Genomic DNA, 72,089 nt, shown 5'->3' on the forward strand with positions numbered 1-72,089 from the left:
AAGGGCATCGTCAAGTACAAAGGTAAGTTACCTCTCAATTTTTTTAATTGTGCAAGATTTGGTCATTTTACATCTAAATGTACTTTAGAATTGGAAGATATCAATAAAAGAGAGAAGTTAAAAATAAATATTTATTCCAAGGAAATTAGATGTTCTTTAGAAGCCAAGGATCGTGATGATTCAAATGATGAAATTCTCTTCATGGCTTTGAAAGTTCATGACAAAAATGGTGATATTAAAAAATGTAAGAAGTTTTGTACCTTAAGTCGAACAAAGATAATGAAAATTCAATGATTGTATGGACTACCTTTCATGTAAGAGAAGAAAATGCATGGTTGATTGACAAATCTTGTTCCCATCACATGGCTAGTGACAAAGGGAAGTACATTAACCTTATGAAGTGGAATAGAGGATCAGTTGAATTTGATGATGAAGGCTCTATACAAATCTATGAGAAGGTACTATAACAATTGATGGAAAGAACAAGATAGAGGATGTTCTTTATGTTAAAGAACTAAAAAAATATCCTCAGTTTTTGTTAGATATACATCAGAGGATATAATCTTATGTTTCATGAAAAAGGATGTGAAATTAGAAAGAGTGACTTCAAAAGACTAGTTATTAAAGTATCTAGAACCAATGGAAATTCTTATCACCTAAAAGAGGCTAATGAAAGAAGTTATCTAATGGCACAAACTGGTGAATGTTTTCTATAGTAAAAGAGGATGGGTCACATTAACTTTAACAACATGGTGAAGGTCATCTCTACACATGAAATAAGGGACATGCCAAGGATAATCAAGCCTACAAACATCTTATCCAAGGAGTTCCAAATGGGGAAGTAGATAAGGATGATATCAGAAGATGAAGTGAGATTACAAAAAATGGAAGAAGAGCTCAATCAGATTGAGAAGAATCATACATTGGAATTAGTCCCTAGACCTATAGATAATAATTTCATGGGAACAAAGTAGGTGCTCCAAAACAAACTAAATGGAGAAGTGACAAGAAACAAAGAAAGGTTGGTTTGCAAAGGCCATCCACGAGTAGAAAGAATTTATTTTGAGAAGAATTTTGCTCGAGTGGCTAGCATGGAGGAAATCAAAATGTTTGTTGTTTTTTTCATCGTAAGAAATTCAAGGTTTATCATATGGATGTCAAATTTGCCTTCTTGAATGGTGATTTAGAGGAAAAAGTATACATAGAGAAACCTAATCAGTTTCAATTATCAAAGGATTCGAACATGCTTTGTAGACTCAAAAAGGATTTTTTATGGTCTCAAGAAAGCTCTTAGGGCTTGGCATGTAAGGTTGGATAAGTACTTACTTTAACAAGGTTCTCAGAAAGATACCACAAATAGCAATATTTATATTAAGGTTGAGGAAGATAAGTTTTTGATAGTTTTTGTATATGACTATGACATCATATTTGGTAGAGATGATGGTATGTGTAATAAGTTTGCAAAAGAGATGCAAAGAGAATTTGAGATGTCTATGATTGGTGAGTTGTCTTTCTTCCTTGGACTTCAAATTACTCAAGTAGATGATTGTATCTTTATTTCTCAAGATAAGTATGTAAAAGAGATGTTAAAGAAGTTTGGTCTTGAGGATTATGAACTAGTGAGTACTTCGTTAGACTTGCGTCAATATTATTGTCATTGATGTCAAACTAGTTATCTGGTTTGGTCTAGATGGTATATGGAGTATATTGATGTCAAGTCAGTTATCTAGTTTAGTTCAAATGTTGTGTGAATTACTATGAGCAGTTGGTGTATGCAGTTATGGGCAGGTGATGCAAATTTTGGTATTGCTTTGAGATGTGTTGCAGTAAGATGTGGTTGATCTATTGGAGTTATTTCCGGAAGCTCCTTGTACTCAAAATTTTGAGTTGTTCTCACATTGGTCTCGGTATCAGTTATGAATTCTGATACAAGCTATTTTAGTTATGGCAGATGTATCTTCTAATGTCTCATGGTTTAGTATCTATGGTATGCATAGAATATGTATTCTTAAAGTTTGGAGTCACTATGTTTGGAGTTTTGTGTTTATGGGTCAGCTTTTATGGGTCTAGATGACCCCTGCCCCATTCTAGTAATTAAGGTATATGCATTAGTGAACAAATTATGTAAGAAAAGTGTATAGAGATTTGATGGAGGCCGAATTGATTATCATGTTTATATTCAAGGCTTAATTGGATAATGTGTTGAGCTAGGCCGACATATTATCCTGGTGTGTGAGCCTTCAAGTATATATATAGAAGTGTATCATGATGACAAGTATGTGAAAAAACTACAAGGAATGAGTAACGGAGTGTGAAGTATGACTTTTCGACAATGAAGGATAGTTGTATAGAGATCTTTCACTAGATCTACTGTAGGGTTTGTGAATTGTGATATGAGCTTAACTTGGAACTGATCTCATGCATTTGGAGATGCAACTTTCTTTATCTCAATCATAAATGTTGTAGTGAGCACTCCAACAGTGAGCCATTTTTGTAATTTTGGTACTGAGCCACCCCTTTTGTAAACACCATATAACTAGTTATATTCTCTTGAGAGTTAACACTCTCCATAGTTTTTCCCATTTGGGTTTTCCACGTATAAAATCTGATGTTCCTTTTGTGGCTATGTTTCATGTTTATTCTGAATTTACTATCTCTTATTTGATATGCTTAATTGATGATTTTGATATATTAGCAAAGGTTTAAGATTTGGAAAAAGTTTTAGAATTTGTGGCAATACTAATTCACCCCCCCTCTTAGTATTTTAGTCCCTTCAACCAATCCATTAATTGGTATCAAATATTTGGTCCCTTACTTGGAAGCTTAACTGTTTGAGGGAGATCCATATTCGTTTAATCATGGCACCTATGTGCATGACCAAAGAATTTCAGCTAGATGAAGACTTGCAGACTGCTCTTGAAGATTTGGGAAGTGTTGAATTAGAGAATGAGGAATTGAAAGAGAATGTGAAGGTATCAAATTAATGTGTGTAGAAGATGAGAGAAAATTTGGAAATTCAAGTTGAGGCATAAGGAGGTTAACAATAAGTTGAGGTAGGAAAATGAGACTGTTAAAGATCTGATGCAAAAGATTGAGGAGAAGGATGAGATAGAGGAAACCCTGAAAGAAACAATCAAGCTAAAGACTGGGGAATGTGAGAAGCTAGAGAAAGAAGTAAGAAAATGGAGATAGAGAATAAGGCTCTTGATAGTAGTAAGATATTCAAAGACTTGATTAGCATGCAGAAAGCTCATTTGGACAAGATCGGACTTGGATTTCAGCTAGGTGAGTATTCGGGTCCAAATGACAAAGAAAAAGGCAAAGAGGTTAAAGTTGTAGTTGAGAAGAAATCAGAAGATGTAGGAAAGTCCTAGAATCAGAATACTAATGCAAGAAGACCATCGGTTTGTCAACCTAATATGAAAAGGTACCCATCTTTTAATGGTTATAATTATTTTCAATGCAATAAATGTGGATATAAAGCTACAAGCTGTAGAAGAATCCAGTGTTATAGTTCCAAGAGGTTTGGTCATAAAGCAAAATGTTGTAGAAACCATGCTATGAATCAAAATCATAATCTGGTTGGAGCAAATAAGAAGAATTACAAATTTCTATGTAGTCAGTGAGTCTCCTTTTGTGATGAGCAGTGCGCTCTACACTGTTGGCCTTCCTACAAGTGTAGGCCCCTCAATTGTAATTCAAATACTTAGTACAAAAGTATTATCTAACTATGGGTAGGCTTCCCACCGTGGTTTTTCCCTTTACCAAGTTTTACACGTATAAATCTTGGTGTCATGTGGATGGTGATTATTCTCTTATTATTGTTTATGCTTAATTGGTTTAACTGCTATTCCGGTATTTGGTTTAAGCATTCCGGTATTAATGTTTTGGGTTCTGGTAATCTATGACAATTGATTCACCACCCCCCCCTCTTAGTTGTCTTTCGGTTATTTGAACTATCTAACAATTGGTATTAGAGCTTTGGTCCTCTCTACAGAAATATTAACCGCTTGAGGAAGATGTTATGGAAACTAACAATTCAAGTTCATCCAGTTCATCTGGAGCTATCTTTCAGAGAGATATTCATAGGCTTGATGGAACAAATTATACTGTATGGAAGATTCGGATGGAGACTCATCTAAGATGTCTTGGCAAGGAGATTTGGGAGATCACATAGAATGGTGTTACACCTCATATTCTGGCATCTGGAAATCCTCCTCTGACAAACTTGGATAAGGAGCTTGAGAATGATTGTAGAGAAAGAAAACCCCTCTTGTGTGCACAATCTAATCAACAAATAATGGGATTAACTAACAAATCATCTAGAAAGGCTATATGGGATAGGTTGGAGACTCTTAATGAAGGTGACCCTACTGTGAAAATTGCTAAAGTTGATGGTTACTGGGTGAGATATGAAAACCTGAAGATGCAAGAAGATGAAATGATTACAACATTCATGGAAAGGGTAAATGACATTGTCATGGGAATTCAATATTGTGGTGGAACTCTGAGTGAAGATGAAATTGTTTCTAAAGTTCTGAGAGCCCTACCACCAGCTTACAAGATGAAGGCTACTACTATTAATGAGTTGAGAATAATGGCTAATACTTCTATCAATAGAGATACCTTGGTTGGGAAATTATCTTCTTTTGAGCTTGAATAATTTGGACTTTCTGGAGCTATGAAGTTTGAACCCGCTTTTTCATGCATCTGCATCATCAACTAATAAGAAAGATTGGAAAGCTTTATATGCAAAGGAATTAGATGATATAAAGAGAGAAGATGATGAGTTTGAGAAACTTGAAGCAATATTTGCTAGAAGAGTACCTAAAGGAAGTAAGTATGAAGGAAAAGCACCTTTTAAATGTTTTGCATGTAATAAGATTGGTTATTTTGCATCTAGATCTCTTGAAAGGAATTCAAGATTTGAAGAAAGAGAATATCTTTTAAGTCTAACCATGGATATCTGAACAAGTATAAGTACAGAAAAAATAGAGACAAATCATGCTACATAGAAGATGAGGAAGGTATTACTAACTTTGATGATGAACCGATAGAAGACTCTACTAGTGGTTCTGGCAATGGAAAGAATGGGTGTTGTTGGCTATCAAGGAAGATGTTCTGGCACTATAAGAGAATGTACCTGAAGAGAAGGCACTTGCTGCTAAATTCAAAGACAAGGATGAATGGGTAATTTACAATGGATGTTCACATCATATGATTGGAGATAAAGGGAAGTTTCTATCTTTGCAAGAATTTGATGGTGGTCTGGTTAGATTTCGAGATGACAAAGCATATATGATCAAGGAAAAATGAACTATATCATTGGATGGTAAGAACAATAATGATAATATTTATTTTATTGAAGGTTTGAAGCATAATCTTCTGAGTGTAGGACAATTGGTGGATAAGGGATTTCAATTACAATTCAAGGATGGAAAATGCAAAATCATTAATAGATCTAGTTTGGAGATTGCAACTGATACATAGATAAAAGGTAATATATTTCATTTGAATTTTGGTGAGAAGACATGTTTGATTATAAAAAATGATGAGAGTTGGCTATGGCATAAGAGGCTATGTCATGTGAATTTTGATTGCATTAGAAATATCAGTTCAACTAAGGTAGTTCAAGATATCCCTAAGATTGTGAAGCCCTATAATCCGGTATGTAAAGAATGTCAAATGGGTAAATAGGTTAGAACCTGTTTTAGAAGTATACAAGATAAATCTAATGATGTTCTTGATCTTATTCATAATGGTTTGTGTGGCCCCTACTAGAATTAAATGTTTTCAAGGTGATAGATATTTCATGCTAATCATTGATGATTATTCTAGAATGATGTGGGTTACTTTTCTAAGGGGAAATCAGAGGCTTTTGAAAAGTTTAAAATCTTCCAGTCTAAAGTGGAAACTAAGACAGGATTGAAGATTAAATGTTTGAGGTCAGATAATGGTGGAGATTTCACATCTGGTGAGTTTAATAACTTTTGTGAGAAGCGTGGTATGAGGAGACAATTTTCTGCTCCCCGGACACCTCAGTAGAATTGAGTTGTGGAAAGGAAGAACATAACTATTTTGGATGTTGCTTGAACAATGGTGATGGAAGATAGTCTACCTCATATCTACTAGAGAGAAGCAGTGAGCACATTAGTTTATACATTCAATAAAGTACATATCAAAGGAGAAACCGATAAGACACCTTATGAATTACAGTTTTGGCAATACACCTACAGTTAAGTGTTTCAGAATATTTGGTAGTAAATGTTATATTAGGAGAGATGATATCATTGGAAAATTTGATCCTATATGTGATGAAGGCATATTTCTTGATTATTCTAATAAAAGCAAAGCATATAGATGTTATAACAAGAGATTGCAGAGAAATGTGGAGAGTGATAATGTCAAGGTGGATGAGCTGAATAGAGGTCAAATCAGAGTTTATGAGAAGGAACCGATGGCGGAAATGATTATATTTGAACCGGTAGCAGCTTTACCAGAACAGACTGTTGAAGTAGTTACTCTGGCAGTATCAGAAAATTCAATAGTAACTGAAGAACCTGGAAGAGGAACAGAGAGTCAGAGGACTCCTAGGTATGTGAGATTGAATCATTCAGATCAGATCATTAGGGATAAGAACAATGGACTGATGACAAGAAGAATATGTTGGCATTTCAATAAGTCTGTTGGTATGAGGATATTGAGAAGGTTTTTGGAGATTGTTGATATAATTGATAAAGGATGATTACTGTCTTAATAATATTATTTTGTCATTGATATCAAGCAATTGATTTTCTAATTTAGTATGATATTGCCAATATCTTAAAGAGTATGTTTTGATGTGTATAAAGATGTTGGTAAGTGACACAGAAAGAATGTGAAAATGAAGGGGAGTAATAAGTTATTCAATGGGAAACTATTACCGAGTTAGACAATAATGAGATTATGATATTTTGATTGTTGTGATATCCTATATATGAGTATTCAAAGACTGAATATGAAGGAGAAAAGATCTCAAGCAATAGAATGAGAAAAGGTTTGATACTATTCTATGTCACCGAGCAAGGAGCTAGTCGGTAAACACCAAGGTTATCGATATCGGTTAAAGAAAGCAGAATGTCTACCGAGTAAATTTTAGTATTAACTGAGTATTAACCGAGCAATAATAGAATGCATTGGATGAATAAATAGATTATTAAATGAAGGATGCCAATGAGCTGGAAATTTATAGATGATTGGTATGTCATGCAAGAAGTTTGTTGAGGATCTATGACAATTAAAATACAAGAGTTAGATCTACAATGCAGATTGAATGGTCATATCTGAGCACAAATACCAAGGAAGGAATACAAGTTTCAAGGCAAGATAAAACATTTTTTAGTTCGAAGGATACAATGAACCTAGTCAAGTTTGAAGATCTGATGGCTAAGATTAATCATGGGAAATGTGATTAAGGAGATTAAGCAGTTAGGAATTGTTTATAAATAAGGAAAAGTTGATGAACAAAGGATGCAGGAAAATAGAAGAGCAGTGATACAGTAGAGGTGATTACCAAGTACAGAAGATTGAAGATCTGATCAAAGAACAGATTGAGAAGCCCAACAAGGATGAAGATAAGTCTTATGACAAGATTATTTTGAGCACATAGAGTCTACTTTAACATTTTAGATGTGAAGTTGCAGATATATTTTATTACTGTTATTTATTTCTATAAGTGACAGGAAATCTCTTAACCGAGTGGACCTAACAGTCTTATTTGTAAATCCTCTAGCAAGGTAACATTCTGAATGAGAGTTTGAAATCCTTTGACAAGGTCACTTCTAACAAAGTGCAAGATTATGATAAATCTGAGGGAAATCCCTTGACCGGGTCACATCTAGCAATGTGTTTATGTAATCTTTAACAGGATTGGCTTTTAATCAAGCATAATCTAGAAGAGTATATTTTTTTTATGGGTCCAAAATCCCACAGTGATTTTTCCCTATTTGGGTTTCCACATTAAATCTGGTGTTAAATGTGTTATGATGTTTTAAGTTTATCTGTTTATGAGTTTGAATGATTTAGAGTCATTGTTGCATATCAAGTAAGTTCTACCGAGGTTGAACCTGACAAGAACATTGAATTGTGAGTTTATCTGATTCACCCCCCCTCTCATCTAGCTAACAATTGGTATCAAAGATTTGGACTCTGAAAGAAAAGTTTAAAGGAACTTGAGGCAAGATACAAAGATGTATAAAAGGGATGCACCAAAGTTGAACAAGTCAAGTTTCTTCACATGGCAGAAAAGGATGAAGCTGCACTTATCAGGAATTGGAGAATATGCAACATATTATCTAGAGAATGATTACACTGCACCTAGGACCTACCTGATGAGAATGGAAGACATAAAGGCAAAGCAAGAACGTATTCAAGCAATGATTGAAATAACATCAACATTGACTGACTCAGAGTTTAATGATCTAGAAGGTTGTAATGATGCCAAAGCTATGTGGAATAAGCTTATATCTATGTATGGTGGTCATGAACATGTTCAAAGAGAAAAAGTAGACAGTCTAAGAGGACAACTAGAATCCTTGAGAATGAATGAAGGTGAGAACATAATCCAATATAGTACAAGGTTAAAGGAAATTGTCAATCAAATCAAAGGAGCATGAGGAACTATTGGAGAAAAGGATGTAACGAGTAAGTTGCTTAGAACACTTCTACCTACTTATGCCATTCGAGTCTCTGCAATTAATGAATTAAGGTCTGTACCAAACATGCCAATCTCTTTGGATGCTACTATCAGTAAGCTACATGCTTTTGAGTTAAGTAATTTTGATAACAGTGGATCTTCAGCAAATAAAGTTGAATCTGCATTCAGTTCTTTTCATCTTGGTGAATCTGATGATTATAATGACAAAATGTATAAGTATGCTGAAGGAAATCATAGTGGGGCAAGTGAGAGATTTCACAAAAATATGGAAGAAGTACACAAACTATATGAGGAAATCAGAAAGCAAGAAGAGTTTGAAGCATTATTAGCTAGAAGGTTACCGAGAGGTAAAGGTAAGTATAAAAGAAAGTTACCTTTGAAATGTTTTAACTATGATAAAATTGGACATATGGCTTCTAGTTGTCCTGACAAAGAATCTAGTGAAAAGAGAGAATATCGAGATGATAGATAGAAAGACAACCAATACAGAGGGCACCGAGACTTCAAAAGGAGAGATAGAAAGACATGCCTAGTAGCTGATGAGGAATCCAATGATGATAAATCTGATGGGACTGAGACAGAGGAAGTTGTATATGTGGCTATCAAAGATGGATCAGATGAAGAAAGGTATGAAGAAAGAGCCTTAATATCACACATAAATAATAATGATTCTTGGATCATAGATAGTGGATGCTCACATCACAGGACATGTGATAAACACAAGTTTGTTAATATAGAAGATTATGATGGAGGTTATGTAAGATTTGGTAATGATGCACCATGTCCTCTGAAAGGTAAAGGATCTATCACACTTCTTGATAATGCTAAATGTGATGATGTATATTGGGTTGAAGGTTTGAAATACAATTTGTTTAGTGTAGCACAACTAAACAATGCAGGATACCAAATAGAATTTCAGAAAGGAATTGTCAAAGTTCATGACAAACATGGAGAGTTGGCTACTACCGGGACTCAAACAAGAGGTAATACATTTCATCTTGACTCAACCTAGAACTATTGTCTGTATACAAAAATAGAAGATGCCTTGTTATGGCATAAAAGGTTTTGTCATGTAAATTTTGACAACCTGATCAAAATAAGTAAGAAGCACCATGTAAGAGGTCTACCGAGCTTGGAAAAAAATGAGAATGCAATATGCCGAGGATGCCAGATGGGTAAGATGACAAAATCAAGCTTTACAAGTAAGTCTTACACTTCTAAAGGAATTTTAGGTCTTGTGCACACTGATCTTTGTGGTCCTATGAAAGTTCAAAGTTATTATGGTGATAAATACTTCATATTATTTGTGGATGATTACTCAAGGATGATGTCAGTTATGTTTTTAAAAGAGAAATCAGAAGCTTTTCAAATGTTCAAATGGTATAAGACTAGAGTTGAAAAAGAAACAGGAAGACAATCGAAATGTCTTAGATCTGATAGAGGAGGAGATTTCATTTCAGATGAATTTAACTTATTTTGCAATGATCATGGTATAAAGAGACAAGTGTTTGCACCAAGGACACCATAGCAAAATGGAATAGCTGAAAGAAGGAAAAGATCAATTGTAGATTGTGCCAGAACTTTGATGATAGAAAAGAGAGTATCTCAAATATTTTGGAGAGAAGCAATAAGCACTGCAGTTTACACCCTGAACCGAGTACAACTGAAGAAAGGAACTATGAAGACACGGTATGAAATCTAGTATGACAAGAAACAAAATGTAAGTTATTTTAAAATATTTGGAAGTAAATGTTATGTTCACAAAGATGACAAAAATGGAAAATTTGATCAAAAAAGAAAGGAAGGAACATTTCTTGGTTATTCCTCTAGGAGTAAAGCATTTAAATGTCATGATCAAATCTTCTAACAAAATTGTGGAAAGTGCAAATGTGAAAATTGATGAATTTGCAGAAAAGAATGATGAAGGAAATTCGAAAGAACCAAAAGATTATGAAGAGTTTGTATATGTACAACCGAGAAGTCTTACTGAGAAAGCCAATGAAGAAATTACTCAGTTACCAAGTGATGAAGAAGATCATACAGAGCCTACCAAGCCTTTATTAGCAAAATATGTTAGAAGAAATCATGCATCAAGTCAGATCATAGGAGATAAGGATGATCCAATGATGACAAGGAATAAACTGAGACAGAACACATGTCTGATATCCAAGATTTAACCGAGGATAGTAAAAGAAGCATTAAGCAATGATGATTGGGTGAATGCTATGATGGAAGAGATTGAACAAATCAGGAAAAATGAAACATGGATACTAGTCCCAAGACCAAAAGAGAAAAATGTAACCGGTACAAAGTGGATTTTCAGAAACAAGCTAAATGAAAAAGGTGAGGTCATTCGGAATAAAGAAAGGCTAGTCTACAAAGGTTATGCTCAAGAAGAAGGAATAGACTATGGTGAGACTTTTGCACCTGTGGCAAGGCTTGAGGGAGTAAGAACATTGGTAGCATATGCTACTTTCAAAAATTTCAAGGTATATCAAATGGATGTTAAATCTGCATTTTTGAATGGTATACTAGAAGAAGAAGTTTATATTGAACAACCTAAAGGATTTATTGAAGAGAAGAATAAAGATCATGTATGTAAGTTGAACAAAGCATTATATGGCCTTAAGCAAGCACCTAGAGCATGGTATGAAAGGTTACACTCCTACTTAATCAAGATTGGATTTATGAGGACAAGTGAAAACAACAACATGTATATGAACAATGATGAGGATAATGGAATACTGAATTCAGCCATATTTGTTGATGTTATTATTTTTTGTGGAAATGACTCTTTATGTAGGAACTTTGGAAATGAAATGTGCAAAGAATTTCAGATGTCATTAATCAGTGAAATAAAGTATTTTATAGGTTTACATATACTGCAAATGAAAAATGGGATATTCATTACTCAATCCAAGTATATAAAGGAAATCTTGAAGAAATTTGGAATGGAGGATTCTAAACCTGTAATTACTCGTATGACTACTAATTGTAAACTATGAAAGAATGATGAATCTACATCTATTGATGAGACACTTTACCGATCTATGATTGGAAAGTTACAATATGTAGTTCACAACAGGCTTGATATAGCACATGCAGTAGGCATAACAACAAGATTTTCTGCAGATCCCAAAGAAACCCATATGATAGCAATCAAGAGAATTTTCAGATACTTAAGAGGCACTGAAGATTATGGTTTACTATATAAAAAGAGGACTGATTTTGACTTAAAAGTCTATACTGATGCTGATTGGGTAGGAAACATTGATGATAGGAAAAGCACAAGCAGTGGAGCTTTCTTTTTGTGAGAAAGACTAGTGAGTTGGCTTAGCAAGAAACAAGAATGCATTTCACAGTCAACAGCTGAAGCTGAATATGTCGCTATAACATTGAATTGTACCAATATAGCCTAGATCAAACAACTGTTGGAAGGTATGCATGAGACAATTACCGAGCCAGTAACTATATTTTATGATAATACAAGTGCTATTAACATTTCAAAGAATCCGGTAATGCACTCTAAGACAAAGCATATCTCTATAGTATCATTATCTTAGAGAAGAAGTTCAAGAAAAGAAAGTTGTGCTGTAATATGTTAGCACAAAGGAACAAATAGTAGACATCTTCACAAAGCCACTGCCAAGGGACACTTTTGAGTATCTCAGAAGTAAGTTGGGGGTCCTACCCCTATCTAGCACTCACTGACAGAGTTCGGTGAAAGCATCAATTCTATGACTCTACATAATACTATTTGTGAGTTGATGTTGATTTACACACTTTAGGATGTTGTCTAAAGTTGTGCAGGTAATAGTAAATGAAGACAAGATGCTCAGACTAAGACTAAGATGATACATTTGTATATGTTTTAACAACAAGGAAATTACTTCACAGGGGAAGTAGTCATGCATTAGTTTTACTTTTGGCATTGTTGTTAAAGGGGGAGAAGACTAATGACACAAGGAGAATTTTATAGCTCAAGGATAACAACAGATCGAATCAATTGGAATAAACCAAGTTGGTATTGCCATCAATGCCAAAGGGGGAGATTGTTGGCATTTCAATAAGTCTGTTGGTATGAGGATATTGAGAAGGTTGGTTGAGATTGTTAATATAACTGATAAAGGATGATTACTGTCTTAATAATATTATTTTGTCATTGATGTCAAGCAATTGATTTTCTAATTCAGTATGATATTGCCATATCTTAAAGAGTATGTTTTGATGTATATAAAGATGTCGGTAAGTGACACAGAAAGAATGTGAAAATGAAGGAGAGTAATAAGTTATTTAATGGGCAACTATTACCGAGTTAGACAGTGATGGGATTATGATATTTTGATTCTTGTGATATCCTATATATGAGTATTCGAAGACTAAATACGAAGGAGAAAAGATCTCAAGTAATAGAATGAGAAAAGGTTTGATACTATTCTATGTCACCAAGCAAGGAGCTAGTCGGTAAACACCAAGCTTATCAATATCGGTTAAAGAAAGCAAAATGTCTATCGAGTAAAGTTCAATATTAACTGAGTATTAACCGAGCAGTAACAGAATGCATTGGATGAATATATACATTATTAAATGAAGGATGCCAATGAGCTAGAGATTTATAGATGATTGGTATGTCGTGCAAGAAGTTTGTTGAGGATCTACGACAATGAAAATACAAGAGATAGATCTACATCGCAAATTGAACGGTCATATCTGAGCACAAGTACCAAGGAAGGAATACAAGTTTCAAGGCAAGATAAAACATTTTTTAGTTTGAAGGATACAATGAACCTAATCAAGTTTGAAGATCTGATGGCTAAGATCAATCAAGGGAAATGTGATTAAGGAGATTAAGTGGTTAGGAATTGTTTATAAATAAGGAAAAGTTGATGAACAAAGGATGTGGGCAAATAGAAGAGCAATGATACTGCAGAGGTGATTACCGAGTATAGAATATTGAAGATCTTATCAAAGAACAGATTGAGAAGCCTAGCAAGGATGAAGATAAGTCTTATGACAAGATTATTTTGAGCACATAGAGTCTACTTTAACATTTCAGATGTGAAGTTGCAGATATATTTTATTACTGTTATTTATTTCTGTAAGTGATAAGAAATCTCTTAACAGAGTGGACCTAACAGTCTTATTTGTAAATCCTCTAGCAAGGTAACATTCTAAATGAGTGTTTGAAATCCTTTGACAAGGTCACTTCTAACAAAGTGCAAGATTCTGATAAATCTGAGGGAAATCCCTTGACCGGGTCACATCTAGCAATGTGTTTATGTAATCTTTAACATGATTGCCTTTTAATCGAGCATACTCTAGAAGAGTATATTTTCTTTGTGGGTCTGAAATCCCACAGTGATTTTTCCCTATTTGGGTTTTGCATGTTAAATATAGTGTTAAATGTGTTATGATATTTTAAGTTTATGTGTTTATGAGTTTGAATGATTTACAGTCATAGTTGCATATCAAGTAAGTTCTATCGAGGTTGAATTTGACAAGAACATTGAATTGTGAGTTTATCTGATTCACCCCCCCTCTCATCTAACTAACATAATACTGGCAACTAATGAGGTATTTTAATTTCTCAAGTTGAACTGGTATCAGTAATTCAAGCATATAAAGATAAATGTTGGTTGAAAGCTATGGAAGAAGAATTAGATCAGATTGAGAAGAATAACTCCTGGACTTTAGTTCTTCGGCCTAAAAATAAGAATGTTATTGGAACTAAATGGATTTTTAGGAATAAATTGAATGAGGATGGTCAATTTGTAAGGAATAAGGCTAGATTGGTTTGTAAAGGATATTCTTAGAAGGAAGGAATTTATTATGGAGAGACTTTTGCACTTGTAGCTAGGATTGAAGCTATAAGATTATTTCTTGCCTATGATGCCCATAAGAACTACAAGGTTTATTAGATGGATATTAAGTGGTCATTTTTTAATGGGGATCTTGATAAGGAAGTTTATATCAAGCAACCTGATGTTTTTTCACTTTCAAATGATACAAACATGGTTTGCAGGTTAACGAAAGCTTTATATGGATTGAAATAGGCACCTAGAGCTTGGTATGCAAGGTTGGATAAATATCTTTTGAAGCTTGGTTTTACTAAGGGTAATGTTAACAGTAACTTATATTATAAGATCACTGATGATGATATACTGATTATTGAAGTATTTGTTGATGACATTATTTTTGAAGGTGAAGACAAGTTATGCATGGAATTTTCTAAGAATATGGAGAAAGAATTTTAAATGTCTATGATTGGAAAAATGAAGTTTTTCTTAAGTTTGCATATTACTCAAGTTGACAAAGGTATTTTCATCTGTCAAACTAAGTATGCTAGGGAATTTTTGAAGAAATTTGGTATGGGAGATTCTAAACCGGTAAGTACTCCTATGGTTACAAGTGAGAATTTGACAAGGAAAGATGTTTCTGCACTAGTAAATCCTACAAGATACAAATATATGATTGGAGGTCTACTCTATTTGACTCAGACTAGGCCTGACATAATGAATGTTGTTTGTATTGCATCTAGATTTCAGAGTGATCCTAGAGAAAATCATGAGATTGCGGTGAAAAGGATTTTTAGATACTTGCAAGGCACATCAGAATATGGTTTGTGGTGCCCTAAGGATGATGACTTTATTTTATGTGCATATACAGATACTATTGGTATTTTGGTATGGTTTTGTCATTGATGTCAACAGCTACTAAAACTCTAGCACTTTCGAGAATCAGCAACATTCACCAGCAAAGAAAGTGACTCATGCACAGTCACCAGTATCTGGTACATCAGCAAGACATAATGATCACCGACACTTGGAATGATATGGAAAACACTTGGTTATGTCGGAGACATTGTGTGGACACTTTGTTTTGGAGTTTTGTTTATTGGTACACTAGCATTCACATATTTGCTATTGCTGGCAAATAGGTCCAGGGTTACACTAGCAACTTTATCTTTTCCAGATCAGCATGGCATGCTATGGAGATGATTAATTATTGTTGTAAATGCATTAAGCCGACATGTTCAATTGGTTATTGCATCAAATATTGTATTGTTTGTAAAATGTTTTTATTGTAATATCTTGTAGAGATGACCTACTAAAATTGGTCTTAGGTTATGGTATAAATGTAAGATCTTATTTGTAAGATCAAATGTGGAATGCGAAAAAGGATTGTGTGAAGGTATATGCGAGAATAAGTAGAGCTATACATGCATACATCATTTGAAGATTGAAGAAGGGTTTTTGTGAAGACAAACAAAACTACACCGGTACTAAATCTAGCATATGAAGATGCTATTTTATGCAGTACATTCTTATTGAATTTAACCATCCAACTATAGTCAGTGTGACTCCCATTTTGTGATTGAGCAGTGAGCTCTATGCGCTTGGCCTTTCTGCATGTGTAGACCCCATTTATGTACACTTACTATCTGCAGTAGTATCATCTGATTGTGGGTAAGGTTTCCCACCATGGTTTTTCCCCTTATAGGGTTTCCATGTACAAATATTGGTATTATGTGTTGTGGATGACTTTGTCTGTATGTTTCATGCACTAATCCTTACCGGTATAGCAATTAACTGTTAAAACTGTCTACCGGCATATTGAACTAGTTTACCGGTATTAAGCATTAAGTTGGTTAAGTTGTTTTTGGTTTGAATTTATTTGACAAGTGATTCACCCCCCCTCTTAGTTGTCTCCGGGACCTAACAGATACTGATTGGGCTGGAGATGTTTATGACTGGAAAAGTACTTATGGTGGAGCTTTCTTTCTAGGAAAGAAGTTGGTTTCATGGATTAGAAAGAAATGGTCATGTACTTCTTTATCTATGGTTGAATCTAAGTATGTTGTTGCTGCTACTAAATGTATACAGGTTCTATGGATGAAGCAAATGTTGAAGGAGATCAAAGTGCATTGCACTGGACCAGTAGTTACTCACTGCGATAACTCTAGTGCTGTTAAAATATCAAAGAATCTGGTATTTCATTCTAAGACAAAGCACTTATCTATCAAGTATAACTTTTTAAGGAGAAGGTGGAAGAAAATGAAGTCAGATTGGTTAATGTGAACACTAAAGAGTAGATTGCATATATTTTCACTAAACCTTTGCCTAAATAACCATTTGAATACCTGAGAGATAGGTTAGGGGTTTCTTCCCCTCCGGTAGAGAACTGATTGGTCCTTTTTGGCATCAGTCTGGTATCTATTATCAAAGATATCATTCATTTCGGCATAAATGTGGGGATGCTACTGCTTAGGGGGAGTAGTTAGCTTTTTGTTTCAGTGGCTTTTGTTTTTGCTTTGATATTTATGTTAAATTTTTGGCATTGATCTCAAAGTGGGAGAGATATTGATGTGAAAAAGAAAATAGGGAGTTGTATACAATAAGGGGAGAGATATATGTGTAATTCAGAGCTTTACTGAGATATCATTCACAGGGGGAGTTTGGTCTTTGTTTCAGAACTTCATTGCTATATCTTTATGTGGAGATTGTTGGTTGTCTTCCATTGTGGGAGACTTATTAGGCTTTTTTTTATACCTAGATGTTTTTCACATCTAGTGTTGCCATCAATGCCAAAGGGGGAGACTGTTGGCCATTTGGAGGAATTGACTATGTGTTTCATTGATGTTTTGTCATTGATGTCAACACTAGTTTTTTTGGATGCTCCACCGGCACCCTTCTGGTCCCGATAGGATTAGTAGTTTTTGGTTAGATTGGATCCAACATGATTTGGTATGCTCTGGTATGGTTTGGTTATAGAATTGATTTATTCATGATACTCATGTTCATATTCACTAAGTTTGTTTTGGTCTAGTGATCAGATGTTATCCTGTTTGCTTGGAAGCTTGGTTTGTGGTTCCGACGAGGGTTTCACCGACAGATCTTTGATAAAGATCTTTGATGATATGCATAAGTGGTGTTGGTGCAGCTTCTGTTATGGATTCAGGATTTTGATGGTGAACATGTTCAAGAATTGGTGGATGGAGATCATTGCTTTAGTGTGTGGAACTATATTGGGTCCCAGTTGATCTAGATTATGGACCAGCTTAATGTAACGTGTGGATTGGACCTCTTGATGTGTTTTTGGGATGTCTTATGCATTGGATATTATTTGTTTGGTCTAAGGCCGACATGTTTTATAATAATGTAATTGATTTATTATCTGGTGGTTGACTTGATTGTTTATGGTCGAGGGTTTGTATATATATGATGTAAGATATCATTGTAGATCATCATGTTATTGTCAAGGGAATGTGATATGGATATGTAATGTGTGAATAATGTAATATCATTCATGCAGAGGATTTGGTCAATCATTAGAGATTGAGTTAGGTTTATGTAAGAGGATTTGGTCCTCCGGTATTGAGCTTAACTAGAACTATACTCAGGCATAGGAGATGTTATCTTTGTAGTTCATTCCTTCTTCCAGATTGTAGTCTGGATTTCTATGTAGTCAGTGAGACTCCTTTTTGTGATGAGCAGTGTGCTCTAGGTTGTTGGCCTTCCTGCAAGTGCAAGCCCCTCAATTGTAATTTACATACTTATTGCATAAGTATTATTTGACTGGTGCCATGGTTTTTCCCTTTACCGAGTTTTCCATGTATAAATCTTGGTGTCGTGTGGATGGTGTTTATTCTCTGATTATTTTTTATGCTTAATTGGTTTAACTACTATTTCGGTATTTGGTTTAAGAATTCCTGTATTAATGTTTTGGGTTCCGGTATTAAAGTTTTAATTGCTAAATGTTCTGGTAATCTATGACAACTGATTCACCACCCCCGATCAATTTTCTTCCTGTTATTTTAATTGTCTAACACAATCAACATCGGTGTAGGCCTATAAAGTGAAATATTCTTTCTTTGGATACCATAAGCCATAATTAAGTGTTCCTTGTAGGTACTTGAAGATCCTTCTAACTGCATCCACATTTGAGTGTTTAGGTGTAGCTTGAAATCTTGCCACCATACATACTGCCTGCATTATATCTGGTCTTGAGGTGGTAATATATAACAGACTATCAATCATGGATCTATACAGGGTCTGATCCACTTTCAGTGACTCATCGACCTTGCTCAAGTTGCAACCGGTCACCATTGGGGTACTTACTAGTTTTTGTCTTCCATCTAAAACTTCTTCAACATATCTCTAGCATACTTGATTTGAGAGATAAATATTCCTTTATCTTGCTATGAAATCTTCAAACCAAGAAAATATGACAACTCTCTAACCATTGACATCTCAAACTCTGACTGCATCTAATCAGCAAACTCTTTACACACAATATCCTTGTTGCCTCCAAATATTATATCATCCACATACACAACAACAATAATCATGTGAAGTCCATCTACTTTGATCTATAGATTACTATTTGCATTTCCCTTTCTAAAACCTTGCTCCCGAAGATACTTATCTAACCTTGAATACCGTTCTCTTGGAACCTGCTTCAAACCATACAATGCCTTTTTTAATTGGCACACAAAATTTTCATCATCATGCCGCAAAAAACCTTCTGCTTGTTCTATGTAGACTTCTTCTTCCAAATTACCATTCAAGAAGGTAGATTTAACGTCCATTTGATATACCTTGTATCCTTTGTAGGAAGAGAATGCTAAGAACATTCTAATAGCCTCAAGTCTTGCAACTAGTGCAAATGATTCTTCAAAATCAATTCCTTCTACTTGAGGATACCCTTTGCACACTAATCTTGCTTTATGCCTAATGTAGACGTATAAAAATGACCACTTTTCTAAGTGAATATTTAATATTCATTTTATTTAACCTTTCATCCCTATTTAATTAAATTTTGTTTAATTAAATTATTCACATTCATCTATTTGATTAAATAAGTTACTCAATTTATTTAATTAAGTTCACCTAAGCCTTCCATAGCCTTTAATTAGATAAATCACTTTATTTAATGAATTCCCCTTTTTCTCCTTTTAATTAAATTTACATTTAATTAAATTGTTCATTACAAATAAAAAAACCTAATTTATTTATTTGAATCCCCTCACTTGTATTTATGCAAGTTACATCTATTTTAGTTAAAATAAAGTAATTTATTTTAATTAAAATTCCCCTCCACCCACTTGCCTCTCTAAACCCCCCTTCTAAATTCTTATAATCACTTCTAAATTAGCCTAACCATCTCCTAAATATTGTCACATCCCTAAGCAAAGGGAAGTCACTTCTCAAACCCTCAAAGTCTTTGAAAACCATTAAAGGCTTTATGTCTTCAACAAGTTAACCTCCAAAGTCTTCCAAACCATTAATGGTTAACTCAACCTTCTTACATGGTTAGAGACTTTTTGCCTAACTCAACCTTCATCTAAACCAAAGGTCTCATCAAGCATTCATGGCTTTACCCTTGGTTATCTTCTTAACCCTTGCACAAGAGTTTACCCCTTGGATAAAAGCTTTATACAATGGATAACCTTAGCCTAACCTTAACCCTTACCTTCTAAGGTAACCATGAGGTCTTCTCAAGCATTTAATGCTTCTTAAATCTCCTCTCAAGAAGTCTTATGTTGACAATTGTCAAAATTTCATTGGTGAGAATTGTAAACATGGATTGATAACTTTCAATCTTGGCCCTTGATAAGATTAACCAATCTTGACCATTCATTGCCTTGTTTTTCCTATAAATAGAGCCCTCATTCTCTCATTTTTATATCCAAGTCTTTAGTATCAAACTTATAGAAATTTTACTAAGAATCTAATCTAAATCATTTTAATCAAGCATTTAGCCTCTCTTTGAATAGAAATCATCTAAATAAGCATTTTTAGAAGCATTTATAATTATCATAGCATTATCATATTAAGCTAGTATAGCATGTTAGGATAGTTTTTACTAATCATTTTATCTTATCCTCATATCCATGCTAGTTTAAATCATGTTAGATTTAGTATTATGCATAATTAGGAATGCATTCATACTAGATTGATCAATATCCCTCGTTCTCATGGTTGTCATCCCTAAGTCACTTTTCTCGGTGATCTGAGAGAAAAGGCATTGGCTTGAGGGGTCCTACAAGATATAGAACAATGGAACATCCCTTGGGAAGTTGAGTTATTCAATATAACTCCATAACTTGCACCGAGAGTCCCATTGGTGTGTGGACTTGTCTAGAGACCGAAATATCCATTTCATTGCACCATTTTTCCCGCACACATTTTTGGCACCCACCATGGAGCAATACCCCATAAATAACATCATTTTTGATATAAGAAAAATATTACAAGTACACAGAAAATCTGAGTTAGCATGTTGGTACCTTCTTTTAGCGCATCTGGGCCATTTGTCGGTGCATATTGCTTATTGTTCAGCGCATCAAACCAAAACCTTAGCACATCTAGTAGTCAGACTAGCGCAAAACACTTCCTCTGGTAACTGATAAACCTTAGCGCATTCAAACATTAGTTTAGCGCATTCAAGCAATAGTTTAGTGCATCAGGCCCATTTGTTAGTGCGTAGGTGTTTTTCTGTAATGCGTAGGTTCTGCAGTTTAGCGCCTAGCTATAACAGAAAGAAAAACAAAACACAGTTTGTAACCGAGATAAAAAGTTAGGCTTGTTTAAGCTCATGTTAAATTCAAAGTCTTTCACTAACTGGTATTTTGTTGCAGGTTACTAATTTTTGTTTTGCAGGTTGGAGGATTTCAATTGTTTAACATTTGATTTTTTTTTGTTTCTAACTTTTTCTAAGTTAGTTATTGAAAATATTTCATTTTCTTGTTAGTAAAAATATCAACCTCACTTTCATTTGGTGTTACTTAAAAAGAACAACAAAAGTCATTTTTTGCTTTCTTAGGAAGAACACACTTCACTTTTTGGGCTATAAAAAGAACAAGGCAAAATTTAATTTCTTGCAAAAATTTAAAATGAACCTCACCATCTTTCCCCTATTCGAATTTACTTTTGTTGACCAAATCACAATTTGCTTCATTGACCAGGTTTGATTCAAGAATTTATTTTGGAAATACACACTTTGCTATGAGGATTTAAAAAGAACACCATGCTTTCTGGAGCAAAATCTCCAAGTAGAAGTTAGAAAATCATTACCTTGAGGGATAAAAAGAATCTTGTTTTCTTTGCCTTGAAAGTGGAAGGTATATGCTCTCCCCTTAATTGGGTGATCAAAAATCCAAACCACTCTTATGCTTTATTCATTTCAAGTACTTAATTAATTTAGTGGGCCTACCCTCTTGAGTTGATCTTAGAGTGCCATTTAAATGGTTGGTGAGGGGGGAACGACCTAAGTGGGAAATGACTTTATTGCCAAGTGTTCCAACCCACTATAATCAAAAGTGGAGGTTGATGAAAGTCCCTTCAATGGTTTTTCTTAGCGATTAGTCTTCCTCCAGTATCTTTACAATACGTAAAGCCTTTGTTCTAAAGGTTGGGAAGCCTCCCAAGGGAGTTTATCACTAAAGACAAAACACGAAGCCTGATTACGAACTTTAGCAATAGAAACCTTGAACCGAGTCAGTATCCAAACATCTTCAATATCATAGTGCAAGGGTGGGGAAGAATCTACCCCTAAGATTATTCACCATATATCTCTCAACTAACCATTTGTGAAGCAATTGACTTTGGGTTAATTTCTAGAAAAAGGCAAAATAACGGGCACTCCCTAGGGGGTGACACAGTTGATTGAGCTGACGGAGTATCGAGACTAGTGGGCTATGGTATTGTTGATGACCCTTGAATAAAGAGTCTGTTTGATTTGTCTTATTTGTATCCAAACCTGTGAAAACATTGGGGATTTGAACATATCCTCACAGAACATACACTATCTGTTTAGTATAGGCAAAATTGGTTGTCTCTTTCATTATGTGTTTTCAATTTACATTTTTAGAAAATCATCCATCAAAATCAAACAAGTGTTGAAAATTCTAAAATTAGAAACAGAGCAATCGGGGTAGTTTAGCACATAAGAGCAACTTCTTAGCACATCTTAAACATTATCTAGCATGTATCAGTCAAAATTTAGCATTTTCATCCATCAAAATAGTGCATAAACAGTCAAAAAATTGATAAAAAATTCAGTAGCGCTTTTGGATGCCATATTAGCGCTTTAGAGCATCAGCCTAGCACATTGGGGGAAAAATTTAGCGCTTTTGGTCTAAACTTTAGTGTGTATTTATGACATATCTGTGCATAATCATCTGGATCAAAACAAATTTCAAAACTTTGAGTTAGCATGTAACATAGGAAGCTTAGTGCATAGGGAACTTTGGGTGTCGTATCTAGATCATACCTTAGCACATCTGGTCTTTATTTTAGCACATGGTTAAAACACAGAAAAACAAAGAGTAAACCAAGCAATTTTGGAAAATTTTATCATCAGTCTTAAATCCTCTTTTGGGCCTTTTATCAAACTCACCAGTCAGAATCCAAACCAAATCATTAGAGAAAACATTTCCAAAATCAAGCAAGCATCCTTAGAGCAAAATTGTCAAATCCAAAACTAGCTAGAGATAAGACTTTATCATATCAAAATCAGGTAGTACCATCACATTGATCAAAAGGTCAGCCATCTAAACAAATTCTATCAAACAACATACCGAGTTTAAACTTTAAGTTGTCAAATCAAGTCTCCATATTGGGAGACTCTTATCCATATCATTTGACACACTTTGTCATAGATGTGAATCTAACTAAACCTCTACTCGATAAAGTAAGCTTAAGTTTTTTAAACAAAGTATCTCAATCCGAACATGAAAGGAAATCATTGATCATTTGTGTATAACCATTCCTCATATTTTGAGAAGAACAAGTCTTCATCACAAAACTGAGTTGAAGAAGAGACAACCTAGTTCTAAAAAACTCACCCAATGGAATAAATTTCTCTATATAAATCGCTAACTTTTTAAATCACATCACCCATTCTTGTACCATATGCGATTATAATTTCAAGGAAAATCAAAAGAGTTTGACAAAGAACCCTTAAGAAGCAGAGCTTACATTCAGAAAGCGGCTTTCAATCAACATCTAAATCAAGGAGGAAGAAACAACCCTGCTTTCTTCCCACAAGTTTTCATCACTTATAACGTAGCTCAACCCGAACCACCAACCCCTAAAAAAGTATAAGAGGAGTTTTTCCTTTTGGTCACAGAAAGCTTCTATTATATGCCCGATGTCACTCGCTCTCAACAAAACAAGCAAAGCAAACCACAACCAAAATCAAGTATGGGTCGAATATTATCAAACCCTTTCGATTATACTAATCTGGGAGAAATAGAGATCACTAAGGAACTTCTCCAAGAATGTCAAGAAAACACCTACTTCCAAAAGCTTATGGAGAGACTCATAGAAGCTGACAAAGAAAAATATATTCTCATGTTAACAAGCAAAGTAGCTAGACTTCCTAAAGACTTCGATAATGAAAACTTAAGGAAGGTTGATGAACAAATCTTTAGGATGAGGTCTCAAAATTATGCTTATCAAGAACAACAGAGAGAAGAAGAAACCTGTGACCCTAAAAACATACCTAAACAAAACATACGTGAACAAAACATACTTATACAACATAACATACCTAAACACAACCATGCTCCAATTAGGGATAATGAAAGGGAAGAACCTTTCCCTCGATGAACAAATGCACCTATGGTCGCTCTTACACAAAAAATCCAAATGCTGCAAAGAAAAATGCAAGACATGAAACAAGGGACCACAATACAATACTCCTTGGATGAAATTTGTCCTTATCCCTTTGACAAGAGATTAAACATGATACCTTTTCCCCCAAATTCAAACATACCCAAGTACGATAAATATGATGGTAAGAGTAATCCCCAAGATCATGTTTGGGAATTTTGTACCATAAGCCTTGAATTTTCTCACGATGATACTTATTTAATGAGGCTATTCCCAAGAAGTTTGGGAGGGAAAACAATAGAGTGGTTGTCTAAACTTACACCTCCCATCAAATCCTTTGATGAGTTGGTAAATAAATTTATCACACAATACTCCTATAATATTCAACATGTGATCACCATGTTGGATATATGTAATACCAAACAGAAAAACAATGAAACATTCATGGTGTTTCTTCAACTTTGGAGATGTATGGTTTCGAGGTATCCTTAAGATGTGCCTAAAAAAGAAAAGATGGAGATCTTTATCAACAATCTAAATAGTGAGATGAGTTATCTACTCAAGCTCCAGTGCATACCGTCTTTTGCCAAGTTGATCAAAAATGGAATCCAAGTAGAGGAAGCATGTATCAAGAAAGCAATGTTGAAGTTCTTTAAGGAAGGAACTAATTCATCCAACACTCACATTAAGAACCAAAAAAACAACAACACTTTAGACAAATCCACATTCTAGACTAGAAACAAAAACATTGTTAATAAGGGAGGAACTGATGCTAATGATATGAAGTCCAAACAACCAGTATTGGCTTTATCAGGTAATCCGCAAGCTAACAAGAATCAAAAGGGTGTTAACCAAGGCTCTAACACTTATCCACAAAATACAAATCAGGGACCTTCAAATGCAAATACCAACAACAATACCCAAACCAACAACAACACCAATCAAGGGAATAATCCAAATCAAAGAGGTAATAGAAACAATTTCCCAAATAGATGCATCTACACACCATTGGGGAATTCCTTAGAATCGTCATTCCGAGAACTCCTAGCAAACAAGATTATCACATTGCCAACAATAAACAATTTCGAACCCCAGATCAAACCATCTTGGTGGAATGACTTGCATTTCTGTGATTTTCATCGAAACAAAGGACATCACACAAATGAGTGCACGAGGCTCAAAAAAATTGTTCAAGACATGATAGATAGAGGTGATTTAATGGTTGATGGTTTTAAAATGAATGGTGATCATGATGCTTTTAAAAATACTCTTCCAAATTACAACAATAAAGGAGCTTCATCATCAAACGATACACGGGGAGCTTGAATAAATCATCTATACAATAACACTATCAATCACATATCAACAAAGGATAATCAGATAAATGTCATAAAGATTAAAGATAGACAAGATCATACATCAATCAATGTGACAACCAGAGCTTTTGAATATGTCTTGAAAGGGCATACATCAACATCAACCACTATCCCCAAGACTCGATATGATTTGGTAAGTCAACTGCGAAGAACTCCTGCTCAGATATCCATACTTGAGTTACTCAAACTTTCGCCAAAACATAAGGATAGTTGAAACAAATGTGCCTCAAGATCTGGATATTGACAAATTTCAAGGCATGGTGGCTCATATGACACAGCCTCATAATCTCACCTTTTTCAAACATGATAATATTTTTTTGAGCCATCCACATAATACTCCCCTTCATATTGAAGTCTTAGCCTACAAACGTCGAGTTAAAAGAGTATTAACAGATGGAGGAGCTGGTCTCAATATCTGTACCTTAAAACATATTTGTGCATTAGGCTTCTCTGAACAATCTATTGATCCATACAAAAGGATCACCATCAAGGCATATGATGATGAAGAAAGATCATCCAAGGGAACAGTGATACTACCTATTCAGGTTGGACCGATATAACGGGACACTATGTGCCAAGTCTTAGACATAGACTTAACATATAATATTTTGTTGGGTCATCCATGGATACATGAGATGCAAGTAGTGTTGTCAACCTACCATCAGTGTGTCAAATTCCCATATAATGGACAAGATATTTCCATCTCTGCAGACAATAACCCCTTTCAACATTGCAATGCTATGGGGGTAGCTCAAGACAGCTTGGTTCCACACAATAGGGAAGCCCAAACTTCCTCAGCACCAGATCATCATCAAGAAAAGATCAAATCTTTATCCATGGATTTCAAACAAAAGATGAAAATCAAAGAGCAAGGCATGGGAGAATACTCTTTTGAACCCATGTGTTTATCCAAATTGCTAGCATCACCAAAATATCATGGACAACCTTTTGCATTGACACATCAAGTAACAAAGCCCATCACCAAGTTTGATGGAAAATTTATTCAATGGGGCACACTAGCACATGAATTAGAAGAGAAAGACATCCTTAGTTGGCTATACAAGGATGAGGGAGAAGTCAGAGTTGCTACTATGTAGGTATCCATACCAACACAATAGTATGGAAAAGGATTCTTAATCATGCAACAGATGGGATACAACGGAAAAGGACCTATAGGCAAGAGACAAGAAGGCATTATAGAATCACTAGACCCTCCTTCACAGTTTTCTTGAGACAAAACAAGACTGGGATATGGACACAGCATACCCCCGAGGTAGAAACAAAATCAATATCAAAAACCTCAGTGGAAAGAAAAGAAGAAATGCAACGAAGACTCATGGCAAGAGGCACTACACCAAGAAGTAGAAACAACAGGAAAAGAGAAAGAACACCAGGAAAAGAAAAATGACAAGAGGAGATAAACATTCAAAAGGAAGAAGCATATTACGAGGAAGTGCACCATGTTCAAGAACCTATTCAAAACAAGGCATAATCACCTCTTGAGAAAATAACTACTCCCTAAGGAGAAATAGTGTATGAACAAATGCAAAGGGTACAGGCACGCTCTGATTTGGAATCTGAGAAAACTACAAGACTGGTCTCAATTATTGGGAATCTCTTTTCACCCTACAACATACCTATCCACAACACTAAGAGACTCTGGGATAGTACTTCTAAAACTGATTCTAATGACTATGAATGGGGCAATTGTTCAAATGTTAATGAAGATGTCTCTGAAGGTTCTATTCATACACCCCTTTCTTAGGAAGGACAAGGCACAAAGTCTCGATTACTTGAATTCGGTCCACAACATATTTACGAAGCTAAGGAAAATGAGTAGCAGCACTACGAGCAAGTTTGCATGGAAGATGATACCATCAAAGACCTTGAGTGACCTTGACCATATCATTAACCTACCCAATACCCTAGACAACTCTAACAATACCTCTATCATGACAATTACCACAACCGACCTCGACCCACCAAATGACTCTTTACCGCTTGTATTTCCTAATTTGATAGTCTGGGATGAACCTGAACACCATGACATACCTATTTTCCCAGATGATGAATCCATTGTCCATTACCTATGTACTGTCAACCCAAGAACAAACTCTACCAGCCAACAAAATAATGATATCTACGATCGGGAGGGTTCCAAGTCTCTCAGTCACAAAAATGAAAGAAACAAAGAATCTAATGCTAAAAAACAGTCAATGGCAACAGTAGATCACAAAACAGTGAAAATAAATGATGCATCTGAGGGTGAAAATCTTTTAAAGGTGCCTAAGGATGAGAGACTTGACACTCTTCCTTAACACTATCAGGAGAGATCACCCATATTGATTGAGCCCACTCAATCAATCAACATTTGTATAGAAGAAGCAGCTAAAAACATACACCTAGCAAAATCTTTGACAAAAGAAGGAAAAACAGAGTTTATCAAATTCTTCAAAGAAAAGAAAATCAATTTTTCTTGGTCCTATGTTGATATGCCCAGAATAGATCCAAACATAATCATGCATCATTTATCTATTGCTCTAGGAGCTAAACCAATCAAACAGAAGTTAAGAAAGATGAATCCACATGTAGCATTAATGGTCAAATCTAAACCAAAGAAGTTTTTAGACATCGAATTCATTAGACCTATAGACTATGTTGAATGGATCTCAAAAATTGTACCAGCTTTAAAACTAGATGGAAGAATCAAAATATGCAAGATTTTAGAGATGTCAACAAAGTCTATCCAAAGGATGACTTTCCTTTGCCCAACATCGACATAATTATAGACCTCACAGCAAGCCATGCAATGCTATCATTAATGGATGGTTTCTCTAGCTATAATCAAATCAAGATAGCTCCAGAGGATCAAGATAAAATGACGTTCACCTATCCTTGGGGAACGTATTGTTGGAATGTCATGTCTTTTGGCTTGAAGAATATTGGGGCAACTTATCAAAGAGCAATAACGGTAATCTTTCATGATATGATGCATACCTTTATAGAGGACTATGTGGATGATTTACTAGCTAAGTCATTCACCCAAGCAGAACATATGGGCATATTAGATAAAATCTTTCAAAGATTTGAGAAATTCCAAGTTAGGCTAAACCCTAAGAAGTGTGTCTTCGGGGTAACATCGGGCAAATTATTAGCCTACATTGTGTCAGCAAAAGGCATTGAAGTAGATCCAGTAAAGGTATAGGCCATCATGGAGATTCCACCTCCTAGGAAAATTAGTCAACTCAGATCTCTACGGAGATGGCTACAGTCAATCAGGCAATTCATAGCCCAACTAGCAGATAAAAGTTTACCATTCAATCATCTACTACATAAGAACATACAATTCAGATGGGAAGCCAAGTGTGCGGAATCATTCTATCAAATCAAGCAATATCTAATGAATCCACCAGTTCTAGTACCACCAATAGTAGGAAAGGTGATCATTCTCTACATATCAACAATGAACATATCATTGGGGGCATTGTTAGCATAACAAGATCAAGAAGGAAAGGAATGAGCTATATATTACATTAGTAGAACATTAAATGGATATGAGTTTATTTACACATTAAGAAGGCTTGTTTAGCTGTAGTCTTCGCCTCTCAAAAGTTATGACATTACATGCTAGCTCACACAATCAAGCTGGTAGCAAAAAATGAACCTCTCAAGTACTTACTCAGCAAAGCAGCTCTCATCGGTCGACTGGCTAAATGGGTCATGATTCTTAGTGAGTTTGATATCCAGTACATAGAGCGTCAAGCTATCAAGGGACAAGTAATTGCAGATCAATTAGCTGAAGCACCATTACCAGATAAGAAACCAATGTAGGTAGAATTTCTAGATAGGAATGTCCTTACTGTTACACTCAAGCAATGGACCCTGTACTTTGATGGTTCCTATACACAACATGGCTCAGGTGTTGGCATCTTGTTCATCACCCCTGAAGAACACACCATTCCAAGATCGTATAGACTCATGTTTCCATGCACCAATAGCATCACTGAGTATGAAGCCTTGGTCACAAGAATCAAAATGGTTGTAGAATGGAGAATTATGAAACTAAAAGTCTATGGAGATTCCCAACTAGTTATAAATAAGATCAATAATGAATATCAGGCCAAAGATGACAAGTTGATGCCATACAAAAGAATAGTAGATAACTTCAAACAGTGCTTTATACATATCACCTTTGAGAAAATACCAAGGTTGGACAATAGAGTGGCTGATGCAATGGCTACTATCACTTCACTGCTACAAATTCCAGAGCAATAGATTCATTATGAGTTCTTGGTAGAGCAATTGTTTTCCCCAGCCTATGACAATTTTGCATCCCATTTTATCTATATGCCTTAAACGGTTCCAACTCTCCTTTATATGGGACAATTTATGAGTACCTTAAAACCAATACCCTACCCATTGACTTATCTCATAATCAAAAATACAATTTTATTGGGAAAGCTGCCCGTTATACTTTAACTATTGATACTCTTTACCATCGAGGTCTAAATGGTACTCTTCTTCATTGCCTTGATCGTAATGAATCTTACTCTTCTTTACATGAGATTCATGAGGGTATTTGTGGTATGCATTCAAGTGGTCCTACTCTTGCTAAAAAACTTCTGAGAATGGGATATTATTGGACGACAATGGAGAAAGACTCTTATCAATTTGCAAAGAAATGTTCTAAGTGCCAAGTCCATGGCAATCTTATCCATGCACTAGCACAAGAGTTGCAACCATTTACAACACTATGGCCTTTCTGTTAGTGGGGACTTGATTTAGTAGGGAAAATCCATCCTTCCTCTTCAAATGGACACAAGTTCATTATCACTGCAACAAAGTATTTCACAAAATGGATTGAATCAGTCCCACTGACCACGGTAACTGAAAAGCAAATTGCCTCATTTATTCTCAATTATTTAATTTGCAGATATGACATTCCCAGTTCCAGCATAACAAATAATGGGCATCCTTTCAAAAATCAAGATGTGCAAGAACTATGTGAGTAATTCAAAATCCAACATCATTTTTCTACACCTTACTACCCACAGGGGAATGGTCAGGCCGAGACATCAAATAAAACAATCTTGAAAATCCTAAAGAAGACAATAAATGATGGAGGTAAAGATTGGCATGTACAAATCAATCTGACACTTTGGGCATATAGGACTAGCATCAGGACACCTACAGGAGCTATGCCATATTCATTGGTGTATGGATCAGAAGCAATTTTACCCCTGGAGGTAGAAATCTCATCACTCAGAGTATCTTTAAAAGGCCTCATACCAGATGAGGAGTATCAGGTAAACAGATTACAAGGACTAGAGCTTCTGGATGAAAAATGAAAACATGCCTATGATCATATCAAAACATACCAGCAGCGCATGTGCAAAAGCTACAACCACAAAGTCATCCCTAGGATTTTTAAAATCGGTGATCTCGTACTCAAAGAAAATCCCAAAAATCAATAGGATCGAGAAAAGAAGGGGAAGTTTGAACCTAATTAGTTAGGTCCCTATGTTATCATATCAACCTATGGATTAGGTGCATATCAACTAACAACTTTAGAGGGTGATGTGCTCAAATAACCAACCAACAACATACATCTAATGAAATTCTATACTTAAGTGGCCTAATGCATAGAAAAAGTGAAAAAAAAAAAAAAAAAAAAAAAGATGCAATAAAAACAAGTGATTAAAACCTGGCAACAGGCACTATTTGTGAGGGAAAAACTCCTCTATCTATCATTACTCATATCTTTTTGCATCCGAATTCTGTTATCCTTGATTTTAGCACGGTTAAAATCATGAGGCAACCCTATGAAACTGGTCCGTTTCGTGCCTCACGTCCTCTGGGAAAGGTTGATTGACTCCGTCAGTTAGCCTCTTTTGCTTTTCATCTTTTGTTTTTCTCATTTTCTCATTTTTTTAGATTTTGCAGTTTTTCCTGTAGGTCAGACTTTAAAGTTCAACTTGCAGGGTGTTTAAAGTCTGATGTGCAATGTTTTGGCAATCTTCTCTGCAAATCAGACTTTAAAGTCCGACCTGCAGGGTTTTTCTTTCTTAGAATTGCACATTGGACTTTAAAGTCCGATGTGCAATGTTTTGGTTCTTTCCCTGCAGATCGGACTTTAAAGTCCGACCCGCAGGTAGTTCTTTTCCTGCAGAGTAGACTTTAAAGTCTGACCTATAGGTAGTTCTTTTATTGCAGAGTGGACTTTAAAGTCTGACCTATAGGGACTTTTCCCTTACACATCTGACTTTAAAGTCCGATGTGTAGTTTAGCAAGAAGGAAGTTGCATGTTGGACTTTAAAGTCTGACTTGCAAGGAGTCTTTTCCTGCATGAATATTTTTGTTTCAATTTCCCAAGGTCCATGTGCAAGTTGGGGAATTTTTCCCGACCTGCAGGTCTAAGTGCAGGTCAGGGAATTTTTACCGACCTGCAAGTTTGCCTATGTGCAGATTGGGGAATTTTTCTCAAACTTCAAGTTAAGTTTTGCCCTTCTCGCATATCGGACTTTAAATTCTGATATGCAATCTTTGATTGATTTTCTTTGCACATCAGACTTTAAAGTTCGATGTGCGAATTTTGAGTTTCCTTCCCAGGTTGCAGATCAGACTTTAAAGTCTAACTTGTGTATGATGTTGCTTGTAAAGTTTTTCCCTTGCAGATCAGACTTTAAAGCCCGACTTGCGTATGATATTGTTTGAACTTGCAGTTCGGACTTTAAAGTCTGACCTGCAAGTTTTTCTCTTTTTTGTCTCCTAAGTCATTTTTCTGACTCCTGTTTCTTGTTCTAATTGATGAAATTTGCTAGTCTAATGGTGATCATTTTCAAAACACTAGTGATCCATGTTGAAATGTTCGAGCTCTCTCCCAGCAAATCGACAAAGAAAAGAATATGGGCTGATAAGATTGCTGATATGGCGCTAGACAAAGCTAAGATGCAAGCCGCTTTAGCTCAGTTTGAAGAATTTTAGAAATCCAATGAGGAGGAGAAAGACGAATAAAGTGTCCTCTTTTTGACACTTTCTTTTCATGTAGTTGCATTGTTAGATGCTGCAATTTTTCTCCCAGCTACATATTTTCTTTCTGCTGAAGTTGTAGTCAAGTGGGACTGTGTAGTTGAATTAGTCAACTGTGCCCACATTTTTCTCCAACATTTTCCTATATAAGGAGGACCCTCATTTGTAAAGAAGGATATTTTTGGCAATGTAACAAAATTCTGCCAGTTTGTATGTGCACTCTAAGACTTTGAGTTTAGATGTAAATCAAATTCTTTTCAATAAAAGAGGCAAGTTGTGTTGAGACTTTGTGCCAATTCAAATTGTTATGTGATGACATTTTCTAGAGTTGATTGTGAGTTCTATTCTATTGTGAAAGAGGGATTTAAATTCTATCTTGCAGACTTTGAGCTGCTAATTGTATTTAGAGTTATATGTTTGGTTTTTAGATTTGGTCTTGTAGACTTTGAGCTGCTTACCATATCTGAAACTAGTGTGGAAAGCTAAAGTGGGAAGATAGCTTGTAGACTTTGTGCTGCTTCTATTTTTAAGACTTGTGCATGTGATTTGAAGGGCATCATATAGTTAGGCTTTGAGCTGCTACATATTGTGCTTAGTTAGAAGAAAATTATCTAAAAAGGTTGATAGGAGAATAGATAGTTGAAGACTGTGAGCTTTCTTTCTATTTTTCCGTCTCGGGGAAGTGACGGAGATCTTTGTGCCTTCATGGAAACTTTGCTTCCCTTTTTGTTCCAAAAATCCTACAAAGAAATCTCATTTCTGTATTTGTTATTTATTTCCAGTTGCTACTACTTTTTTATGAAGAGAAAAGAGTATAGTTTTTCTTGAAAGAAGAAGAAAGACTATTGTCCCACCCATATTAGATTAGTTTAGTTTGTAGATAGGGGGAGCCTTCCCTTAATTAGGAGATTTTTACTCACACATTGTGGTTGAAGCCACAATTTTGTATATTTCCCCAAGTGTACAAAATTTTTTTCTAACAAATTCAAAGCTAATGACCATCGCCCAACACTTTATAGGCAGCATTATCCTGGACATACTTAGCATAGTCATTGTCCTTCCTTATTTGAAGATCAGTTCATTATATCCCACCATGGCTTGGTAATCACTGTAAATATCCACATCGATCAATATCTATAGCTAGGGGCAGCATTCACTTGACTTCAAGCATTCCAACAACAAGCAAACAAGAATCACAACACACTAAGAAAATCCTGTCAACAACAACTCATCAGCCATGAAAAACAAAACACTGATCCAATTAACAACTTCAACACACACATGATGGATGATTTTCTGAATTATAATTTTTTTACATCTCATATGAAGTTTTGACTATTTTGCACTTCAAATTGTTGAAACATTGGATCTCTTTAATTTCTCAACAATGCATCGAGCTAGAGAAAATCGTAGGGGAGTCTAATACTTTTTTGGGGGTTTTCTGTCTATGACGCGATCACTTATACTGTTCAAATTTTGTATTGAGACGTGATTGGAAACATATCACTGAAGACATTATTCTACTTTGCGCATACAAATGGTTAAATCTTGTCTATTTATACGCAAGCAATACTCAGGTCATCTTGGTTTAATTATACCTCAACTCTTGAGCCATCTTGCAATATCAAAATCCATGTACATTTTAATCAGGTCACTATGGTTCAATTATACCATTATTCTTGTATAAACTCCGATTATATCAAAAGCTCAATGATGATAAACAAAAAAGAAAAAAACATGTGACTACACAGGAATGACAATGAGAAAAAGAGGGTAATCAATTGTTGCATATCATTTTAATCTGGCATTTAGCTGCACATCATCTTAAACCTTGCATTACAACCACATCATTATCATACATCTCATTTTCAAGATACATCTCACATCATCCATCAACAAAATAAAGATGCGTAAAGCATCATCATATTTTCATCTTTATCACTCATACATCATAATCGAAATCAAAAGCATTACCATCTAAGCATTAAATCATCATCACCACAACATCATATCAATACATATCATCATCCATAATGCATCACATGTAAATCAGAGAAATCAGTACTATATATATATATATATATATATATATATATATATATATATATGAAATCAGTACTATATATATATATATATATATATCTCAAAGTGGTTGAAATATACAAGGGATGTCATGTCTGTCAAAATACAACAGAGACAAGTCTCTCAGGTATGACTATCTCCTAAGGCTGACGGTCTAGCAGCAAATGTCCCAGTTCTTTGATTTCCCTCAGGTGGATATATACATATATATATATATATATATATCAAAGTGGTTGAAATATACAAGGGATGTCATGTCTGTCAAAATACAACAGAGACAAGTCTTTCAGGTATGACTATCTCCTAAGGCTGACGGTCTCGCAACAGATGTCCCAGTTCTTTGATCTCCCTCAGGTGGATCACATCGAGAAGGCCCCATAACACCTCTTCTCTTTGTCCCCGTCTGACTTCGACCTGACCGTCCGGCTGCATAGCTAGGAGCTCTCTGCTCTCTAGGGACTAGATCCTCATATAATCGCCTATAGCACTCAGTCTCCTTGGTTGTCTATCGTATCTCCCTTAGGGTGTCCCACGTCACACCACCACTTGTTGCTCTTTGCAATCTCTCTACAAGCTCCTCTACCCAGCCCCGGTGCTCTCTCTCCATATCTTGCTCTATCATAATCTATGTATTCTGGTGTTGTTGTGCTAGCACCTGTACCTATATTTGTTGCACTGAGGCTTGTTAGGCTCTAATCTAAGAGTCCTACCAATGGGTAGGTACCCTAATCTAAATGGGTACCTATGTCGTGCTCCCACCTATGCCTGTCCATGTCTGAGGGGTTGGTGGAGGTAGAACATCTGATCTCCTCCTCTGGGCGGGTTGCCTCTCATCCTTTATACCCCCTGTAGTCACTAACATTGTCCCTACCCTACCAGTAATACCAACACCAAGGAGTAGTCCTCCTCCTCTCCCACCATCTCCACCTCATCCTCTATCTCATCCTCTATCTCTCCCTCCATCATCCTCTACCTCATCCTCTATCTCATCCTCCATCTCTCCCTAAACCAAATCCACCACCTCCTCCCCCACCTCCTCCTCCACCTCCTCCATCATCCCCACCTCCCTCTCCAACCTCCTCTCCCTCCTTATCCCTCTGTTTCACTCCCCCTCACCTCTCCAACTACTCATCCTCCTCATCATCAAAAGTAGGTATCATCTCTACTAGATCCGATATCCGTGCCACTGCATGTGCCATGAAGTAGGTTGAAAACTCCTCTGTCATCCCCACACACAACCCCAGCTTCGTAATCCCAAATTTGACTTGCTAATGTCATATACTACTCTACTCCGACTACTCTATCCATTGTGGGCCCCGAATCAGGCACATCCTATCTCTGACGAGCATATAAGAAAGCTCCCTATGGCATCCCCTATTGTTTCCCATACTGTCACTGCATAGGGCTATGCAAGAATCGCTCGATAATAAAGGGTGTCCGCTCAATCAAATATATAGACATATAAACATAGGGCATCTCTAGCCCATCCTCTGCCCATACCTCATAGTCCATATATGATTTGCAGATAATCATATCAATATCATCTAATGCTCTCTGACAATGCTCTAGTTTTCCCAGCTTACGCTAGACAACTATCCCTATATACCCATATGCATAGGCCCGTCCAACTAACCTATCCCTATCTACAAGTGGTCTCACCATAGGAATGTGCTCCCAAGCCCATACCTATAATAATGTCACTCTTGTTGGCAAACTGTTGTATCCTAGATACACCACCTGATGAAGCTCCCTATAAAGGTGGGCTAACATGCAGGACCCCCATGAAAACTTGTGTCCCTGTATAACCATGTCCTCCACAACCAACCCCCTGTTGGTATTTTGGTATGGTTTTTTCATTGATGTCAACACCTACTGAAACACTAGCACTTTGGATATCCAACAACATTCACCGGCAAGCAAGTAACTATTGCATAGTTACTAGTATATGGTTCATCGACAAGATATAATGTTCACCGGCACTTGGAATGATATGGAAGACACTTGGTAATGTCAAAGACATCATGTGGACACTTTGTTTTGAAGAATTAATCATTGGTATATTCATATTTGCATATTTGCTTTTATCAGCAAATAGGTCCAGGATTATCTAGGGTTACACCGGCAGGCTTATCTTTTTTAGATCAGCATGGCACGCTATAGAGATGATTTATTATTGTTGTAAATGCATTAAGTTGACATGTTCAATTGGTTATTGCATCAGATATTATATTATTTGTAAAATGTTTTTATTGTAATATCTTGTAGAGCCGACCTACTAAAATTGGTCTTAGGGTATGGTATAAATGTAAGATCTTATTTATAAGATCGAATGTGGAATGTGAAGAAGAATTGTGAGAAGGTATATGCAAGATTAAGCAGAGGTATACATGAAGACATCATTTGAAGGTGAAGTTAGGTTTTTGTAGAAGCATATCAGCATTACACTGGTACTGAATCTAGCATATGAAGATGCTATTTTGTATAGTACATTCTTATTGGATTTAACCATCCAACTGTAGTCAGTGTGACTCCCATTTTGTGATTGAGCAGTGAGCTCTAGGCTATTGGCCTTTCTGCATGTGTAGACCCCATTTATGTACACTTACTATCTGCAGTAGTATCATCTAATTGTGGGTAAGGTTTCCCACCGTGGTTCTTCCTCTTACAGGGTTTCCACATACAAAATTGGTGTTATGTGTTGTGGATGACTTTATTTTTATGTTTCATGCATTAATCTTTACCGGTATAGCAATTTACTGTTAACACTGTCTAGCAGCATACTAAACTGGTTTACCAGGATTAAGCATTAAGTTGGTTAAATGGTTTTTTGGTTTGAATTTATTACACAGCTGATTCACCCCCCCTCTCAGTTGTCTCTGGGACCTAACAATTGGTATCAGAGCCTAGTCCTCTTTTGCAAAAGTTTAACAACTTGAGGAGTTCCAATGTCTACTAATTATTTCAAGAAGTACAATCCTAAACTTGATGGAACCAACTATGGGATATGGAAGATCAAGATAGAGACACATCTGAATTGCATTGGTAAAGGCATCTGGGAAGTTACAAATAATGGTTATACTGCTGCTATAGCTAGTCAGAATGCTCCAACTACCTTAGCTAAAGATGAGGAGAATGATTGCAAAGCAAGAGAAGTACTTTTCAGCACATTATTAGATCAACAAATCATGGGATTATCAGATAGGTCTACTGCTAAAGCTATTTGGGATCATTTGGAAACACTAAATGAAGGAGATTCCACAGTCAAGATTGCAAAACTTGAAAGCTTCCGAGTCAAGTATGAACATCTGAAAATGGAAGAAGATGAAAGAATTTCTGCTTTTATGGAAAGAGTAAATGAAATTGTTTTGGGTATTAAATGTTGTGGAGGAACCTTGAGTGAGGATGAAATTGTTTTAAAAATCTTAAGAGGATTGCCACCGGCATATAAAATGAAGGTTACTGCTATAAATGAGTTGAGAACAATGCCTAATACATCGGTAACTAGGGATACATTGATTGGAAAACTTTCAGCCTTTGAAATTGAGGAATTTGGTCCTGTTGCTACTATAAAGACAGACTTGGCCTTTAAAGCATCAACATCATCTGCTCCATCATTTGACAAATCAGACAAGAAAGCCTTTTATGCAAGAGAACTTGAAGAAACTAGGAAGGAGAATGAAGAGCTTGAAGAACTTGTAGCACTGTTTGCAAGAAAAATGCCAAAAGGTCTAGTCGGAAGTAAGTATGAAGGTAAAGAACCCTTTAAATGTTTCAACTGCAATAAAATTGGTCATATGGCTTCGAGATGTCCTGATAGACATGCTAGACTAAGAGAAGAAGCTAGAAGAACATACAAGCCTAATCCTGAATATCAGAGATACAGATTTAAGAAGCACAAAGACAAATCTTGTTACATTGTTGATGAAGGTGTGACTGATGATTTTGATGAGGATCCAGCAAACAATGGATGGGTTTTTGTTGCTATAACAGAAGATCAACTAGCACCTACTGCTCAACCGGTAGAATCAGCCCTAGTAGCTAAAGTTGAAGTAAAGGATGAAAGGATCATTGACTCAGGATGCTCACATCATATGACAGGAGACAAAGGTAAATTCTTGAACTTTCAAGAATACAATGGAGGTTTAGTAAGATTTGGAGATGACAAAGCCTATTCAATCAAAGGTAAGGGTTCAATATCTCTTGATGGTAAGCATAACACTGACAATGTCTACTATGTTGAAGGATTAAAGCATAATCTTTTAAGTGTTTGTCAATTAGTTGAGAAGGGATTTTAGTTACAATTTAAAAATGGAAAATGCAAAATCATGAATAGAACTGGTTTGGAAATTGCAATCGGTAATTAGACTAGAAGTAATATCTTTCATTTGAATAACAATGAAAAGGCATGCTTGATTGCACATATAGATGAAAGTTGGTTATGGCATAAGAGACTATGTCATGTAAACTTTGATTGCATGGTGAAAATCAGTACTTCTAAGGCAGTTAGAGATCTACCTAAATTGTGAAACCTCAGAATATAATTTGTAAGGAATGTCAATTTGGAAAACAAGTTAGAGCTAGTTTCAAAAGTATTCTAGAAAAATCCAATAATGCTCTTGATTAGATTCACACTGATTTATGTGGTCCAGCAAGAACTAAAAGTTTACAAGGTGATAGATATTTCATGCTAATTATTGATGATTATTCTAGAATGTGCTGGGTTACTTTTCTCAAAGAAAAATCAGAAGCACTTGGAAAGTTCAAACTATTAAAAGCAATGGTTGAGAATGAAACCGGTAAGAAAATAAAATGTTTAAGATCAGATCAAGGAGGAGATTTCACATCTAAGGACTTTAATACATTCTGTGAAGTGAATGGAATTAGAAGACAGTTATCAGCACCTCGGCCACCAAAACAGAATGGAGTTGTTGAAAGAAAAAATAGAACTATCTTGGATGTAGCAAGAAGTATATTATCTGAAGCAAATCTACCACATGTGTATTAGAGAGAAGCAGTTAGCACTGCTGTCTATACATTCAACAAAGTTCACATCAAAGGTGAAACCGGTAAGACCCCTCATGAACTATGGTTTGGTAATACTCCTACTCTTAAGTATTTCAAAATTTTTGGAAGTAAATGTTATATTAGAAGAGATGAGTATATTGGAAAATTTGATCCTAGAAGTGATGAAGGAATATTTCTTGGTTATTCATCTTAGAGCAAGGCATATAGATGTTTTAATAAGAGATTGCAGAAAATTGTTGAGAGTACAAATGTAAAGATTGATGAACAATTCAGAGGAACTTCAAGGTATATAGACTCTGAACTGGCAATAGAAATCATGACAAATGAACCTACATTAAATCCACTGGTACAGAATGAAGATCCAGTTACCTCGGTACCATCAGAGGATTCCACAATAATTGAAGAACAACAACAAACTAAGACACCCTGGTATGTAAGATTGAATCATTCTAAAGATCAGATAATTGGAAACAAATTTAAAGGAGTTATGACAAGAGGAAGATTGGCAAATGAAGAGTTATGTCTTATTTCTCAAATTGAACCATCATCTATCAATGAGGCATGTGAAGATAAATTTTGGATTAAAGCTATGGAAGAAGAATTAAGACAAATTGAGAAAAAGAATACTTGGACATTAGTTCCCCGGCCTAAAGATAAAAATGTAATTGGAACCAAATGGGTATTTAAAAACAAACTTAATGAAGATGGTAAGGTTGTCAGAAATAAAGCAAGATTAGTGTGTAAGGGATATTCTTAGAAAGAAGGAGTTGATTACAATGAAACCTTTGCACTGGTAGCTAGAATTGAGGTAGTCAGATTATTCTTGGCTTTTGTAGCTCACAAGGACTACAAAGTTTATCAAATGGATATTAAATGTGCATTTTTGAATGGAGATCTTGAAGAGGAAGTATATATTGAACAACCTGATGGATTTTCTTTGACAGATGACAATGATATGGTTTGCAGGTTAAGAAAAGCTATGTATGGATTGAAACAAGCCCCAAGAGCTTCGTATGCAAGGTTGGATAAGTATCTTTTAAAGATTGGTTTTACTAAAGGAAATGCAGACATCAATTTATATTACAAAATAACTAATGATGACATCTTGATTATAGAAGTATTCGTTGATGATATAATCTTTGGAGGAGAAGCTGGATTATGTAAGGAATTTTCTATTAAAATGCAGCAAGAATTTGAAATGTCTATGATTGGAAAAATAAAATTCTTTTTAGGATTCCAGATTTCACAGACTGATAAAGGTATATTTTTGAGTCAATCCAAGTACTTGAATGAATTACTAAAGAAATTTGGGATGGAGAACTCTAAACCAGTAGATACACCTATGACTACAAATAACAAATTATCTTAAAGGGATGAATCTACACCTATCAATCCAACTAGATACAAATATATGATAGGAGGTCTACTGTATTTGACACAAACCAGGCCTGATATTATGAATGCAGTATGTATTGTTTCTAGATCTGAAAGTAATCCTAAGGAAAATCATGAATCAGTAGTAAAAAGGATTTTCCAGTACTTACAAGGCACTACAAATCTTGGATTATGGTATCCTAGAGATGAAAATTTTGATCTATGTGCATACACATATGCAAATTGGGTAGGAGATGTGGATGATAGAAAAAGCACCACTGGAGGAGCATTCTTTCTTGGAAAGAGATTATTTTCTTGGTTGAGTAAGAAATAGAGTTGTACATCTTTATCAACAGCAAAATCAGAATATGTTGCAGCAACAACTAACTGTACATAGGTACTATGGCTTAAGCAAATATTGAAAGACATAAAGGTAAAATGCAAAGAGCCTATTACTATATATTATGATAAAAATGTAGCAATTGATATATGTAAGAATCAGGAATTACATTCTAAAACAAAGCATGTTTCTATCAAACTGAATTTTCTAAGGGAAAATGTTGAAGAAAAGGAGATAAAACTAGTTTATGTGAATACTAAAGAACAGCTTACAGATATTTTCACAAAACCTTTGCCTAAGGAGACATTTGAATATCTCAGAGATCATCTTGGAGTCATACCACCACCAGTAGAGACTTAGACAATTGATGATTGTCATCAACTAGTAGAATTGAAAGACAAATCTTTTACTTCAGTCTTTGATGAGGAAGCTACTTCTCAGGGGGAGTAGTTGGTATATTAAATTGATTGGTATTTTGTATATGAACTTGATTTTTGTAACTTTGGCATTTGATGTCAAAGGGGGAGAGATATCTATGGAAAAACACATTATCTTTTGAGGAGAGATTGGTATTGAAAAATCTTTGGATAAACACATGTTGCTCCCAAGGGGAGAAATTGCTTAGAGGAGATTGTTGGTTTCTGGTATTTGGCATTTCTGTTTTGACACTTTGATGGTTTTTCCATCTTATGTTGCCATCAATTCCAAAGGGGGAAATTGTTGGTATTTTGGTATGGTTTTTTCATTGATATCAACACCTACTAAAACACTAGCACTTTGGAGATCCAGCAACATTCATCGACAAGCAAGTAACTATTGCACAGTTACTGGTATATGGTTCACCGATAGAATATAATGTTCATCGACACTTGGAATGATATGGAAGACACTTGGTAATGTCAAAGACATCATGTGGACACTTTTTTTTGAAGAATTAATCATTGGTATATTCATATTTGCATATTTGCTTTTACTGGCACATAGGTCCAAGGTTATCTAGGGTTACACCGGCAGACTTATCTTTTTCAGATTAGCATGGCACGCTATAAAGATGATTTATTATTGTTGTAAATGCATTAAGATGACATGTTCAATTGGTTATTGCATCAGATATTATATTATTTGTAAAATGTTTTTATTGTAATATCTTGTAGAGCCGACCTACTAAAATTGGTCTTAGGGTATGGTATAAATGTAAGATCTTATTTGTAAGATCGAATGTGGAATGTGAAGAAGAATTGTGAGAAGGTATATGCGAGATTAAGAAGAGGTATACACGAAGACACCATTTGAAGGTGAAGTTAGGTTTTTGTAGAAGCATATCAGCATTGCACCGGTACTGAATCCAGCATATGAAGATGCTATTTTGTACAATACATTCTTATTGGATTTAACCATCCAACTGTAGTTAGTGTGACTCCCATTTTGTGATTGAGTAGTGAGCTCTAGGCTATTGGCCTTTCTGCATGTGCAGACCCCATTTATGTACACTTACTATCTACAATAGTACCATCTAATTGTGGGTAAGGTTTCCCACTGTGGTTCTTCCCCTTACAAGGTTTCCACATACAAACATTGGTGTTATGTGTTGTGGATGACTTTATGTTTATGTTTCATGCATTAACCTTTATTGGTATAGAAATTTACTGTTAACACTATCTATCGGCATACTTAACTGGTTTACCGATATTAAGCATTAAGTTGGATAAATGGTTTTTGGTTTGAATTTATTAGACAACTGATTCACCCCCCCCTCTCAGTTATCTCCATGACCTAACACCCCCATCCAACAACTAGTCCCTTCGATCTGCGGTTGGGACACAATTGTCCACCAATGAAACCTACTAGGACAGAGGGTAGAGGAGCATAATCAAGATCCACAAACTCCTTCCATGGGATCTCATATTCACAAATCTGATCATCCTAGAGGATGCGATGGAGAGCCTCTATCCCACCCTCCTTAGTCTACTCATACGAAAACAAGACTCCCACAATCAGAATCCACAGGAATGTGATAACAGTCCTCAGGTGTGACTTTTATCTCACTAGTAGCCAAATGAAAGGTGTTTGTATCATTGTACCACCTCTCTGCCAAAGCTATCAATAAACCCCAATTAATGATATACTGAGGCATGTCTAATAATGAATTCAATCCGCATCTCTCAATCAAATCCCTATCGGCCTGTGTCAATCATGGAATCAATGACCACGGTCACGAAAATTACTCCCATGATTGAAGTACACCAAGTTGTGCCTGCAAAACAACAAATGTCCATCATCAATTCCCACATCTATTTGATATATCTAATAAAAAAAAAATCAAATTGAAATAATGAAGCATCAAATGAAGTTCCATATCAAAAATCAAAGCATCAAATCAAGATCCATATCAACAATCAAGTTCCATATTGAAAATCAAATCCATATCGAGAAATCATATCAAAAACTCATAATGCAAACACCATATTGATAAATCATATCAAAGACCCATATCAAGAAATCATATCAAAGACCCATAACACAAGCCACTCAAAAATCCATATCGCAAGAATCATTTCAGGAACCATATCGGAAATCATCAATCAAAACTCATATTGGACATCAAATTCAATCGCAAGTCAAAAAATCAATGATCGACATCAATAAATAATCAAGATCCTCATTCACACAATCAATCAACTTGACACTTCATACACGACAAATTTTTTTAGCAGACTCTCAATCATCATATCAAGACTCAGACATCATCACAATAGGCAAAACATTGGCTCAAAACCCATCCCAAAACACTCAGTAGGCACTTATTCACCCCAAACCATCTCCCTCATCTATTTTTCCCCCCCACACCACATTCTCCAAAATCATTTTCTACCAACTTTTTATCCCATGCGCTAAGGCAGTCCTTTCACATGCTATGTTGTTAGACATGCACTAACCTACTCCACCTATGCGCTAAAATCTTTCTTCTATGCACTAATAGACTCAATGAGCTATTCTACATCGCCATCATGCTAAAATATTTCACTTACATGCTAACCTATTCAATCTGCTAGCCTAACTTCCGCATGTGTGACCATGTTTCACCTATGTGCTAAAAAACCCTATGTGTTATCTTGCACCTACGACACACCACAAAGCAGACCTCAAACTCTACCCTAGTTAAGAAACCCTATGCTCTCTAGTGCTTATTGTATGCACTATGTGAGACACACTACGTGCTAAAATGGAAAAATTGAATGAAAAAAATAAAAAACGTAACCAAAATCAAAAAAAAAAAAAAAAAACGTGGCAAAATTTAGGTGACTTACAGGTGGACCATACACGGTGGGCCTTCGGTATAGACAAACGCGCTTGAATTGGTGAGAAGCATAAGGAACCAACATTTTTCGTTAGAGCTAAGGTGTCACAATCATAAGGAGACAAATGTACAAATGACAAGAATAAAATCACCTTTTATCTTTTTATAGGGAAAAAGTCAAAAAGGGTTAGTAGGCAGGGCATGTATTTTGCTTGTTTTCTCACTTTTAACCCAATCAAATATCATTTTTGGGAGATGAATAAATTCCAATGCATTCAACACAATCAACATTTAAAAATGCAATCAATTTAAAAACACTTATCAAAATCAACAAATTTTTCAAAATACATGATTCATCTCCTGAGGGGGCATCATCAATATCATTCAATCTGGGGCATGACATCATCGTATCGACATCTCGACACAAAAATCATATCCAGAAATTTTCTTTGAATCAACATGTGCACACACGTCACTTTAAAGAGGGGCAAAATGTAGACATATAAAAATGACCACTTTCCTAAATGAATATTTAATATTCATTAACCTTTCTCCCCTATTTAATTAAATTTGGTTTAATTAAATTATTTACATTCATTAATTTGATTAAATAAGTTACTCAATTTATTTAATTAAGTTCATGTAAGCCTTCCATAGCCTTTAATTAAATAAATCACTTTATTTAATTAAATTTACATTTAATTAAATTGTTCATTACAAATAAAAAAACCTAATTTATTTATTTAAATCCCCTCACTTGTATTTATATAGGTTGCATCTATTTTAGTTGAAATAAAGTAATTTGTTTTAATTAAAATTCCCCTCCACCCACTTGCAAAATCCTACATATCCCACTTACCTCTCTGAACCCACCTTCTAGATTCTTCTAATCACTTTTAAATTAGCCTAACCCATCTCCTAAATATTGTCACATCCCTAAGCAAAGGGAAGTCACTTCTCAGACCCTGAAAGTCTTTGAAAACCATTAAAGGCTTTATGTCTTCATTAAGTTAACCTCCAAAGTCTTCCAAACCATTAATGGTTAACTCAACCTTCTTACATGGTTAGAGACTTTTTGCCTAACTCAACCTTCATCTAACCCAAGGGTCTCATCAAGCATTTGTGGTTTTACCCTTGGTTATCTTCTTAACCCTTGCACAAGAGTTTACCCCTTGGATAAAAGCTTTATCCAATGGATAACCTTAGCCTAACCTTAACCCTTACCTTCAAAGGTAACCATGAGGTTTTCTCAAGCAGTCTTATGTTGACAATTGTCACCATTTCATTGGTGAGAATTGTAAAAATGGATTGATAACTTTCAATCTTGGCCCTTGATAAGATTATCCAAGTCTTTAGTCTCAAACTTATAGAAATTTTACTAAGCATCTAATCTAAATCATTTTACTCAAGCATTTAGCCTCTCTTTGAATAGAAATCATCTAAATAAGCATTTTTAGAAGCATTTATAATTATCATATCATTATCATATTAAACTAGAGTATAGCCTGTTAGGATAGTTTTTACTAATCATTTTATCTTATCCTCATATCCATGCTAGTTTAAATCATGTTAGATTTAGTATTATGCATAATTAGGAATGTATTCATACTAGATTGATCAATATCCCTCGTTCTCATAGTTGTCATCCCTAAGTCACTTTGATTAGTGATCTAAGAGCAAAGGCATTGGCTTGACGGGTCCTCTGAGATAGAGAATAATGGAACGTCCCTTGGGAAGTTGAGTTATTCAATATAACTCCATAACTTGCACCGAGAGTCCCATTGGTGTGTGGACTTGTCCAGAAACTAAAATATCCATTTCATTGTGCCACTTTTCCTGCACACACCTAACAATCTTACCTTATTCATTCATCTTGTTCCAGTAGACACATTTAGTACCAATGACATTCTTATCTATTGGTCTATGAACTATCACCCAAGTCTTGTTCTTTTCAATCTGCTACAACTCTTCTTCCATTGCATCCATCCATTTATCACTTTTGTTGGACTCATTAAATGTTTTGGGTTCCATTTCAGTCATGAGGTAAAAGCTCACTAGTTCATTGTTATGTGCAAGTCTTCTTCTAGTCTGCACACCATAATTTTTATTTCCTATAATCTGCTCTTTCGGGTGATTTTCTTGCACATACCTATTAGGGGTCTTGTTGGGTGCCTCTTCTTGTTCACATTCTGACTACACCTCATCTTCATCACATGAGTGATCATACTAGTTTACTTGTGTTTGTTTTCCTTTATGCAAGTCTTCATCGACTCTTACATGCACACTCTCAACAACTCTTCTTAGTGTTTTGTTGTAGCATTTGTAGGCCTTTTTGTGTGTTGAGTAACCCAAGAAAATACCTTCATCACTCCTAGAATCAAAACCACCTATACCATCTTCATCTCCCTTGATGAATCATTTACTTCCAAACACTTTGAAATGTTTGACTGATGGCTTTCAGTCATACCATAATTCATAAGGTGTCATTCTGCTATTTACTCTCAGCTAACCTAGTTCAATGTATATACAATAGTATGAACTGCTTCCTTCCAGTGTGTATCTAGTATGTTTGCCTCATTTTACATTGTTCTCGCCATCTCCTTGATATTCCAATTTTTCCTTTCTATAACATTGTTTTGTTGTGGTGTCCTTGGGGATGAATACTATCTTCTGAATCCATGTCTCACAATATATAGTCTTCAAACTCATTTGATGTGAACTCACCACCTCAGTCATATCTCAGAGAATTCAGCTTGCATCCAGTTTCCTTCTCAACCATCTTCCAAAATATTTTGAACCTCTCATATTCTTGTGATTTGTCATGTAGAAAGGTGACCCATGTCATTCTTGAAAAGTCATCAATGAACAACATGAAGTATCTTTCACCAACTAAAGCTCTTGTTCTGGTTGGTCCACATAGATCAGTATGCACAAGTTCTAAGGGCCTTGAGGTATTATGTTATTTGGTGTTGAAATTCACCTTAGTCTACTTACCTCTTAGACATTCATCACAAAAGGTGCTTGTTGACTTGATGATCTACGACATATTTCTCACATATCCTTTCTTGCTTACTTTGATAAAATTGTAAAAGTTTATGTGGCCTAATCTTCTGTGCCACAACCAACTCTCATCTGCTTGTCCCATCATGCATTTGGACTCAAATCATTCCTTCAAATCATACAAATTTCCATCTATCCTTTTTCCTTCTGCAACAATATGTCCAGTACTTTCCTTCCTTATCTGACAATCAGTAGAGTCAAAAATGAATTTGTATCCTTTATCATACATCTGACTCACACTTAGAAAATTATGCTATAGACCTTCCGCATAGTATACATCATTAGCCTTCAATTTTTCATCTATGTTCAGGGTACCTTTGCCTTTTATCTTGATGGATGAGTTGTCTCCAAACCTCACCGAGCCTCCATTCCAATCTTCAAACTTGATGAATTTATTTTTTTCTTTTGTCATGTGATTGGAAGATCCACTATCTACAACCCATAGATTTCTTCTTTCTGCATGCAAGGCAGTCTAGACAATCAAACTTGACTCAGCCTTATTCTTATCCTTTTCTACCCAAAACTGTTTGGCATCCTTCTTTCCCACAGCACCTTTCTGCTCCAATTTTTCTTCCGGTTTCTAACCCAGTACTACCTTGTTTTGCTTAGATATGTTGAGCTTGCAATGTTTTGCAATGTGACCAAATCTTTTATAATGATAGCATTTTATATTTGCATTAAATGATCAATTTAAAAAATTATTGTAGGATATCGACACACTTCTCCTACATTCGTAACTCCTATGACCAAACCCATTACACTGATAACAAATAACATTCATTTCCCGGAGTGCAACAAATGGATTTCTACTTTCAAAACTAGTAGGGGGCTTATGCATCAAACTACAATCAACAATTCTATGTCCAAACTTATTACACCAGTAACAGTAACCATGGAATTTGGGTACATACCAATCTTGTCTCTTTGGACCAGCAAACCTTTGTCTCACCAGGTGTTTTCTTCTCACGTTATTAACTTTAGTGAACCTTTCATCATCAACCTTGGGCTTGCCTTTAGGATCTGCATTCTAGTACAATGAGTGAGCCTTCTAGTTCAAGGTTTGAGCATTCTGATTCACAAGCTGATTTCTTATAGCTTCAGCATAGGTCTTCTTCTCAGTAGCTTTGCTAACTATAAAGGTTTGTTTTTATTTACTTTCACTTGAAGAAGTGAAATGTATCTCCTTGTAGGGTGTGTCTTTGCTATTCAAACTCTATCCCTCTTCAAATCCTATACCTCAGGTATCTTTTGAGTGCTTCTGATTACTAAACATCTTGCCCAAGGCTTCAATGTTGCTTTCATATTTTCTCCTCATCTTTAATTCATTCTCTCTTTTCAAGCTCCTTTTTGAGCCATGCAATTTCTTCTTCTAGATTCTGATGCTCATTCTCCTTCTTTATCAAATTAGAGGATGTAACTTCACATATCCTTTTAGCTTCTTCCAACTGGATTTTCAGATCAAAAATTATTTTTTTGGACTCCACAAATTTCTCTAAATGATCTTGTTCTTCTGCAGCAGCATACTTAAACTTCTTGAGTTCCCTTCTTGTTTCTCTCAACTCCTCAAGAGAACTTATGATCTCACCTTCCAATTCCACTTCAACTTCAATGTCTTCATCTTCATTGGCTTCATCAACTGGTTCATCATATGCCATAAAGAGGTTAATTTCTCTTTCATTCTCACAACAGTCATCTTCTGATGCACTTTCTTCATCCGTAGAATCATCTTCAAAAGTATACAGGTTGTTCTTCTTACGATAGCTTCTTCTTTCTTGTCAGTAGGCTTTCTTCTTTTTATCCTTACCTAAAGGTCTACTGGTGCTTTGTTGCTCCTCTCCAGCATTCTCACCATAGGGACATTTTGAGGCAAAGTGTCCTATTTTTCCATAGTTAAAACATTTGAAAGGGAATTTTTCTTTGTAGTTACCAGATCCTCTTTTAAGCTTTCTTACAAATTTTTCTACCACTTTATCTGAGCCTTCACTAATTTCTCCATTAGAAATTTCTTCCTTACCATTTTTGATAGAGTTGAAAGCAACCTCTTTCCTTGAAGTTTCTTCACCGGTTGTTCTCATCTTATAAGCAGTTAGGGACCCAAATAACTCATCCATTGAAAAGGTTTTCAAATACTTGGCTTCTTCTATTGCAGAGACCTTTGTATCAATACTTATATGTGAGTGATCTAAGTACCTTTTTGACAATAACTTCATCAAATATATCCTCTCTAATTCCTCTAATAGTATTCATCATTTCATCAATTCTTTGAAGATAATCAACAATATTTTCTTCATCTTTCATTTTCAAGCCTTCAAGTTGAGATCTTAGTGTTTTCAATTTAGCCTCCTTGACCTTAACATCTCCTTCAAATAATCTCTCTAACTTATCCCAATTTTACTTAGCGGATGAGTAGTGCATAACCTTAACAAACTCATTATAAAATAGTCCATTGAGAATAGCATGCTTGGCCATGGCATTGTTTTCATACTCCTTCTTAGCATCAGGATCTGTAGGGGGATAATTAGGGACAATATACCCATTCTTCACAGACATCCAAACATCAGATCCTAGAGATGAAAGATAGGTTTCCATACTTCTACTCCAGAAGGCATAGTTGGCACCATCAAACATGGGAGATTTGGAGGAGGAGGATTCGTTCCTTGCCATTGTGTTATTAAACAATAATCTACCCAAGATAGAGAAATATTTAACCAACAAGGAACCTAAGGCTCTTATACTAATTGTAGAACACAAGATATCACTGAAAGGGGGGTGAACCAATGATTATAAACAATTTCAAGCAATGTGTGCAACTAGTAGAATAATGAAAATACTAAAAATCAATCACACACAAGAGCACATCACATAACACTAGATATACGAGGAAAACCCAATGTGGGAAAAACCTCGATGAGAAATGTTGCTAGAGATCTACTACTCCAATCTAGCCTCACAATGAAAATAATAGTTTTACAAAGTTTAGGGAACCAACCCAAGGAGCACCAACCCCTACACTAAGCACCCACTTAGTGAAATACAATGAGATATAAAAACAATACAATGATAAACACTTTGTTACAAATGAGTTTTGTAACCTTTGAAAACTATTCACTCTATCTGTTGAACTATTTTCTATCACACTGCTTCTTCTCTACCGGATCTTAGTTCTCTCTATTTGAATCCTCTTTAACTCATCTTCTACCTAGCTAGATCTCCTCTCACACTCTCTCTTCTCTCCTTCACTCTTAGCAGCTACCTTATCGGTTCAATCTCTGTCGATTTCATAGACTTTTATGCTTTGTAACAGTTTACTGGTTACCTTAAACCTTGTCGGTTCTTCTTCTAACACTCAGTCACTTCAATATTTTTCTATCAACATTCAGACTGATCAACTCTCATCTAGCATGATCACACTTTCTCATCACTTAGCTTAAGTCTTTGCGCTACACATTTATACACATGTTTCCCCGCCAAAAACAAAGTTCAAACATTATGCGCCTAGGTTTTTCATTACAAACTTAGTCTATATCAAATCAAATCAGATCTTATTTCTTGGATTGAAAACCTGCAACAAATCAAACATCACCACCATTTTTTATCCTTCCAATACACATTCACTATATTTAGCAAAATGGATCCTATTCATCGGACTTGATTTTGTCGATTACAATAGATGATCTAGTTATTTCCTTGTCCAAAAAAACAACATGATCAAATATCATGCTTCGATCATAACAGCAAAAAATAAAATCTCTGCCTTTCGATCTACTTTGAGTTGCAATCCTCTACAATCAATTTGTGATTTCCGCAATCTTCATTTAATATTGACCTAATCCACAACTACCTCGCCGATGCACTATTCACCTACCACTACATGTTTACCACCTGAAGTCCACCTGACATCTCTATCAAAATCCAACTCACTTGATTGTGTTAGTTCAAACTCGGTTACCGACCAAACATATTACCAGTATACACCAACTGGTTAACCTTCATATCGTGCACTTCTATGTTCTATCAATTAGGACATGTTATCATTTACATGTGATAGTCCTCAACCATTTTTCCAAAGTGGCAAACACTTCACATCCTTTCATCTTGTTATCTGAGTCCTTCAATTTTTCTCTTTGCTTTCTTACCGATTGACATACTTACCAGTTGACATCAACATACCAACAATCTTCAATACTCCTACTTGCATACCGGTAATATCAAATTTCTAGTTGACATCAATGACAAAACAATGCCAACAAAATGCTCTACATTTCTTTGTATTAATGTCCATTCTCTTGCAGCTTGGCGGACATTCTTATGTTGTCTGAGTAGTGTCTCAATTCAACTGTTAGATGATGAAGTATGCCACAAGTATGATTGATAATGTTTTGTTTCATGACTATTTTTTCTAGCCTTTGGTATAAAGGACTAGTTATTTGTTTGGTTGCACCAACTTGTTTTGGCATGACAATGTGAAAGAAGTGTAAGGGAATGTTTTTGAGGGTTCATGAAACATCTCTATGTGGTATGCATGACAATGGTTTATCTTTCTAGTGTTGTATATTATTTGGAGTTAGTTTTCAAGGTGCTTTGACGTTGTCCAATCAATAGGGCCTATTCTCGCTCTTGCACTATGCAGTTGGGGATCTACACTAGCATTGGAGATTGTGATGAGTTTTCTTTGGGCCTTGAAATGTCTCATGTGAGGTACATTATGTAAATTTATTTAGATATTGTATTTTTTGGTTGATAGGTAAAATGCAACATGTTTCATCTACACGTTACCCTATGTTTTACCTAGGGATATGCATGCCAATATATTTATTGTGTGTGGCTTGTGAGTTGCATAGTGTGGTGCGATAAGAGTGTGTGGAGGAAATTTTGGAGATAAATTGTCTAAATGGTTGCTCAAGGTTGTGAAATAACGGCTTATTAAGAATTTAGATTAAAATCATCATATATCTTTCTCTAAGATAGCAAATCTCTTTAGTAGGTCCTTGTATCTTACTTTGAGGTAGTAAGCCTTTTTAGAAAGTCCTTCAAGGAGAAGTGTGTTTTCTTAGGTAGTAAGCCTAAAAAAAAATTGTAATCTTGTTCTTATTATTAAGGCTTTTCTCACTATGTTTTTTCCCTTATGGGGTTTTCCACATAAATCTGGAGTTTTCAAGTACATTGGTTTTCATTGCTTTATTTTCATTGTTGTTGATCTATTTAAGGGTTTTTAAATTATGCTAAAGGGTTTAAGTTTTTAAGATACTAATTCACTTGCCCCCTCTTATTTTTGGGTGTGTTAAATAGCCTTCTAAAAGGGGGTGTGAGGATTTAAACAACATTATTCATCAATTTTTTTGGGCTAAATGAGATGACATTAAAGGATTTATATCCACATCATGGACCCATTATATCTAGCCTAAATGCAAAGGCGGTTTGGGGTTAATCAATCCAAGAACACAAGGATTTTGATTGACTAACAAATGGACCATCAAATCTATCCATGGGGATGAACTGTGGAAGATTCTTATTTGAAACTACATTTACCTTGCCTTTGTTAAGGTAAGTGGTAACATGTGAATCAGTTAGATAAAATTCTTCATCGCCCTTTTTTTCAATCAAAGTCTCTACCCCCCTTCAATATATTTGGAAGGCTTGGCAACATACTTGATATCCTCTAAAATGGAGGGATAACTCACTTCAACTTGGTTTCAACTTCTTCACTTTATCTATTTGGTGGAATAAAAGTATTCTTAGGACAATCCCCTTGCACTAATCATTCCAAAACATTCATATTTATTATTTAAGAAAATTATTAGCAATGTTAGAGATCTCTAGGATCTTTTATACTTTGAGCCAATTGTCATGGCATTCTGATAAATCTCAATTCAATTTTAGCAACAAATAAAATCTATCTACGATTTTCATGCAGTCATTGGTGCCATTGAAATCATCTATTCAAAATTATATACCCATATCCATTGCAATTTTTATAAAGATTGGTTATGGATGTCTTCATATCATTTTCTATTGTTTTCTGTAAAAAATGTCTACTTGCTATTGCTTCCTAATTTTCCTTTAAGGCCTCAATTCAACTCAAATATAAAAATTGGTCAAAACTATCTGCTCAAATTGGGAAATCAAAAGTTAATAAACATGCTCAATTAGTTTATTCGAAAGTTCTACATTGTAAACTGCCCATTGTAGATAGATTGAATTGTATGATGGTCCAATCAGCTAATTATCCCTACTTTCTAAGGAAATAAAATATCAAACACATCTTTAGGGGATGTTGGTTTGTTAAAAAGCGGTGGAATGTTGTTTTTAGTGGCCTAGCTATTTTTTAAGAAAAATTAAGATGGAAAGAAGCTCTTCTTGGGGTTGGGTTACATGCTAATATTATTGTTGATAGTGTCAGACATGTCATTTTGTTTCATATTTAGAAAACTAGGTGTAAATTTATTTTTAATAACCATAATGATCACCAAGTAGTTGCATTTCTTGGGCTTTACTGTGGCATTTTTTATTGTCTCACTTCACTATTTTCTCAACTAGAGGTTGAGGATGAGAAGAATATAAACAGATTTTCAAATTCAAAAAATTAAACTTCACATTAAGAAACTACTCAATAAAAAGAAAGTCATCATGGTACAAGGATTAAAAAGTATTTATTTCAAGATTGATTATTTTTCTCATCTATGTGTTGACATTTATGGAGCCATTTGATGGTTATAATTATTATTGGAGTTAAGGAAAAACCAACTCTACAGCTCCCAAAGATCACCTGCATGTAAACCTATCACATAAAGAGAGAAGCAAAATAGCTATGGAGGCCAAAATTCAGAGATCCAGAAAAGAGGAGTCATATTGATTGTGCAACAAGAATGCAATTCAATAATTACAGTTGTTATGAAAATACAAAGAGAGACTCCTTAGAAGAGGAAACTCGAAACCCTAAAGAATTCTAAGATTCATAAGTTTATCTTAAGCATAGAGTATTATAGACTAATAATTAAATAAATAATTATTAGCTAATAAAAGATAACTCCAACACCCCCCCTTAAGATGAACTTAGGGAGTAGCTAAAAAACAACTAAGGACTAAAAAAACATGTAAAAAATGCAGGAAAACAACAATGGTCCCGACAACTAAGCTTGATGAGGTACCTAAGTACAATAAAATCTTTGTAAAGTGGAGAAAAAGAGAAAACACCATGGGAACAAAACTCCTCTCCAAGAAGAGATGAAAGCTCAAGTGAAGGACTAAGAATCCTCCAAACAAGAGTGTTCCAGAAGATAGGAATAAAAAAAAAGAATGAAGAACACCACTGAAGCATGAAATAGCTGCAAACACTGTCAAAGAGTAACTATTGATTTGAAGAACCTCCACTAAAGTATAACCTAACCAAGTAGAGAAGGCTATAATCTGCATGAGTGCCCTCAAATGACACTACTAGAATCAGATGGCAAACAAAGGCAACAACTGAAATCGAAGATACATATGGCATGAAACACCAAAGCTCGAAGAGCTGATCAATCAAACCAAGGAAGAATTAGAACCAATAGGACAAACCTTCCCATAATGCTGAAAAGGGAAAGGGATAGGTACAATAAAGAGAACAGCCAACAAGAGTTGCATGACGAAGAACCAAGAACATTGAAGGTGCAGAGAAAGTACATAGTATCATGGAAGGAACACTCACTTGACACACATCATAAGGATAATTTCATGGAAGGAACACTCATGTGACAAAGGTAGATGGAAAACAAGGTAAACATCAACCCCCCATGGCACTTTATAAGTAGTTTAGGTACAATAAGGCACTGTAAGATGTGCAAGATCCCAAGTATACAATGCATGATGGCACTTTATCTCAGTGTGTTTGCATAAATAAAATGCTACAATGATCAGAAGAGATAGAACATGGGAAATAGAAAGAATAACAAAAGATGAGACATCCTACTCAAAGAAAGAGATCCCAGGACCTGAAACATCCAAGATATTCACCAGAGTATTGAAAAGCAAAAAACTGAATTAAATATACTTGGAGAAGAATCTGGAAATAAAATTCATGTGCATGGAAAGAGCACAAAACAATATTTCCAACGATATAAAGTTTTTGAAAAACGGAGTTCAGATGCTCAAGTGATGTCTCCTGGAGTGCAAAAAAAAACCTCTGGCTTTGACAACAAAAAACACCATCAAAAAAGAAAAATCAAAAGTTCAAACCTCCAGATCTTACAAAGGCGCTTTTTCAAAAACCTTATATCATTGGAAAGCACTTTCCGAGCTCTATCCAGACCTAGAGGTTTGAACTTTTGATTTTTCTTTTTTGATGGCATTTTTGCTGTCAAAGCTAGAGGTTCCTTTTTGCACTCCAGGAGACATAACTTGAGCATCCAAACTCTGTTTGTCGAAAACTATATTGTTGGAAAGCTTGTTCTGTGTACTTTCCAGTCATATGAGTCTTCTTTCCAGATCCTTCTCCATGTATATTTTATTCAATTTATTTCTTTTCAGCACTCTCTTGAATATCTTGGATTTTTTAGGTCTTCAGATCTCTTTCTTTGAGTAGGATGTCTTGTCTTTGGATTTCTATTTGCAGTCTTCTATCTCTTCTTTTCATTGTAGCATTTTATTTATGCAAATGCACTAAGATAAACTGCCACCATGCATTGTATACTTGGGATCTTGCACATCTTGTGCCTTATTTTACATGCACTACTTATAAAGTGCCATGGGGAGTTGATGTTTGCCTTTTATTTGCCATCTACCTTTGTCAAGTGAGTGTTCCTTCCACGAAACTAGCCTCATGATGTGTGTTAGGTGAGTGTTCTTTCCATGACACTATGTACTTTCTCTGCACCTTATATGTTCTTGGTTATTCGTCATGTAGTTCTTGTTGGTCGTTCTTTTCAGTGTACCTATCCCTCTCCCCTTTTCAGCATTATGGAGAGGTTTGTCATGTAGTTCTAATGCTTCCTTAGTTTGATTGATCAACTCTATTGGTTTTGTTGTTTCATGCCATTTGTATCTTTGAGTTCGGTTGTTTATATTTGTTTTCCATCTAATTCAAGTAGTTTCATTTGAGGGCACTCATGTAGATTATAGTCTTCTCTACCTAGTCATGTTCTATTTCAGTGGAGGTTCTTCAGATCAGCAGTTACTCTTCGACAATGTTTGCAGCTATTTCATGTTTCAGTGGTGTTCTCTTCTTTTTTGTTCCTATCTTCTGGAACACTCTTGTTTGGAGGCTTTTAAGTCCTTCACTTAAGCTTTCATCTCTTCTTGGAGAGGAGTTTTGTTCCCATAGGGTTTTCCCCTTTTTTCTTCCCTTTATAGAGATTTTATTGTACTTTGGTACCTCATCAGGCCTAGTTGTCGGGACCCATTGTTGTTTTCCTGCATTTTTTATATGCTTTTTTAGTCCTTAGTTATTTTTTAGCTACTCCCTAGGTTCATCTTAAGGAGGGGTGTTAGATTAATCTTTTATTAGCTAATAATTATTTATTTAATTATTAGTCTATTATACTCTATGCTTAAGCTAAACTTAGGAATCTTATAATTCTTTAGGGTTTTCACCTTTAGGGTTTCAAGTATCCTCTTATAAGGATTCTCTCTTTGTATTTTCATAACAACTGTAATTATTGAATTGCATTATTGTTGCACAATCAATATGACTCCTCTTTTTTGGATCTTTGAATTCTGGCCTCCATAGCTTTTTTGCTTCTCTCCTTCTATGATAGGTTTGCATGCAGGTGATCAGAGTGTCATTCACCTTTCCTGCAACCCAGTGGAGCACCAGAGGTCTAAACACATTGAGCTTCACATGCACTTCATTAGACAATTGATTCGGGATGGTTTTCTCATCATGGAGTACATTCCTATAGAGGAGCAGGTTGTGGACATCTTCACTAAACCTTTTGCATCTTCGTGCTATCTTCAGTTGTTCTCTATGATTGGGGTGAAGTAAGTTGTCCTTGGGGGGTCTCATTGAGGCCTTCCTTACTTCATGTTCTTTTTTGCATTCTTTTCCCATCTCTTTTTGGAGTAGAGTTTTTTCCCATGTTGTTTTCTTTATTTCTCCGTTTCATAGAGATTTGGTTGTGATTGGGTACCTCATCGGGCCTTGTTTTCAGGACCCAAATTTTCCTTCTTCTTGTAGTTGCATTTTGCTTTCCTGCATTCAGTGTTTTTAGCTAGTCCCTAAGTTTATCTTAAGGGGGGGTGTTAGAGTTATCTTGTATTAGCTAATAATTATTTATTTAATTATTAGTCTATTATACTCTATGCTTAAGCTAAACTTAGGCATTTAATAATATTGTAGGTATTTAATAGTTATTCTAATTATTAAATACTCTTTATCCCTTTAGGGTTTCTTTAGGGTTGCACGTCTTTAGGGTTTCTATTCTCTTGTCATAAGGAAAAATCAAGCATATGGACTAGCTAACACCACTACTCGGTACTCAGTCTCTATAGATGATAATGCAATAGCGGACTACTTCTTGCAAGACCATGTGATAGGACCAAGGCAAAAAACAAAGCCAAAAGTAGACTTCTGATCTTGAGCATCACCAGCCCAATCTGAGTCAGTGAAGCCAACAATGTGAGGGGATCCTGAAGTATAGTGAATGCCAAACTGAGTAGTGCCCCGAATGTACCATAAAATATGTTTTCTTGCTTGCCAATGGCTCTCGTGAGGATCATGAGAGAACCAAGAGACAAGACCAACCACAAAAGAAATATATGGCTACATATGTGTTAGGTAAAACAAAATGCCAACCAACTGCTGATATAAGGTAGAATCCACGGAAGGTGTAGAACAAGTGGGAGACAAAACAACACCTAACTAAAATGGTGTGGGTGCAAGCTTACAAGTAAGCAATTCAAATCTGTGAAGCATATCAAGAGAATACTTCTGTTGAAGTATGGAAATTCCATCAGAAGACTGAATAACCTGGAGACCCAAAAAATAGTGCAGAAGGCCAAGATCTGTCATCTCAAACTACTCCATCAAGGCTCCTTGAATATCCTGAATCAAGGAGGACAAGCTACCGATAATGATAAGATCATCAACATAGAGCACAAGAATAACTATATGAACCCCCTGAAACTGAATGTAAACTGTAGGATCAGAATGACAATGTGTAAAGAGTGTGGAAAGCAAGAAATAGTCCATCTTCTCATACCAAGCCCCAGGAGCCTATTTGAGACCATATAATGAATGTCAAAGTCTACAAACCAAAGAGGAATCTTGCACAAATCCCTGGGGCTGCTCCATATAGATCTCCTCATGAAGGTCTCCATGCAAGAAAACACTCTTCACATCCATCTCAAAAACTGTCCATCCCTATGAAGCTACCAGAGAAAGTACAAAGCGAATAGAATTCATCTTGCTGATAGGAGCAAAGGTCTCAAAGTAATAAATACCCTCCACCTGAGAAAACCCCTTTGCAACAAGATGAGCCTTATACTTATTAATAGAACCATCTACAACATACTTGGTACGATACACCCACTTGCACCGAACCAACTTTCTTACCTTCGGAAGAGAACAAAGATCCCAAGTATGATTCTTCATCAAAGAAGAATTCTCCTCATCCATGGCCCTATCCCACTCTGGGTCACCTATCACCTTTGAAAATTTCAGAGGACCATCTAAAATGGCATAACTCAGAAGACTAGAACCAGATGTTTGTGCATGAGTACGACGAGTGTCAGTAGGATCACCTGCCATAGAACTAGCAGCATCAACTGTAAATCGGGCCCAATTGGGTAAAGGCTGAGTTGCGGGTGGTGGTGGTGGTGGTGATGGTGGTGGTGAAGGTGGACCATCATTTGTATCATCCTCAAGAAAGAAGGAATCCTCAAAAGATGAAGAGGGAGGAAGAGGCAGTGAGGGAGAAGTTGCTGATGGAGAATCCATCTAACGAAGGCGCTCATCAAACTGGACATCATGCCTAAACAGGACCTCTCTCGAATCAAGATCAAACAACCTATATGCCTAAACATCCTCATAGTAACCAACAAAAATGAGTGGTCGGCTCTTCCTCTCCATGGCTTTTGTTTGAGCATCTAGAATAAACACCCAAGCCTCACTACCAAAAACTTGGAATGAAGAAACATCAGGCTTTACATGGGACCAAGCCTCCTCAGGAGTCAACTAGCGCAATGCCTTATGAGGCATCTGATTCTAAATATAGGTGGCATAATTAACTGCCTCAGCCCAAAAAGCAAGTTGCATAGAATGTGATTGAAGCATACAATTGACCATCTCCCTTAGTGTTCTATTATTTCTCTGAGCAACACCATTCTGCTGAGGGGTGTGAGGAATGGATAACCGATGCTGCAAACCATGCTTTGTGCACAAATATGTAAAAGTATGATTCACATATTATCTCCCATTATCTGTATGTATCCTCTTTATAGAAAGACCAGACTGCTTCTCTACAAATGTCTTAAAGACTCAAAATGAATCAAAGATATCAGACTTATACTTAAGAAAGTACACCCATGTGCATCTAGAGAAGTCATCAAAGTGAGCACATACTTGGACCTTGAAAAAGATGGAGTCGAAAATGGCATAAGGTCACTATGGATCAAATCCAAGGGTGCCTTAGCATGGGTGGCTCTTCCTGTAGGAAAAGGATCATGGTGATGCTTGCCAAGTGCACAACCTCGACATACACCATTAGTACAGGATATCTAAGGGAGCCCAATAACAAGTGTCTGTGTGCTCATCTACTGTAAGTATCTTTAGTTGATATGGCCAAAACACTCATGCCACAGTCTGCTCACTTAATCTGCATGTGCTATAAGAGAAATACCTGAATCATATGGACTCTCAAAGCCATCAAACTGATATAACCAAGAATCAAGATCATGGAGCTCTCAAATAACCACATCATGTGGTGAGAACTCAACCATTTTAGCATAGCCAAAATGACAAATCTGATAAATAGAGAGGAGGTTCGTAGAAATGTCAGGAACCAAAAGAACATCTTCAAAACAACCACTTGTTAATGGAACAAAACGTGAACCTAAAACTAAAAGTTGTGATGAGTCACCAACTGTAATCTGTAAAGTATTACTATGAGAAAGTGAAGTAACAAGCTACGGTAAGTGTGTCATGTGGTGAGAATCCCCATAATCAATAATCCAAGTGGAGGCAGAAGGAATGGCTCATGTAGAAAGAGCATGTCCTTTCCTAGTAGAAGAGAAAGATGGAGCCTGATGACTATAAATATAATGTTGTTGCATGGCTGCCTCTAAGGCCTCTAATCATTTCCAACAGCGAGAAACTAGATGACCTTCTTTGCCACGAAAGCTGCAAAGTTTATCAGACTTCTTCTTAGTTTTGGAGGAAGACCCACCAGACTTAGAAGAGTGCTCATGTTTGGATATGAATTAGGTTTGTAATCAGACATAGGTGGTGTCTTGGAGGAATGCTCACTTCTAGCTGAATCCTTCTTAGACTATGGTTTCTGCTTCTTGTTCTCTTTAGATGTCTGAGCAACCAATTCTTTCGGTTGTGCTCTTGTGAGAGTGTCCAACTGACATAGGTGACTCTTCTCAGTAGTCAAGCGATCATAGAATACATCAAAAGTAGGCATGGTGAAGCATGTACCCAATGCATCGATAGTAGAATAAAATGTGGAAGCAAATATTTGATAGGGACCTCAAAGCTTAGAAAGAATCAGGTAGATATACTCTAGGTCTGTCTTATTCTTACCACAACTGTGTAAGATAGATCTGGTGGTTTTGAACTTGTTCAGAAAGTCCTCAATGCGAGGAAAGGACTCAGATAACAAGGAAGAGAGTTTGGCCTCAATCTATAATGCTCTGAACTCATTGACAGTACCAAAGAGAATTTCAAATTTGGACCACATAGCCTGAGGAATGAGAAAACCATCAAGGTGAAAAAGTGAGTTGTCTGAAACATGTAAGGAGATGACACCCATAGCCTTATCCATCTTATTCCAGTGTTGAATAATCTCAAAAGGATGTTGCAACAATGGTTGTTCTGCATCCAAATAGGACCACAAACCCCTTGATATGAGAACTTCATCATACAAGCTTTCCAGAGGTGATAGTTTTGGGATGTAAGAAGCTCAACTGAAGAATTTGCCATGGGCACTTGCACCTGAACCTGGACCTGCTCTTGATTTTTTAATTAAGTGATCTTTCAGACTAGACAGAAGATGCAGAAGGGGTTTTTGTTTGTTTGATTTGAGTTTAGGTGTTCTGATTTTCTGAAGTAAATTATAGAAAATAGTAAAAAAAAACACCCTCCCACAATATGTAAAACAAAAACCCAGTACAATCTGATAGCTAGAAAAGAAGACAAGAGCAAAGAAAATGCGACAGACACTATCTTATGTTCCTGGTGATTTTTCTGAAAAATAATAACTCTAAATATGAGAAGAAATCTCCAATATCTTTCTGATGCCTATTCATTTTTTGAAAACAGAGTTTGTCTGCCCAATTTATGGCTCCCAGAGTGCAGAAAAGAGTGCTAACTTGGATGGAAAAAAAGAAGCATCAAATGAAAAAATCAGCAAATCTCACCACTAGATCTAAGTAGGGCTCGAAAAGAGATTTTCGATAACTATTTGTTTTTAAAAATCCTACTCCGTTTGCCCAAGTTGTGGCAAAAAGAAAAAAAACCCTCTTGTAGGGCATAAAGAGGGTAAAAATAAAAATAAAAAAAATAAAAAATTCTCGAAAAACTTGCATGTAAGGGCCAAACTCAAAAAAATTTCCCAAAGCGAAAGTTGTCCAAAATGGACAAACTTTATATGAAACTAGGGGTTTCTGGGTGTTCTAAGTTCAATGGTGAGGTCCTTTTGAGCTCAAAATGCCTAGAAACAAAAAAGATACCCTAGATCCAAACTAAAAACTCTGAAAAAGAACTGAAACCCTTGCCTCCAGAGAAAATCTTCTGAAAAAGAAATCAGGAACAAACAACAACAGATGATGGCTCTGATACCATATTAGAAAACTGTGAGCTGAGATCCCAAACCATCCTCACAGTAGAATATAAACCTGAGCTCAAGCTATGGAGTTATCTTTTATTAGCTAATAAAAGATAACTCCAACAATTATTATAATCCTTCTCTATGGTTATTTGCTAGTTGTTATCATCGAAGTTCTATCTTGTTTGGCAAAAGTCAAGCATATTGTAATGACTTTTGTTTTTTTTCCTTAGTTGCCAGTTAGTCTTTTTCTTGTTTTCTAACTATAACTCTTTTGTATTTTGTATTATTTCAAAAAAAAAAGTTTATCATAGTTATCTTTTATCATGTGTCTATCCATTATACTCTTTTGTCGTGGTTAAAACATTTTGTTGGTCAAGCAACCACCAAGGTTCAAATCCCTGTTGGGACACTGAGCTTGCAAGCCTTGTGGCTTTGTTGGGTCATCGAGCTCATGGGTTTTATCTATTAAAGTGTGGGGATGAAGTGCCCCATTTGTGGCCTCATTGATTCATAGCTATGGGTCAAAAGTATTTCACGTGGAGCTAGAGGGTGTGTCGTTCTAGCATCACCAGTCATGTTAATATCTTGGTTTCAGTCTTTGCTAGCTTTTAGGTGTGATGTGTCATCACTCTCTTCCCCCCCATCAACTCCACCCCTCTTCCTACCTTGTTATATTCTTCTTTGGTCTACAACAACACATATTTCTATTCCTAAGCTCTCTACCATCTTGATAATAGATCATAGAGTGTGATCTGAAATGTTGATGCAAATAAAATGACACAATCTAAATCCAGAAACAACACATATACTTTTGAAATTTAATTATATCTTATAAATGTATATACAAAATAATTTTAAACGGTGGTAATAATTTATTAAATAATTTGCAATTTCATGCATCTCTTCTTATAATTACTAAAATATAAAGTTATAATTTTTCTTTTTCAATATTTCTTTAATAATTTCATAATATTATTAAAAAATATAAATATTTTTTATTAAGGGAAAAACAGGTTTTGAGGGGACTTGAAACCCTGTAGAATAAGTTTTGAAGGACCTAAAACCCTTGTATTTTATAGGGATCTAAAACCCACAAATAGAACGCTGCAACAAGATGAGGCACATACAATTTTCAGCCAACCCACAACCAAACACAACAAGCAAAGCATTAAGGATCTAGATGTAAAAAAAAAAGTTCAAAGCTAATCAAACAAGACTACTTAGATAAACATGAACAAAGGTTTTTCCAGGCCCCCTTAACCTTAATAATGGGATTTAAAAAGGCTCCCATAACATTCACATCCAGTAACAAATAAATAGAACATAATAAATTTACTAGAAAACTAGGTTTTAGAAGGGTTCCCAAAACCTTGAACTGGTGTTGAAATACAAACCTATCAAACACCAAAAACTTGAACTCCACCAAGGTCTCCACCTCCATAGGAAATAGTTGACAGAGAAATAAAAGCGAGGTGATAATAATGTATCAACACAAGTTCCAACCTAATATAGGGCAACAAAATCCCCCATGAAGCTCCTTCCAACAACACCCACCAAGCCAAACTCCACCTCAATAGGAAAAGTGAAGGGGGAGTAAGGAAGGATGAAAATCCAAACCCTAGCCATCTCCACCAACAAGATCTCCACCTTGATAGGAGAAAAAAGGATGAGAACTAGAGTAACAATAGCCCAAGCCCATGAGAGAAAACTGTAAATGGAATAGCACAGAGCCCCAACAAATTGCACAAAGACAAATAACACCTCAAAATCAATTTAAACCCCGAATCCAAAATAAGAGGCACTGCCAACAAACGCTTCAAAAAGAATGGAATCCCATATCTCAAGAAGGGGAATAACAAAAGCCCAATCAAAAGAAGCAGAAAAGGGAACAAAATGATGAGCAAACCAAAGCACATACCCCACAAAAAAGGAGGGAGGCACACCCCAATGGAGAGAGACAAATTCTCAAATCCACTACACAAGGACCAAACCCTCACACTATTGCCATTGAAAGCACTTCCTAGAAGGACACAAGAAGCCCCATGAAGAAACCCATCAAACAAGACTACCCCAATAGACCAAAGTCCCCCAACAACCCCATAGAATGAGGGAGAAGAGCACAAAAACCCACAAAATGAGGAGGCATGCAACAACAGGCCAAAGCCAAAAAATTGACTTCCAAATCTAGAGAGGCCTAGCAAGCCATAAAAGAATAAGAGAGCATCTATAAAGGAAGCCCCAAGAAACCTAAAACATCACAATAGAGATAGCCAAAAACAAAACCCACAGACCAAGCATCTTTGACCACCAAGGATTTAGAACCAACCACCACACAAAAGAATAGGGGAGCAACCAAAACACCACCTCCCTACGCACCCACTAGATCTACTTGCTTAGCCACAAAGATGTCAAAAATGGACCCAAAAAGAACAACAAAAACCAAGAAAAGAAACATGAGCAAGATGGGCCAATGAAAGAAGCAAAGGAATCCCAACACAAGTCAAAACCTCCATGGAAGATTTAGAAAAAAGAGAGATGCCAACCAACCAAACAAGGGGAAAGAGAAAATGAACCCTCATTGCTACCCCATCATCTGCATCATCATCTAAGTGAAAATTAGCCACACAGTCTTCCTTAGAAAAGGTGACCCCTTCAATAGCCTAAACATTAATACTATCCATTACCCTGAAGCTCTTGCCCAAAAAATACAAATGTTCATTATGCAAACTACTATATATTGTTGTTTTTACTTACTAACTATACTCTATAAATAATAGATAAACTAATTGTGGATTGTGAAAAACTCATTTAAATTGTTTTGTTTGTCTATTAGTCACTCTTAAAATATAAAAAAATTATAGATAATCTAATAGTATAATTGGAATTATAAAATTAATCTACTATAATCACAAAATTTATAGTCTTTGTCATATAACAACTCAAAATTACTTTGTTATGTTGATTTTTTCCCCAAAAAATTATCATATTCTACTACCTACAAAATTAATGATACTCATTTATAATCTCTTTGATAAAAAATTTAATTCTAACCAAAATATACAACTAGATAGATCTTGCCACAAAAAAAAAGTAATTATGAAGGAATTATTGTGCTATAGATCAAATATATGCACATTGTTCGCAAATGCACACTCCAATGAGAAACTGTAGGTGATTGAAGGTATTGTCATTGATGGCAACCCTGCAATCATAGGATACCGACAGGCACCGGCACCGACAGAATCCACACTGACATACAGATCACCGACACTGAAAAGACTAATCACCGACACCATGGCCGACAGGAATTTTGTGTAATTATACTTTGTAATTAATTGTAAACTCTTTGTAAGCCAACATGGCGGATTGTTATATGACTCATATAATATAAGTATGAGATCATTGTAGATCATTTAGGAGGTGAAGAATAAAAAAGAGAATAATAGACCTGATGTGCGAATTATTGGGATAAGGGTTTATGTATATTGCAGAGCTTAAATCAGTACTGAATCTGGCATAGTAGATGTTGATCTGAAGCAGTACATGATATTGGATTTGTATAATCCAATTTTGTAAGTCAGTGAGACTTCATTTTGTAACTTAGCAGTGAGCTCTAGGCACATGGCCTTCCTGCATGTGCAGGCCCCTATTTAAACAGTAATATTCTCTTATTGGCTAGTAAGCAAATATTGTGGGTCACAAATCCCACAAAGGTTTTTCCCACACTAGGTTTCCTCATTAAAAATATTGTGTTATGGTGTGCTTTTCATGTTGTGGTTGTTGTTCTTATTTACTACATTCATTTTTGTTTACCGGTACACGGTTTTGAAATGCTTTTCATGTTAGAATTCAAGAAAATTCTTTTACCACTCAGATACTGATTCACCACCCCCCCTCCCCCCCCCCTCCTCTCAGTATCTTTGGGAATCCTAACACTCACAAGGTAACTATCATCTACCTCTATATTTTGTCTTATATTAGCATGTTGATATGGGATATCTTGATTTTTCTTTTTCTTTTTCAGCATAATTTTATATTTCTCTCAAAAACTTTAAAAAATTCAAATAATGACTTATTATAGCTATCAAAAATTTGAATAATGGTGGCCTATTAATGGGCTTTGTAGGGAAATTCCTAGTGTTTTTATTTCTTCTGTATTTGTTTGGGTTAGACTAGAGAAAGGGTGGGTGAAGATTAATTTCGATGGTTCTTCAAGAGGAAATCATGTATTTCGGGTGCTAGCTTTGTTGTTTGAGATGATGAGGGGAAGATCTTGTTTAAAGGTGCTCAAAGGTCGCAAAATAGTATGAATAATGAGGTTGAATTTCAAGCTATGTTCATGGTAGTTGAGTTAGCATGTAATCTTAAAATTTCAAAACTTCATCTTGAAGGAGATTCTTGTTATCCAATTTTCATTCTTATGTCAATTGAACATATAAGGTTTGCATGTATATTTTCAAACTTTATTTTGGTTTCATATTCAAGATGGTTTGTGAGTCAGTCTAAAAGAAATAATATTCTTTGTCAAAAGCCTTCATTTTTTTATAAACTTGTTATGAAAATGTCAAAAAAAGGGGGCTTCTTGTGGTTGTAAAATCTTGAAGGTGGATTTAATTTCTTATTTTGTCTATTGTAAAATTTTGAAATGGGTCTCTTTGTGAGAAACCACGTGGTCTTAGGCATATATTTCTTGTAGAGCTCAAAAAAATTCAAATTTGAGAGGGAATTCCAAAAGTAAATGACTCAAGGTAATTTGGGTTAGGAAGGAGAAAACCATGTGTTTAAAAGGAGTTATTAGTTTGCAAAAGGGAAAAACCCTAGACTTATGTTTTTTTCTCTATGACCACCAAGTACGAGGATTTCCTGTCAAAAATGGTGACTTCAAGGAGTTAAGTTTCAACTAATAGCAAGGAAGCAACAGTTTTAGTCAGTTTGTATCGAGTTTGTGCATATTTTTAAGATTTTAATGTGAAGAGAAGAATCACTCAAGTAGTTCAGCTCTATGGCATGCAAAGACATATGCAGTACAGATCCACGCATGCAATATAGATTTATGAGTGTTTTAACTCCTCTTTATTTCATTTTCATAGTTAGAGCAATCATGAAAAGATAAATAAGCAAAGGTCACATTTTGAGGCAAATGGTGAATATATTCACAATAAGAATTGTTGAAAATCTTGATGTATGTTTATATCACTGACATGCTTCGCATATTCTGATTATTTAATGATTTCCCTTTAGTATACATGAGTCTATGTCTGTACCCTATATTGTGAAAGGGAATTTTGAATGAGTTTTGCACACAAACAACAATCCCAACCATAAAGCATGAGACAGTCATAAAAAAGTCACAGATAATTGACAAAAGAGCATCTATGGGCACATAATAGGAGGCAAATGAGGTATCAAGAAGCAAAAGACAATTTTATCAAGTCTAAAAATGCAGTCATGAAGAGTAGATAATGTTGTGACTATATTTACAAAAAGTGTGATAAAGTATTTTAAAGCATCCTTTAAAAGGCATTGATATATCATAGTCATGAGAAGAATAGAGAAAAGACCTTTAAGGAGATCCATGTTTTCAATCATCCCTATGAAGGGTCAAAGATAAATAAGAGTTCTCACTATCTTTGTCAAGGGAAGAGATGTTTGAAAGACAAAGTCCCTTTAACTATTAGGCATGAATTCACAGCTACAATAGCTTATAAGGCAGTCTCAGAGAAGCATAGCAACTTCAAGAAAAATAGTAAAAAATCAATTAACTGTGGACATGTCAAAAAGACAATCACAATGTCAAAGAGACACAATGCTGACTATAGGAGTAGAGAAGATTAAAATCAATAGTCTAAAGATTGTCAACAATGATGTATTCTCAAAGACAAAATATGGGTCTAAGAGTCACAGGATGGTCACATAATTCAATGATACTCCATTGTAGGTGATACTCAGCATAGTATAAAGTCTCATTCATTATAAAGAAGAAGTTGTAGATCTAAGACTATAAATCATAGTGGAGGAAGTAACTAGTAAAGAGCAGTAATAGCAAGCATCAAAGGTCTTGAAAAGGATGCTAGAATGAAAACACATGATACATTCTCAGAAGATATAGTCAACATAGAGGCTCATTTTTGTCAGTATTGAAATTATCAGTAGCCAGAAAAGATACAAAAGCAGCCTTTATACTTTGTATTATAGTCTATATATTCCTTATTACAATAATACCAAATAGTTCCAGCGAGCAAAGAGGTCAAAAAAGGTGTGATAGCAATCAAGAGATTCAATCAAGTCCTAGACCTTTTAAATTGCAGTCATATTAGCAGCCATAAGACCTTTTATTTATAGTCCAAGATAATTGTTTGAGACTCATTCTCCCATTGAGTAGTAGGTATCTTGAAATAAGAGACCATGTGTGTGATCTGTGTGTGAACCTTGGTATTAAATAGCAGCCAAAAGGCAGTTATAATGGAGATCACAGTCAAGTAGAGAAATGAATGGCCAATCCAAAAGGTGATAAAGACTTACCATAACAGTCAATGGGCAGATTAAAAGTCACAATTTGCACCACCAACAAAGCATCAACAAGAGCATGTTGGGAAAATGGTGTTGTACACCGTGCATAATAATGTTTCATTATTGTATTATTTTATTATTGTGTGAGGTGGACATGGAATTATATTGTAATATCATATTGTATTGTTGCACCTAGGAACACCTAGATGGGCGTGCAACATGTAGAGATTCCCTTTGAATTTTCTTGTAGCCACTTGATGAGTGTTACTGACATATTGGTATTGTTATATTATATTTATTTAATATTGGGGAATGTAATTGTGATGAAGTACCTACTATTAAATGTGGGTCAAGGGTAGGTAGGAAAAATATTATAGTTTATTGTCACATGGTTTTGGGCACATGGTTTTGATGTAATACCACTTAGTGGTTTTGTGGGAGCTTGTGTTTATAAAAGCAACCACAAGGGTAGTTGTTTGGGTTATCCAAGTTAGCACTTGTGAAGGAGGAAGCATTGCATGGGATGTGTGGATTCATGCTTGGTCACATGGAGTGTTTCATTATGGTTGGGTTTTTAGAAGTTTTCCATAGTTGTATTGTAATGGATGCATTGTTGATAATACATGGTGGATGATGCTTTTGGAGGCTGGGTTTTTCCCTCATGAGGGTTTTCCCAGGATATATCTTGTGTCACATTTTCATGGGTATGTTGTTTATTCTTTGCATGTGGATTCTATGTGTTGATTTGATTAAGGTCTAAATTGGGTTATGTGGAAATTACCATAAAGATGACTGCAAGTTTTCTTACAGAGCAAACAATAAAATCATTGAGTTTGTATAAAAAGAGAAAATCCAATACAAGGCACAAAGTCTTAGTGTAAGCATAACAAAAGAAGCAGTAAGGAATAGAGCAGTTCTTACAATTAATGAAGAACTTGCAAACCTACAATTTATCAAGTAAATTCATGATCATAACCTTATAATATAATCATGTAACATGCATGGATCAACACTTAGACATCAGTGAATAAACATATGACAGTGTTTCAAAGAGAGTGAGCATCTCAAAGGATAATCTGCGTCAGATCTAAGCCAAGGTTAGTGTTTGAAAGGTTAAGTTACCTATGGGAAATGATCACAAGAATTAGCAATCTTTTCTTCAAGATAGTAGTGATTCAACAAGAATCCAATAGAAATGGAAATGGCTTCAAGGATTCAAGGCTTGTAGAAAGGCCCATATACAGAGTAAGGTTGTAGAAGGATGTCAAGAGAATGAATGGAGAAGGCATAAATTAATGATTATACAGATATAACAAGGCCACTGTTTCAAGAGCTTTATTTATAGTCATATGTAAGTTGTGAAAGAATAGTCAAAATGGTATTCAAATTCATCACAAAGGTCTTAATCACTAGTCTAGGGAAAGAGTTTTTCATATACAATCAAAGGAAGTATCCAGGTCAAAAGGTTTGCATCTTGGTAGTCAGATGTTTTTGACAGAGAAATAGAGTAGTATAACACCTAATCACCATGAAAGAAGTAGCATATGGGTCCTTAATAGCATCAATTTAAAAAAATTCCCTGAAGAATTCAGTCAAAGGTCTGATAAAAGAAGGTGGTAATCATGATAGTAAAGGGTAGCAATGAGCAATAATGATCAAAAGCATTATGGCATCATAATATTGAAAAAGTAAAATCATTATTACTACAGTAAGAGGATAGTCCTCATTTACTGTCACAGTGAGTTAGCAGTGCCAATGTCAAAATAGAAAGATGCATTGAGGCATTTTTATCATGATTCAATACACAGTGAATGGGAAAAATCAAACATTATAGATGTCATCAAAATGAGTTGTGGAGCTGGGGCACAAGATTTGAATTTCAAATTCAAGTCAATCATTTATGTAAACCCAATGGGCTTGAGATTTGAATTTCAAATTTAGAAACTTCCCATCAATACAAACTCAAGGTTCAAAAGTTGTGTCAAGAAGGATCACCACAAAGAAAATCCCTTGATTTGAGGATGTATTTGAGGACTAAAAAGAAGTCCTACCCCTGATTTGAAGGGCCCAAGGGATGAGTCATCAACTTGAGGGAGTTTTGAATCAATTAACAACTATTAAACCTCAATTCCAACTCTGATTTTAGGGGATTTTCAAAGCCATCTACCCAACACAACTAATTTTAAAATTCTCAATCAGTTAGAAGCTAATTTCAAGGAACAAAGGAGCAATGAGCATATTCAAGAATCCAACTGAGTCAACAAGCCAAAGGGTTCCAAAATTTTGAATTTTAAACTGTAGCAGCTCTAATAAAAGGCAAACTTCAGCTTATTCTAAAATTAGTTCTTGCCTTTTATTGTATGTACAACAAAGAAATGAGTCTTGTAACTCAAGTTTCTTAAGTTTGTCTTTGATTTTTCTATGTATTCAGTTGTGTTATTTCTTTTAATCTCCTATACATGAAATTCAGAGATATTTCTATATATTGTAATCAAATGTTTCTTCAATATCAATGAGAAAGTTGTTTCCTGCATACTATCTTGTCAAATTCATGATGGTGTATGAAATTTTATGAAATCTATTGTGATATTTTTCCATCCTTTGGTTTCAATTCATATATGGCATGCTTTTGACAAGTAGTTTTATGTGTTGATCAGGTTATATGTTGTGTGTAAGCTTTGTTTTAGCAAGCAATATTGTATGAACACATCATATCATCTTTA

This window comes from Cryptomeria japonica, chromosome 7 (genome assembly GCF_030272615.1).
Source record: "Cryptomeria japonica chromosome 7, Sugi_1.0, whole genome shotgun sequence".
Lineage (NCBI taxonomy): Eukaryota > Viridiplantae > Streptophyta > Pinopsida > Cupressales > Cupressaceae > Cryptomeria > Cryptomeria japonica.